This window comes from Lolium perenne, chromosome 5 (assembly GCF_019359855.2).
Source record: "Lolium perenne isolate Kyuss_39 chromosome 5, Kyuss_2.0, whole genome shotgun sequence".
Taxonomy (NCBI): Eukaryota; Viridiplantae; Streptophyta; class Magnoliopsida; order Poales; family Poaceae; genus Lolium; species Lolium perenne.
The window spans coordinates 41309489-41381577 of NC_067248.2; the positions used below are offsets into that span (position 1 = coordinate 41309489).

At 42.2% G+C, this 72089-nt stretch overlaps 1 protein-coding gene across 2 annotated transcripts; it reads left to right on the forward strand.

Annotated features, from left to right (window-relative positions):
• The first annotated feature begins 47239 nt into the window (after positions 1-47239).
• On the forward strand, positions 47240-52624 carry LOC127298512 (glutamate receptor 2.5). Of its 2 annotated transcripts, XM_051328364.2 has the most exons (4): positions 47241-47639; positions 48580-49862; positions 50854-51597; positions 51848-52624. In XM_051328364.2, exons 1-4 carry the CDS (start codon positions 47354-47356, stop codon positions 52373-52375), a joined length of 2841 nt encoding a protein of 946 aa, XP_051184324.1. In that variant the 5' UTR covers positions 47241-47353; the 3' UTR covers positions 52376-52624. The 2 variants fall into 2 exon arrangements, with proteins under 2 accessions (XP_071675961.1, XP_051184324.1); XM_071819860.1 differs by lacking the exon at positions 50854-51597 and having other exon boundaries at positions 47240-47639.
• Positions 52625-72089: the final 19465 nt, after the last annotated feature.

Here is a 72089-nt window from a genome sequence, read left to right on the forward strand (position 1 = left end):
GTTGTCCCGATTTCTGTCACTTCGGGGCCATCGGTTCCGGACAGCGACATGTGTATACAACTTATAGGTAAGACCATAAACAATGAATATCATGATGAAATAATAACATGTTCAGATCTGAGATCATGGCACTCGGGCCCTAGTGACAAGCATTAAGCATAACAAGTTGCAACAATATCATCAAAGTACCAATTACGGACACTAGGCACTATGCCCTAACAATCTTATGCTATTACATGACCAATCTCATCCAATCCCTACCATCCCCTTCGGCCTACAGCGGGGGAATTACTCACACATGGATGGGGGAAACATGGCTGGTTGATGTAGAGGCGTTGGCGGTGATGGCGGTGATGATCTCCTCCAATTCCCCGTCCCGGCGGAGTGCCAGAACGGAGACTTCTGGCTCCCGCGACGGAGTTTCGCGATGTGGCGGCGTTCTGGAGGGTTTCTGGCGACTTCGACTTCTCTCTGTGCGTTTTTAGGTCGAGGCCGATAAATAGTCCGAAGGAGGGCGTCGGAGGCCGGCCGAGGGGGCCACACCACAGGGCCGCGCGGGCCCCCCCTGGGCCGCGCCGCCCTATGGTGTGGGGCCCTCGGGCCTCCACCTGACTTGTCCTTCTAGCTCCGTTAGTTTCCTGGGAAAATAGGGCCTTCTGCATAAATTCCGAGGATTTTCCCGAAAGTTGAATTTCTGTACAAAAACGAGACACCAGAGCAGTTCTGCTGAAAACAGCGTTAGTCCGTGTTAGTTGCATCCAAAATACACAAATTAGAGGCAAAACAATAGCAAAAGTGTTCGGGAAAGTAGATACGTTTTGGACGTATCAACTCCCCCCAAGCTTAGCTTATTGCTTGTCCTCAAGCAATTCAGTTAACAACTGAGTGATAAAAGAACTTTCACGAACACATTTGCTCATATGATGTATATATTCTCATGCTATGGCTAATACTTAAGCAATTCATAATGAGGTACATGCAAATAAGATCATCTAACAGCTATGTCAATCATGGAGAGGTACCAACAATTAATAATAAGCATCATAAATCATGTATATAAGCAGGATTGCAATGTTCATAAGAGAGTATGATAAAGTGGTATCTCGCTTGCCTGTATTTGATTGGCAAAACATAAATGCCCGGGCACCTCTGGAGTTCATAGAAAGACTAGAAGTAGTGATTGTCAAAAGATAAATGCATCAAAGTTATACCACAATCAATCATATTTTGAGACAAGCATATTATACTAAGAATGACAGTTGTGCTCTCAAGATAGTGCTCAAAGAAATAATGGAGACACAACATAAAAGTAAAAGATTGACCCTTCGCAGAGGGAAGCAGGGATTAACATGCGCTAGAGCTTTTTCATTTTTATAAAGACAGGAGTAAAATTATTTTGAGAGGTGTTTGTTGTTGTCAACGAATGGTAATGGGTACACTAACTACCTCGCCAACCGGACTTTCAAGAGCGGCTCCCATGAATTATTTGCATATTTATGTGGCACTCCTTCCAACCTTTCTTGCACAAACCATGGCTAACCGAATCCTCGGGTGCCTGCCAACAATCTCATACCATGAAGGAGTGCCTTTTTTTATTTTAGTTTTATTATGATGATGACACTCCCCCCAACCTTTGCTTACACAAGCCATGGCTAACCGAATCCTTCGGGTGCCGTCCAACAATCACAAACCATGGAGGAGTGTCTATTTAAGTTAATTAATTTGGGACTGGGAATCCCATTGCCAGCTCTTTTTGCAAAATTATTGGATAAGCGGATGTGCCACTAGTCCATATGAGAGTCCGTCAAAAGTAAATGACAAGGTTGAAAGCTAAACACCACATACTTCCTCATGAGCTATGAAACATAAACACAAATTGAGAAGCATTTTGAAGGTTTTAAAGGTAGCGCATGAAAATTTACTTGGAATGGTTTGAAATGCCATGCATAGGTATTTATGGTGGACACTTTTGGAACAACTTGGTTTTCAGGTGTTTGGAAGTACGAGCAGCGTTCCCGCTCAGTACAAGTGAAGGCTAGCAATAGACTAGGGAGCGACAAATCAAGAGAGCGAGAATCGTCATAATCATGCTTGCGGCAAAATAAATTAACGGAGGCATAAAAATGATACAAGAACTCTGAAGCAATATAGATCATCGAGGCTTAATTGACTTTTTGTTCAGTCATATGCATGCGTGAGCATGTGCCAAGTCGATATAAATGAATTATTCAGAGGAGGATACCACAATGCCATACTTATTTATGAATAAAACAATGCAAGCAAACATCCATGACATGCTACTCATATTAATAGATTGGAGCTAAACATGAGAGATCATAAACTACTAGACTTTCTCAAATAACATATACCTCACATGAACCAACTAAGCATGCTCACATGGATGAGTATATGTACAAAAATGAAAACAAATAGAGTTCATACCAGCCTCTCACCACAATCAGATTGCCGTATATCGTCATTATTGCCTTTTCACTTGTGTAGCTTGGATAATATGAAATGAAAACCACGCTCCAGCCACCAAAGACCATTGAACTCATAAAGAACTTTACAAACCAAGGAAGAACAGCAAATATTTTTGGTGTTTTTGAATTACAAACAAGAACAAGAGGAAACAAACAAACAAAGCAAAATCTTTTTGGGTTTTCTCATAGCAAACTAGCAATAGCAAATAAAGTGAAACAAATGCAAGAAACCAAAGCAAACAAATGGTGAAGAGAAACAACAGAAATATTTTTGGTCTTTTTGTGTTTTGGGAAGGAAACAAAGCAAGAACAAGAAATAGCAAATTAAAAGAAACACAGAACAGCAGGATGACAGAAATCTGCCAAAACTTGACAGCAGTACAGAAATCGATTTTTACAAAAATCTTACGTTGCTCAGATCGAAAAGTGTTCAACTAATGAAAGTTAGATAACAACCTGGGGAACCTGCACAAAAATTGGCAGCTCAAAATGACGCTCTGGCTAGTTTTGAGAATTTTTACGGTAACGTTCCAGAATCTGTTTTCAGGCAGTACTTCCCCAAATATCATCTTCCTCTCATTAGAAAACCACTCAAACGAACAAAACAAGTATGTGCAAGTATCCAGCAACCATAATATGCAAAGAATGAGTGATGCCGGTATACTTCCCCCCAAGCTTAGGCTTTTGGCCTAAGTGGAGTTCAATCCCATCGATCCCATGAATTAGTATCTCCGTAGTATGACGAAGATGGATCGTATTCCGGGTATGTGCTAGAAGAAGCACCGGGATGTGTGACGGTGTAATCATAGGAGGGCTCGACGTCCTCGGATTCATGCTGCTGGTGGAAATCTTGTATCTTCATATGTTCATCCACCTCCTCCTTAGTGCACGACCATGATTGCCTGTCAATACTGAACAAACCTGGTTGGGGAAGAGAAATTTCCTTCTCATCCCCGTCAGAAAACAACATTCTATAAACCATATTATCTAAAGTAGAATCAGTGGTAACAAAATGATGACTCTTCATAGCAGTAATATCGAGTCTCCTAGGGGCCAATGGCACATCATTAGGATCAATAGGAAGATTTAGAAATGTTAAAACGCGCAGTGCGATAGTTCCTCCAAAAATAGGCCCCCTGGTAGTCAGGCGGCGAGCAATAAGAGCACCAAGGTGATAGGATGTCTGACCAGTAAGTGCAATATTCAAGAAAGCAAGATGGTAGCTAGAAATATTACTAGTGTTCTCCCTACCAAGAATGCTAGTAGCAATGTAATATGCAAAATACTTAATGGCGGGGAGTTGAATGTTCCTTATCTTGCCCCGCTGAATGGTGCGACAATCATCATCGGTGATCCCTCGGTAGAGCTCCAACAAGTCCGGGGGTTGTCATCAATCCTACTTGCTGCACCTACAGGGGCAATATCCAAGGCACGACAAAAATCCTTCAATTGCATAGTAACAGGATTACCGTAGATCCTGAATGCAACCGTCGGCTCATATTGTTTGTTGTTGAACTGGAAACTCTCAACGAAGATTTTGGTGAGCATATAGTATTGCTCCCTTTCATCTCCCATATAGGTGGTTAACCCTGCCCTGTCGACAAGGGTTAAGAAATCCTCCAATATCCCTGCATTCCTTAGAAAATCATAGCATGGAAAAGTCGAAGCATTAGGAGGCCCGTTGTCCTCTTCGGGCGCAAAGCTAGGCGCGATGATGTCTTCATTGTATGATCGCCTAATCCGGGTGGCGGCCCTAGAAGGCCTCCCGGTGCTGGTTGTCCCTTTCTTGAACAACTCTCCAAAGTTGAACTTCTTCATAGCTTCTCTGAAATTTTCAACAAATGATATAAAAATTTGATTTGGTGACATATAATTGAGGGAAACCACCATAGGAACTTGCTAGAGTACTAATCATGCATCAAAACTAGTTTCTACCACTTAGAACAAGCATGCAAGCTCACTAAACATGTTACCTACAGTAGCAAAATATTCAAGATATACTCAACCAAACAAAATTCTACTTGGATGGGTGGAGGAGTCACATACCGAAGAGCAAATGTGCCAAATTTCAGACAGAAATCTGGGCTGAGCAAAGAGATCGAGAAATCTGGAGCTCTGGAGCAAAAACGCGAGAGAGAGGAACTTGGTACGAGTTTTTTCGGGAGAGAGAAGGTGCTGGGAGAAAGAGATGACAAAGTGGGGCAAAGGGGGGCCCACACCACATGGTGGCGCGGCCACCTCCTTGGCCGCGCCGGCCTGTGGTTTGGCACCCTCTGGTGCCCCACAGGTCATCCTCTGGTGCTCCCAGGTGCCTCGTCGAAAAATAGGACCAACGGTATAATTTTTGTGAATTTTTGAAAACTTTGAAAAACACACATTTCTGGGTATTTAGTTTATTATTACTGGCCAGGAAAAATTTTGAAATCTTCGATTAACTAAGGAACTTTGCAAATTAAAAATGCTACAGCAACTAGAGCAAGTGGAGGAAGAAAGAGATGTTGTTTACCTCCTCTATGCATATAAAAAGTATTTGTTAACAAGGTTGATCAAGTCTTGCCACCAAATAAATTTTACATAGCATAAGAAGAAATAAACCTCAAATCAATCATGTTACCTTGAATTGTATTGATATGGATCCAATCACGAGAGTTTGATATTCTTCTTTAGGCTCATATATAGGACAATCAATAGCTCCAACTTTGATAGTTCTCACATTAGAAATAGTATTAACTCCACACACTTTCTCAATCTTCTTGGGAAAATAAACGGTATGTTCCCTATCATCAACATTGAAAGTAACCTTTCCTTTATTGCAATCAATTACAGCCCCTGCGGTGTTAAGAAAAGGTCTCCCAAGAATAATAGACATATTATCATCTTCAGGCATTTCCAACACAACAAAATCAGTTAATATCAAGCAGTTAGTAGTAACTTGAACAGGAACATTCTCACATATACCAACAGGAATAGCAGTAGATTTATCAGCCATTTGCAAAGATATATCAGTAGGTATCAACTTATCTAAGTAAAGTCTCTTATAAAGAGAAAAAGGCATAACACTAACACCGGCTCCCAAGTCACATAGAGCAGTTTTAACATAATTATTCTTAATAGAACAAGGAATAGTAGGTATACCTGGGTCGCCCAACTTCTTTGGAACTTTGCCATTAAAAGAGTAATTAGCAAGCATAGTGGAAATTTCCTCATTGGGGATTTTCCTTTTGTTAGTAACAATACCTTTCATATACTTTGAATAAGGAGGCAATTTAATAGCATCAGTCAAAGGGATTTGCAAGAATAAAGGTTTCATCGAATCACAAAATTTATTATAGTGTTCTTCTTCCTTTGATTTCAGTTTCTTAGCAGGAAAAGGCATTTGCTTTTGCACCCAAGGTTCTCTTTCATTACCATGTTTCTCAGCAATAAAATCTTCTTTAGTATACTTTTTATTTTTAGCATGCTTCTCAGGTTCTTCTTCAACCTCTTCTTTATCAGGAGTATCATTCTTATCATTATCTTTATCATTTTCATTACCACTTTCAGTTTCAGCCTCAGAAATAGAAATACTATTAGGATCATTAGCAGGTTCAGAGGATTCTACAACATTTTTATGTTTCTTCTTCTTTTTCTTCCTAGAATGAGCACTAGGTTCAATGCGTTGAGAATCTTGTTCAATTCTTTTGGGATGCCCTTCAGGATATAGAGGATCCTGGGTAGAGACACCACCTCTAGTTGTTACTTCATAAGCATGTTTCTCTTTAGAATTATTCCCCAACAAGTCATTTTGCACTTTAGTGAGTTGATCAATTTGAGTTTGAATCATATGAAAATGTTTAACAAGCATCTTAACATCATTGGAGGTTCTCTCCACAACATCATGCAATTCACTAATAGCTCGAGAATTTTCCATTAAATGATTCTCTACTCTCATATTAAAATTTTCTTGCTTAATAATATAATTATCAAACTCATCTAAGCATTGTGCAGGAGGTTTCGAATACGGAATATCTTCCCTAGTAAAGCGTTGAAGGGAGTTTACCTCAATCATGGATGAAGGGGGAATTATCTCACATATATCTTCTATAGGAGGTAGATTCTTCACATCTTCAGATTTAATACCTTTCTCCTTGAGAGACTTCTTGGCTTCCCTCATATCTTCATCATTCAATTTAATTAAACCCCTCTTCTTCAATATTGGAGTTGGAGTTGGTTCAGGCGTAGTCCAATCATCATGATTCCGGCTTATTTTAGCCAATAATTCTTCAAATATTGCCCTGGAGTTCTTTTCCTGAAAACACAACCAGCACAACTATCCAGGTATGCCCTAGACTCAATGGTTAGTCCGCTATAAAATATATCAAGCAAATCATGCTTTTCCAAATCATGATCAGGCTGCGCTCTAATAAGAGAGCAAAATCTCGCCCAAGCCTCAGGCAATTTCTCTTCATCTCCCTGATCAAAATTATAAATTCTCTGCAAAGCGATATGTTGAGCACTAGCAGGAAAGTATTTGCGGAAGAAAACATCAAGCAATTCTTTTGGACTTCTAATAGAATTAGGTGGCAAATTATTATACCAAGTTTTAGCGTCATCCTTTAATGAGAATGGAAAGATTTTAGCAACAAAGTAAGTACGCATCTTGACATCATCAGAAAACAAGCTACTAAGAGTAGATAACTCAGTCATGTGTTCAACAGCACTTTCTTTTTCAGTACCACAAAAGGGTGTTTTCTCAACAATAGCTATATGAGATAGATCAAGAGAAAAATCATAATCTTTATCCTTAATGTTTATAGGAGATGTAGCAAATTTAGGATCAGGAGACAGTTTATATCTAACAGCATGTTCTGCAAGCAACTTTTTAATTTTTCTTGCATCAGTAGTAGCATTGCATTTTTCAATAAAATCATCATTAAGCTCCACATAATCTTCATCAGGATCATCACTAAAATAATCAAGTTCAGGTGAACTAACAGGTGTAGTAGCATTAGGAGTTTCAGTATTTTCAATTTGTCTAGACCTAGCAATTGTAGCATCTAGAAAGGATCCCAAAGAACCACTATCATCAAGCACAGTAGAAATATTATCAATATTATGAGAGTGTTCAGATTCAGCAGATGTACCCGCATGCGAAGCATGTGGCGGTGAAACAAGTTTATCAATCACAGATGGTGAATCAAGAGCAAACAGAGGTATTCATAATTGTACCTTTTCTTGTAGTGGATGGTAATATGGCGATCTTAGTATCGCGAGGTTTACCCATGATGGAGAATTTGCAGCGAACAATATTAATCCAAGTGAACTTCCAAATAAAGCTATGCTCCCCGGCAACGGCGCCAGAAAATAGTCTTGATGACCCACAAGTATAGGGGATCGCAACAGTCTTCGAGGGAAGTAAAACCCAATTTATTGATTCGACACAAGGGGAGACAAAGAACACTTGGAAGCCTTAACAGCGGAGTTGTCAATTCAGCTGCACCTGGAAACAGACTTGCTCGCAAGAGTTTATCGCAGTAACAGTTTTATAGCAGTAGCAGAGTGAAATAACAATAGCGAGTAACGAGACAGCAGTAGTGATTTTAGTAAACAGCAGGATTAAAATACCGTAGGCACGGGGACGGATGACGGGCGTTGCATGGATGAGAGAAACTCATGTAACAATCATAGCAGGGCATTTGCAGATAATAATAAAACGGTGTCCAAGTACAAAGCAATCAATAGGCATGTGTTCCATATATAGTCGTGCGTGCTCGCAATGAGAAACTTGCACAACATCTTTTGTCCTACCAGCCGGTGGCAGCCGGGCCTCAAGGGAAACTACTGGATATTAAGGTACTCCTTTTAATAGAGTACCGGAGCAAAGCATTAACACTCCGTGAACACATGTGATCCTCACATCACTACCATTCCCTCCGGTTGTCCCGATTTCTGTCACTTCGGGGCCATCGGTTCCGGACAGCGACATGTGTATACAACTTATAGGTAAGACCATAAACAATGAATATCATGATGAAATAATAACATGTTCAGATCTGAGATCATGGCACTCGGGCCCTAGTGACAAGCATTAAGCATAACAAGTTGCAACAATATCATCAAAGTACCAATTACGGACACTAGGCACTATGCCCTAACAATCTTATGCTATTACATGACCAATCTCATCCAATCCATACCATCCCCTTCGGCCTACAGCGGGGGAATTACTCACACATGGATGGGGGAAACATGGCTGGTTGATGTAGAGGCGTTGGCGGTGATGGCGGTGATGATCTCCTCCAATTCCCCGTCCCGGCGGAGTGCCAGAACGGAGACTTCTGGCTCCCGCGACGGAGTTTCGCGATGTGGCGGCGTTCTGGAGGGTTTCTGGCGACTTCGACTTCTCTCTGTGCGTTTTTAGGTCGAGGCCGATAAATAGTCCGAAGGAGGGCGTCGGAGGCCGGCCGAGGGGGCCACACCACAGGGCCGCGCGGGCCCCCCCTGGGCCGCGCCGCCCTATGGTGTGGGGCCCTCGGGCCTCCACCTGACTTGTCCTTCTGGCTCCGTTAGTTTCCTGGGAAAATAGGGCCTTCTGCATAAATTCCGAGGATTTTCCCGAAAGTTGGATTTCTGCACAAAAACGAGACACCAGAGCAGTTCTGCTGAAAACAGCGTTAGTCCGTGTTAGTTGCATCCAAAATACACAAATTAGAGGCAAAACAATAGCAAAAGTGTTCGGGAAAGTAGATACGTTTTGGACGTATCATGAATCCACTTTGGGATTGAAACTAACGAAAGAAGAATTTATGCCTTCCAGATTGATATTTACATCATAAAAATCTCTGATGAGCTCGTTGATGACTTCTCCTACAATAGACCAACAATTTTTTCAGAATTCATTATTGAAGCCACGATAGCTGTAAATTACAATGCTAAAAAGAATATTGATACGTTGGACTCCAAGTGCAGAGTGTTGTATTAAGGGGGTATCTTCCCCACAAGGGTGACTCGAGGGTATATCGAACTCTCGGGGAACTGGAAGGGAAAATATTCTCTTCTCTCTTCTTCAAGCAATCCTGCAGGTAACTAAATGCCTTGTGTCCCCAACTCCACCATGTTGTTTTCAATCACAAGGTTTCACGTAAGTAAATAACACAAGTATTAATAAAACAAGTAGTAAACTAATCTAGACAAATTAACTAAGTAAAAACTGTAAAGAGATTGGTTGTTTTTGGTGTTTTGGATGCAAACAAGAAAGAAAAATATTTTTAATATTATATGTAAGATCAGATATTATTATGGGCATCACGTCCTAACATAGAGATGATGCAACACACCTCTCTTATGCTTCACAAGAATGAAACTTCATCAATCTTGTATTAAGAATTAACAGAGCGTATCAATAAGTACTTTGACATGAAGTTTAAATATCAAATATGCTACCTTGAACAAACAAGATCATCATTTCTGTCACATGATGAACATAGCACATGCATTCACTTTATCCCTAGTGAGGTAGCGAAAGAAAGGCAAAGCCATAATAGATCATGAACATATTGTCACTATACAATCACTAAAACCTTGCTACTCCATCTAACACAGACATCACCCCACACACACTCTTGCATAGATGTTGGATCAGAACATAAACTTAAGAACAGGGTAAATAATATGCATCTATCAACATGTCTCACAAATATAATACGATCAGATCTCATATAAAAATATCATAGAACAAGGATCCACCACATAGGTATTACAAATATGACCATAATCATGATAGGCATTTTATATGGCACTAAGTACTATGAAGAACATGAGAAAAATAGATCAAGCTACTGCCACAAACCCGTATTCTTGAGGTGGAATACTCCCTCTTGGTCACGGTGATGATGATGAAGATGTTGGAGAAGGTGGAGATCCCACCAGCGGTGATCCCGATGGAGTTTCCCCTTCCAACCTTCTCTGCAGCAGCCTCCATTTTGGTGTTTCTATCTTTCTGCGGCGCTCTCCTCCCAAGAACTCTCCAAGCCATATATATAGTCATTTTTAGGGCAAAATATGTCGGTCGGTGAATGAATCAGGTCAATCGGACGATCAAGGTGTGAACGGAGGTGGGTGGCGTGGCTAGGAAGTTGGGCCGTGATGTCTACGTTCCCCCTCCTTTCCTGTAGACAGTGTTGGGCCTCCAAGAGCAGAGGTTTGTAGAACAGCAGCAAGTTTTCCCTTAAGTGGATCACCCAAGGTTTATCGAACTCAGGGAGGAAGAGGTCAAAGATATCCCTCTCATGCAACCCTGCAACCACAAAGCAAGAAGTCTCTTGTGTCCCCAACACACCTAATAGGTGCACTAGTTCGGCGAAGAGATAGTGAAATACAGGTGGTATAAATAAGTATGAGCAGTAGCAACGGTGCCAGAAAATAGCTTGCTGGCGTATAGTTGATGGTGGTGGTATTGCAGCAGTAGTAACACAGTAAAACAGTAAACAAGCAGCGATAGCAGTATTTAGGAACAAGGCCTAGGGATTACACTTTCACTAGCGGACACTCTCAACATTGATCACATAACAGAATAGATAAATGCATACTCTACACTTTTGTTGGATGATGAACACATTGCGTAGGATTACACGAATCCTCAATGCCGGAGTTAACAAGCTCCACAATAATGCTCATGTTTAAGTAACCTTATAGTGTAAGATAGATCAATAGACTAAACCAAGTACTAACATAGCATGCACACTGTCACCTTCATGCATATGTAGGAGGAATAGATCACATCAATATTATCATAGCAATAGTTAACTTCATAATCTACAAGAGATCATGATCATAGCATAAACCAAGTACTAACACGGTGCACACACTGTCACCTTTACACACGTGCAGGAGGAATAGAACTACTTTAATAACTTTGCTAGAGTAGCACATAGATAGTAGTGATACAAAACTCATATGAATCTCAATCATGTAAAGCAGCTCATGAGATTATTGTATTGAGGTACATGGGAGAGAGATGAACCACATAGCTACCGGTACAGCCCCGAGCCTCGATGGAGAACTACTCCCTCCTCATGGGAGCAGCAGCGGTGATGAAGATGGCGATGGAGATGGCAGCGGTGTCGATGGAGAAGCCTTCCGGGGGCACTTCCCTGCTTCGGCAGCGTGCCGGAACAGAGACTCCTGTCCCCCAGATCTTGGCCTCGCGATGGCGGCGGCTCTGGAAGGTTTCTGTGGTTTTCGTCGAACGTGATAGGGTTTTCGATCCAGGGGCTTTATATAGGCGAAGAGGCGGCGCCAGAGGGTCGAAGGGCTGGCCAAACCATAGGGGGGCACGGGCCCCCCCTAGGCCGCGCCAGGGTATGGTGTGGTGGGCCTGTGCCCCCCCTCTGGTCCCTCTCGTGTGTTCTGGATGCTTCCGGGGAAAATAGGAACTTGGGCGTTGATTTCGTCCGATTCCGAGAATATTTCGTTACTAGGATTTCTGAAACCAAAAACAGCAGAAAACCGGAACTGGCACTTCGGCATCTTGTTAATAGGTTAGTTCCAGAAAATGCACAAATATGACATAAAGTGTGCATAAAACATGTAGATAACATCAATAATGTGGCATGGAACATAAGAAATTATCGATACGTCGGAGACGTATCAGCATCCCCAAGCTTAGTTCTGCTCGTCCCGAGCAGGTAAAACGATAACACAGATAATTTCTGGAGTGACATGCCATCATAACCTTGATCATACTATTTGTAAAGCATATGTAGTGAATGCAGCAATCAAAACAATGTAAATGACATGAGTAAACAAGTGAATCATATAGCAAAGACTTTTCATGAATAGCACTTCAAGACAAGCATCAATAAGTCTTGCATAAGAGTTAACTCATAAAGCAATAATTCAAAGTAAAGGTATTGAAGCAACACAAAGGAAGATTAAGTTTCAGCGGTTGCTTTCAACTTGTAACATGTATATCTCATGGATATTGTCAACATAGAGTAATATAATAAGTGCAATAAGCAAATATGTAGGAATCAATGCACAGTTCACACAAGTGTTTGCTTCTTGAGGTGGAGAGAAATAGGTGAACTGACTCAACATTGAAAGTAAAAGAATTGTCCTCCATAGAGGAAAAGCATCGATTGCTATATTTGTGCTAGAGCTTTTATTTTGAAAACATAAAGAGAGCATAAAAATAAAGTTTTGAGAGGTGTATGTTGCTGTCAACGAATGGTAGCGGGTACTCTAACCCCCTTGCCAGACAAACCTTCAAAGAGCGGCTCCCATTTTATTTTATTTTTTGGATGGCACTCCTTCCAACCTTTCTTTCACAAACCATGGCTAACCGAATCCTCGGGTGCCTGCCAACAATCTCATACCATGAAGGAGTGCCTTTTTATTTTAGTTTTATTATGATGACACTCCTCCCAACCTTTGCTTACACAAGCCATGGCTAACCGAATCCTTCGGGTGCCGTCCAACAATCACATACCATGGAGGAGTGTCTATTTTTGTTAATTAATTTGGGACTGGGAATCCCATTGCCAGCTCTTTTTGCAAAATTATTGGATAAGCGGATGAAGCCACTAGTCCATTGGTGAAAGTTGCCCAACAAGATTGAAAGATAAACACCACATATTTCCTCATGAGCTATAAAACATTGACACAAATCAGAGGTGATAAATTTTGAATTGTTTAAAGGTAGCACTCAAGCAATTTACTTTGGAATGGCAGGAAATACCATGTAGTAGGTAGGTATGGTGGACACAAATGGCATAGTGTTGTTTGGCTCAAGGATTTGGATGCATGAGAAGTATTCCCTCTCGATACAAGGTTTAGGCTAGCAAGGCTTATTTGAAACAAACACAAGGATGAACCGGTGTAGCAAAACTCACATAAAAGACATATTGTAAACATTATAAGACTCTACACCGTCTTCCTTGTTGTTCAAACTCAATACTAGAAATTATCTAGACCTTAGAGAAACCAAATATGCAAACCAAATTTAGCATGCTCTATGTATTTCTTCATTAATGGGTGCAAAGCATATGATGCAAGAGCTTAATCATGAGCACAACAATTGCCAAGTATCACATTACCCAAGACATTAATAGCAATTACTACATGTATCATTTTCCAATTCCAACCATATAACAATTTAACGAAGAAGAAACTTCGCCATGAATACTAAAAGCTAAGAACACGTGTGTTCATATGCAACAGCGGAGCGTGTCTCTCTCCCACACAAGCATGATGTAATCCAATTTATTCAAACACAAACAAAAATAAAAGCATACAGACGCTCCAAGTAAAGCACATAAGATGTGACCGAATAAAAATATAGTTTCAAGAGAAGGAACCTGATAATTTGTCGATGAAGAAGGGGATGCCTTGGGCATCCCCAAGCTTAGATGCTTGAGTCTTCTTGATATATGCAGGGGTGAACCACCGGGGCATCCCCAAGCTTAGAGCTTTCACTCTTCTTGATCATAGTGTATCATCCTCCTCTCTTGACCCTTGAAAACTTCCTCCACACCAAACTCGAAACAACTCATTAGAGGGTTAGTGCACAATATAAATTGACATATTCAGAAGTGACACAATCATTCTTAACACTTCTGGACATTGCATAAAGCTACTGGAGTTTAATGGAACAAAGGAATCCATCCCACATAGCAAAAGAGGCAATGCGAAATAAAAGGCAGAATCTGTCAAAACAGAACAGTTCGTATTGACGAATTTTAAAATGGCACCAGACTTGCTCAGATGAAAATGCTCAAATTTAATGAAAGTTGCGTACATATCTGAGGATCATGCACGTAAATTGGCTTAATTTTCTGAGCTACCTACAGGGAGGTGGACCCAGATTCGTGACAGCAAAGAAATCTGGAACTGCGCAGTAATCCAAATCTAGTACTTACTTTTCTATCAACGGCTTTACTTGGCACAACAAAACACAAAACTAAGATAAGGAGAGGTTGCTACAGTAGTAAACAACTTCCAAGACACAAATATAAAACAAAGTACTATAGCAAAATAACACATGGGTTATCTCCCAAGAAATTCTTTTCTTTATAGCCATTAAGATGGGCTCAGCAGTTTTAATGATGCACTCGCAAGAAATAGTATTTGAAGCAAAAGAGAGCATCAAGAGGCAAATTGAAAACATATTTAAGCCTAACATGCTTCCTATGAAAGGGAATCTTGTAAAGAAACAAGTTCATGAAGAGCAAAGTAGCAAGCATAGGAAGATAAAACAAGTGTAACTTGAAAAATTTCAGCACATAGAGAGGTGTTTTAGTAACATGAAAATTTCTACAACCATATTTTCCTCTCTCATAATAACTTTCAGTAGCATCATTAGCAAACTCAACAATATAACTATCACATAAAGCATTCTTATCATGAGTCTCATGCATAAAATTATTACTACTCCCAACATAAGCATAATCAATTTTATTAGTTGTAGTGGGAGCAAATTCAACAAAGTAGCTATCATTATTATTCTCATCATCAAATGTAGGAGGCATATTGTAATCATAATCAAATTCATCCTCCATAACAGGTGGTAACAAAAGGCTACTATCATTATAATCATCATAAATAGGAGGCAAAGTATCATCAAAGTAAATTTCCTCCTCAATTCTTGGGGGACTAAAAATATCATGCTCATCAAAGCCAGCTTCCCCAAGCTTAGAATTTTCCATATCATTAGCAACAATGGTATTCAAAGTGTTCATACTAACATGTTCCATGGGTTTTTTAATTTTCGCATTAAACCATTCATGTCTTGACTCAGGAAATAGTACAAAGAGCTCACAGATGTTTTCCATTATGCCTTACTAGTGTAAACAAGAAACAAAAAGTTGCAATTGCAGGATCTAAAGGAAATAGCTTCGAGTACTTACAGTGCCGGGAAATAGCTTAGTAGCCGAGGTCCGGAGTGTGAGTACCTTTTACCTTTCCTCCCCGGCAACGGCGCCAGAAAATAGCTTGATGTCTACGTTCCCCCTCCTTTCCTGTAGACAGTGTTGGGCCTCCAAGAGCAGAGGTTTGTAGAACAGCAGCAAGTTTTCCCTTAAGTGGATCACCCAAGGTTTATCGAACTCAGGGAGGAAGAGGTCAAAGATATCCCTCTCATGCAACCCTGCAACCACAAAGCAAGAAGTCTCTTGTGTCCCCAACACACCTAATAGGTGCACTAGTTCGGCGAAGAGATAGTGAAATACAGGTGGTATAAATAAGTATGAGCAGTAGCAACGGTGCCAGAAAATAGCTTGCTGGCGTATAGTTGATGGTGGTGGTATTGCAGCAGTAGTAACACAGTAAAACAGTAAACAAGCAGCGATAGCAGTATTTAGGAACAAGGCCTAGGGATTACACTTTCACTAGCGGACACTCTCAACATTGATCACATAACAGAATAGATAAATGCATACTCTACACTTTTGTTGGATGATGAACACATTGCGTAGGATTACACGAACCCTCAATGCCGGAGTTAACAAGCTCCACAATAATGCTCATGTTTAAGTAACCTTATAGTGTAAGATAGATCAATAGACTAAACCAAGTACTAACATAGCATGCACACTGTCACCTTCATGCATATGTAGGAGGAATAGATCACATCAATATTATCATAGCAATAGTTAACTTCATAATCTACAAGAGATCATGATCATAGCATAAACCAAGTACTAACACGGTGCACACACTGTCACCTTTACACACGTGCAGGAGGAATAGAACTACTTTAATAACTTTGCTAGAGTAGCACATAGATAGTAGTGATACAAAACTCATATGAATCTCAATCATGTAAAGCAGCTCATGAGATTATTGTATTGAGGTACATGGGAGAGAGATGAACCACATAGCTACCGGTACAGCCCCGAGCCTCGATGGAGAACTACTCCCTCCTCATGGGAGCAGCAGCGGTGATGAAGATGGCGATGGAGATGGCAGCGGTGTCGATGGAGAAGCCTTCCGGGGGCACTTCCCTGCTTCGGCAGCGTGCCGGAACAGAGACTCCTGTCCCCCAGATCTTGGCCTCGCGATGGCGGCGGCTCTGGAAGGTTTCTGTGGTTTTCGTCGAACGTGATAGGGTTTTCGATCCAGGGGCTTTATATAGGCGAAGAGGCGGCGCCAGAGGGTCGAAGGGCTGGCCAAACCATAGGGGGGCGCGGGCCCCCCCCTAGGCCGCGCCAGGGTATGGTGTGGTGGGCCTGTGCCCCCCCTCTGGTCCCTCTCGTGTGTTCTGGATGCTTCCGGGGAAAATAGGAACTTGGGCGTTGATTTCGTCCGATTCCGAGAATATTTCGTTACTAGGATTTCTGAAACCAAAAACAGCAGAAAACAGGAACTGGCACTTCGGCATCTTGTTAATAGGTTAGTTCCAGAAAATGCACAAATATGACATAAAGTGTGCATAAAACATGTAGATAACATCAATAATGTGGCATGGAACATAAGAAATTATCGATACGTCGGAGACGTATCAGGCCGCGCCACCTGGCCTTGTTCGCTCCTCAGGCCTCTTGAGGTATGCTCCAAAAGTCCACTATGTTCCTCCCGATGAAAAAATGATGCTCGGAATTTTTTAGGTCAATTTGACTCCGTATAGGTCTTTGAAGGTGAAAAATACGCGAAACAAGGTTTTCCTATTCTGCAAGGTTGTACACGAAATAAAAGGGGATCATTGGTAAATCCCCATAAATCAATGTAAAATATGTTATTATCATCATATATATGTGGGAATTAAATATGCTAAAGGACAAAGTTCATGTATGCATTTTACATGCATCAACATCCCCAAGCTTAACCTATACTCATCCCGAGCATAAAGGTGATAAAACTAACATGAACTTTGGAGTTTATAATATATAGCTTCTAAATCTTGCAAAGTAGCACAAGGTTCAATCAATAGTGAATAACAACAAGTAACATGAACTTATAAAGTGATGACTCTTATATTCTACATAACATGCATAAAAGTAAATAACATTGTAAGTAATCATGAATGACAAGTAATATGAATCATAAAGCATGCTTGAGAAGATCCTATAGAATTATTGGAAGACTTTGTGTCTTCTCTTTTCAGGAATATTTCTTTTGACTCTTGAACACAAGAAAGTAAGCAGGAAATGCATGTGCTAAACCTCCAACAAAAATAAAAAAATAGAGCATAAAACATGGTTTTGAGATATGCAATTCAAGTCAACAATAATAATAAGGATGGGGTACCAATTATCTCATGTATAAAGATATCTATGTGTCATGAGTTTGACCTCTTATGAGTAAGTGTTGCCTCATTTTCTTGAATGCTAAGGACAACACCTCTCATTACTCAACTCCGGGTTACCAAGATTTTTCGACATACATGTTTTAACTAAGTATCGTAATGGGGTACCTTCATGTCACCTATACAAAGGACCAAAGGAGATGTGCATCTCAACTATAGGCCATCTATACCGGTAAAACATGAACAACAGACGTTGAGCATCCTCTCTAACTCTCTCTAACTTTTTTCTCATACTCTTTTTGTTTCTTTTCTCATACTCTTTTATTTCACACAACTCTTTTTTCACAACTCTTTTTTCACACAACTCTTTTTCACTCTTCCTATTGAGGATGCTCGTTGCTGAAACTTCTACCATGATTAAGCATGGCTTCGATGTAGCGGTCCATTACTCTTCTCTAACAATGAATGCTTACTTGTTGAATAACCTCTACTTATTTCACAAGACATAGTCAACAACAAAACAAAACAAATGATGATCAACGAAGGGTGAAATACCCAAAAGTGGAATGTTGAAAGATTTCCCCGGTAAACATGGTTACGGTCTAGCTCATTACTCATAATCAGTCAAACCAGCAACATGCACAGTGGTATTTCCTAACAAACCATACTTCTTATGAGCTTCAAATTACACAAAAAGAAAATTTTGAAAAGGTCGGAGGCAAACACACACATTATATTTGGAATAGCAAGTTCTATGTAGGTAGGTATGATAGACATTGGATTTGAGTTGAACTTGGAAACAAGTCTATGCTTCTGTAAGTCTATGCTAGCAAGAGGTCTAAAAGCATGCAATAGTATCCATAGACTATTCATTCATAATCAAACAATGACACTTAAAATTAAACATCTATGTATACTAGGAAGAAGTAATACTGAATGAGGCACATAACAAATCATCACTCAATAGAGCATGTGAAACTAGAGATACAATACACAAAATAAATTTCAGCTTTTAAGCATTCCATCTTTTCTTTAAGAGTATGCAACTTATTTTACTTTGACTATTCAGAGATAAAGAGTTTGGTCCAGTAGCTAATGCATATGCATCATAAACACTCATATGATGGTGCTCTCACAAAACAAAACAAAACTAGACACAAATAAAACAAGAACGCTTCAAGTTTTGGCAAAAATTATGTTGCTCAAAAATCTGTGTTTAGAGGTGCTCAAACTAGGGATTTCAAAATGAGTCTAGTGGGTGATAACGCGTGAAGCACGCGTCCGTTGGGAACCCCAAGAGGAAGGTGTGATGCGTACAGCAGCAAGTTTTCCCTCGGTAAGAAACGAAGGTTATCGAACCAGTAGGAGATGAAGGCCACGTGAAGGTTGTTGGTGAAGAAGTGTAGTGCGGCGCAACACCAGGGATTCCGGCGCCAACGTGGAACCTGCACAACACAATCAAAATACTTTGCCCCAACTTAACAGTGAGGTTGCCAATCTCACCGGCTTGTTGTAAACAAAGGATTAAACGTATGGTGTGGAGAATGATGTTTGTTTGCAAAGAACAGCAGAGAACAATGATTGCAGTAGATTGTATTTCAGATGTAAAAGAATGGACCGGGGTCCATAGTTCACTAGTGGTGTCTCTCCAATAAGATAAATAGCATGTTGGGTGAACAAATTACAGTTGGGCAATTGACAAATAGAGAGGGCATAACAATGCACATACATATCATGATGACTAATATGAGATTTACTTAGGGCATTACGACAAAGAACATAGACCGCTATCCAGCATGCATCTATGCCTAAAAAGTCCACCTTCGGGTTAGCATCCGCACCCCTTCCAGTATTAAGTTGCAAACAACAGACAATTGCATTAAGTACTGTACGTAATGTAAACAATACAAATATCCTTAGATAAAGCATTGTTGTTTTATCCCTAGTGGCAAAAGCACATCCATAATCTTAGAACTTTTTGTCACTGTCCCAGATTCAATGGAGGCATGAACCCACTATCGAGCATAAATACTCCTTCTTGGAGTCACAAGTATCAACTTGACCAGAGCCTCTACTAGCAACGGAGAGCATGCAAGATCATAAACAACACATATATGATAGATCAATAATCAACTTGACATAGTATTCCATATTCATCGGATCCCAACAAACACAACATGTAGCATTACAATAAGATGAACCTGATCATGATAGGCAGCTCACAAGATCTAAACATGATAGCACAATAGGAGAAGACAACCATCTAGCTACTGCTATGGACCCATAGTCCAAGGATGAACTACTCACACATCAGTCCGGAGGCGGTCATGGTGATGTAGAGTCCTCCGGGTGATGATTCCCCTCTCCGGCAGGGTGCCGGAGGCGATCTCCTGAATCCCCCGAGATGGGATTGGCGGCGGCGGCGTCTAAGGAACTTTTCTCGTATCGTGGCTCTCGGTAATAAGGTTTTCGCGACAGAGAGAATATATAGGCGAAGGGGCAGAGTCGGGGGACGCTCGAGGGGCCCACCCCATAGGGCGGCGCGCCCCCCTCTTGGCCGCGCCGCCAGGTGGTGTGGGCCCCCCTCGGCTCCTCTTCGTTTCCTCTTCGGACTTCTGGAAGGCTCCGTGGAAAATAAGACCCTGGGCTTTTGTTTCGTCCAATTCCATGAATATTTCCTGTGTAGGATTTCTGAAACCAAAAACAGCAGAAAACAGGAACTGGCGCTTCGGCATCTTGTTAATAGGTTAGTATCGGAAAATGCATAATCATGTGAGTATTGTCATAAAACTAGCATGGAACATAAGAAATTATAGATACGTTTGAGACGTATCAAGCATCCCCAAGCTTAGTTCCTACTCACCCTCGAGTAGGTAAACAATAACAAGGATAATTTCTGAAGTGACATGCTACTATCATAATCTTGATCAATACTATTGTAAAGCATATGAGATGAATGAAGTGATTCAAAGCAATGGTAAAGATAATTACTAAACAACTGAATCATATAGCAAAGACTTTCCATGAATAGTACTTTCAAGACAAGCATCAATAAGTCTTGCATAGGAGTTAACTCATAAAGCAATAAATTCTTAATAGAAGGTTTTGAAGCAACATAAAGGAAGATATAAGTTTCAGCAGTTGCTTTCAACTTCAACATGTATATCTCATGGATAATTGTCAACACAAAGTAATATGATGAATGCAAATAAGCAAGTATGTAGGAATCAATGCACATAGTCGACACAAGTGTTTGCTTCTAAGATAGAAAGAAGTAGGTAAACTGACTCAACATAAAGTAAAAGGAAGGCCCTTCGCAGAGGGAAGCAGGGATTACTTATGTGCTAGAGCTTTTTATTTTGAAAACATGGAAACAATTTTGTCAATGGTAGTAATAATTCATATGTGTTATGCATAAAACATCCTATAAGTTGCAAGCCTCATGCATCGAATACCAATAGTGCTCGCACCTTGTGCTAATTAGCTAGGATTTCCATGGATTATCATTGCATTACATATGTTTCAACCAAGTGTCACAAAGGGGTACCTCTATGCCACCTGTACAAAGGTCCAAGGAGATAGATCGCATTTGATTTCTCGTTTTTGATAGATCTCAACTCGAGGACATCCATACCGGGACAACATAGAAAACAGATAATGGACTCCTCTTTAATGCTTAAGCATTCAACAACAGATAATATTCTCATAAGAGATTGAGGATTAATGTCCAAACTGAAACTTCCACCATGATACATGGCTTTGGTTGGCGGCCCAATGTTCTTCTCTAACAATATGCATACTCAAACCATTTAATCATGACAAATCACCCTTACTTCAGACAAGACAAACATGCATAGCAACTCACATGATATTCAACAAAATTGTGATAGTTGATGGCGTCCCCAAAAACATGGTTACCGCTCAACAAACAACTTATAAGAAATAAGATACGCAAGCTACATATTCTTTACCACAATAGTTTTTAGGCTACTTTCCCATGAACTATGTATTGCAAAGACAAAGAATGAAATTTTAAAGGTAGCACGCAAGCAATTTACTTGGAATGGCAGAGAAATACCACATAGTAGGTAGTTATGGTGGACACAAATGACATAGGTTTTGGCTCAAGGTTTTGGATGCACGAGAAGCATTCCCTCTTAGTACAAGGCTTTGGCTAGCAAGGTTGTTTGAAGCAAACACAAGTATGAACCGGTACAGCAAAACTTACATAAGAACATATTGCAAGCATTATAATACTCTACACTGTCTTCCCTGTTGTTCAAACACTTTTACCAGAAAATATCTAGACTTAAGAGAGACCAATCATGCAAACCAAATTTCAACAAGCTCTACAGTAATTCTCCACTAATAGGTTCAAACTATATGATGCAAGAGCTTAATAATGATCTATTTGAGAGCTCAAAACAATTGCCAAGTATCAAATTATTAAAGATAATATAACAATTACCACATGAAGCATTTTCTGTTTCCAACCAAATAGCAATGAACGAAGCGGTTTTCAACCTTCTCCATGAACATTAAAAGTAAAGCTAAGAACACCAGTGTTCATATGAACAAGCGGAGCGTGTCTTTCTCCCATACAAGGAATTCTAGGATCCGATTTTATTCAAACAAAAATAAAAATAAAAACATACAGACGCTCCAAGTAAAGCACATAAGATGTGACGGAATAAAAATATAGTTTCACTAGAGGTGACCTGATAAGTTGTCCATGAAGAAGGGGATGCCTTGGGCATCCACAAGCTTAGATGCTTGAATCTTCTTGAAATATGCAGGGATGAACCACGGGGGCATCCCCAAGATTAGACTTTTCACTCTTCTTGATCATATTATATCATCCTCCTCTCTTGATCCTTGAAAACTTCCTCCACACCAAACTCAAAATAATCTCATTAGAGGGTTAGTGCATAATCAAAAATTCACTTGTTCAGAGAGGACACAATCATTCCTAACACTTCTGGACATTTCCCAAAGCTACTGAAAGTTAATGGAGCAAAGAAATCCATTCAACACAGTAAAGGAGGCAATGTGAAATAAAAGGCAGAATCTGTCAAAACAGAACAGTCCGTAAAGACGATTTTTTTAGAGGAACTTAACATGATCAGATGAAGAAGCTCAAATTGAATGAAAGTTGCGTACATATCTGAGGATTACTCATGATTTTTCGTAGATTTTTCTGAGTTTCGTACAGAGAGATCTACACAAATTCGTGACAGCAAGAAATCTGTTTCTGCGCAGAAATCCAAATCTAGTATCAACCTTACTATCAAAGACTTTACTTGGCACAACAATGCAATAAAGTAAAGATAAGGAGAGGTTTCTACAGTAATAACAACTTCAAAGACACAAATATAAAACAAAAATTGCAGAAGTAAAATAATGGGTTGTCTCCCATAAGCGCTTTTCTTTAACGCCTTTCAGCTAGGCGCAGAAAGTGTAAATCAAGTATTATCAAGAGATGAAGCATCAACATCATAATTTGTTCTAATAATAGAATCAAAAGGAAACTTCATTCTCTTTCTAGGGAAGTGTTCCATGCCTTTCTTAAGAGGGAATTGATACTTAATATTCCCTTCCTTCATATCAATAATAGCACCAACAGTTCGAAGAAAGGGTCTTCCCAAAATAATAGGACAAGATGCATTGCATTCAATATCCAAGACAACAAAATCAACGGGGAAAAGGTTATTGTTAACCGTAATGTGAACATTATCAATCCTCCCCAAAGGTTTCTTTATAGAATTATCAGCGAGATTAACATCCAAATAACAATATTTCAATGGTGGCAAGTCAAGCATATCATAGAGTTTCTTAGGCATAACAGAAATACTTGCACCAAGATCACATAAAGCATTACAATCAAAATCATTGACCTTCATTTTAATGATGGGCTCCCAACCATCTTCCAATTTCCTAGGAATAGAAGTTTCAAGTTTTAATTTCTCTTCTCTAGCTTTAATGAGAGCATTTGTAATATGTTTTGTAAAGGCCAAATTTATAACACTAGCGTTAGGACTTCTAGCAAGTTTTTGCAAGAACTTAATAACTTCAGAGATATGACAATTATCAAAATCTAAACCATTATGATCTAAAGCAATGGGATAATTGTCCCCAATGTTCTGAAAAATTTCAGCACTTTTATCACAAACAGTTTCAGCAGTTTCAGGCAATTTTGCACGCTTTGTATTAGGAGTAGAAACATTGCCAACACCAATTATTTTACCATTGATAGTAGGAGGTTTAGCAACATGTGAAGCATCAACATTACTAGTGGTGGTAATAGTCCAAACTTTAGCTACATTATTCTCTTTAGCAAGTTTTTCTTTTGTTTCCCACCTAGCATGCAATTCAGCCATCAATCTAATATTTTCATTAATTCAAACTTGGATAGCGTTTGCTGTAGCAAATGACCTAATATCTTTAGTTTCATTAGGCATAATTTTCAATTTCAAAAGATCAACATCAGCAACAAGACTATCAACCTTAGAAGCAAGAACATCAATTTTCCAAGCTTTTCTTCAATAGATTTGTTAAAAGCAGTTTGTGTACTAATAAATTATTTAAGCATGACTTCAAGAACAGAGGGTACAATCCTACTATTGTTGTAAGAATTACCATAACCATTACTATTATTAGAAGGATATGGCCTATAGTTGTTACCAAAATTATTCCTATAAGCATTGTTGTTGAAATTATTATTTTTAGTGAAGTTCACATCAACATGCTCTTCTTGAGCAACCAATGAAGCTAAAGGAACATTATTAGGATCAACATTAGATCTACCATTAACAAGCATACACATAATAACATCAATCTTATCACTCAAGGAGGAGGTTTCTTCAACAGAATTTACCTTCTTACCTTGTGGAGTCCTTCCAGTGTGCCATTCAGAGTAGTTGATCATCATATTATCAAGAAGCTTTGTTGCGGCACCCAAAGTGATGGACATAAAAGTACCTCCAGCAGCTGAATCCAATAGGTTCCTCGAAGAAAAATTCAATCCTGCATAAAAGGTTTGGATGATCATCGAAGTAGTCAGTCCATGGGTAGGGCAATTCTTTACCAAAGATTTCATTCTTTCCCATGCTTGGGAAACATGTTCATTATCCAATTGCTTAAAATTCATTATGCTACTTCTCAAAGATATAATTTTAGCAGGAGGATAATATCTACCAATGAAAGAATCTTTACATTTAGTCCATGAATCAATACTATTCTTAGGCAAAGATAGCAATCAATCTTTAGCTCTTCCTCTTAAGGAGAAAGGAAACAATTTCAGTTTTATAATGTCCCCATCTACATCCTTATACTTTTGCATTTCACAAAGTTCAACAAAATTATTAAGATGGGCAGCAGCATCATCAGTACTAACACCAAAAAATTGCTCTCTCATAACAAGATTTAGTAAAGCAGGTTTAATTTCATAAAATTCTGTTGTAGCAGCAGGTGGAGCAATAGGTGTGCATATGAAATCATTATTATTAGTGCCAGTGAAATCACACAACTTAGTGTTCTCAGGAGTATTCATTTTAACAGTTGTAAATAAGTAAAGCAAACTAAATTAAGTATAGTAAAACAAGTAACTATTTTTTTGTGTTTTTGATATAAAGAAAGCAAACAAGACAGAAAATAAAATAAAGTAAAGCAAGACAATAAACAAAGTAAAGAGATTGGATGTGAGAGACTCCCCTTGCAGCGTGTCTTGATCTCCCCGGCAACGGCGCCAGAAAAAGAGCTTGATAACGCGTGAAGCACACGTCCGTTGGGAACCCCAAGAGGAAGGTGTGATGCGTACAGCAGCAAGTTTTCCCTCAGTAAGAAACCAAGGTTATCTAACAAGTAGGAGATGAAGTCCATGTGAAGGTTGTTGCTGAAGGAGTGTAGTGCGGCAAAACACCAGGGATTCCGGCGCCAACGTGGAACCTGCACAACACAATCAAAATACTTTGCCCCAACTTAACAGTGAGGTTGTCAATCTCACCGGCTTGCTGTAAACAAAGGATTAAACGTATGGTGTGGAGAATGATGTTTGTTTTCAAAGAACAGCAGAGAACAATGGTTGAAGTTGATTGTATTTCAGATGTAAAAGAATGGACCGGGGTCCACAGTTCACTAGTGGTGTCTCTCCAATAAGATAAATAGCATGTTGGGTGAACAAATTACAGTTGGGCAATTGACAAATAGAGAGGGCATAACAATGCACATACATATCATGATGACTAATATGAGATTTACTTAGGGCATTACGACAAAGAACATAGACCGCTATCCAGCATGCATCTATGCCTAAAAAGTCCACCTTCGGGTTAGCATCCGCACCCTTCCAGTATTAAGTTGCAAACAACAGAGAATTGCATTAAGTACTGTGCGTAATGTAAACAATACAAATATCCTTAGACAAAGCATTTTATTTTATCCCTAGTGGCAACGGCACATCCATAACCTTAGAACTTTCTGTCACTGTCCCAGATTCAATGGAGGCATGAACCCACTATCGAGAATAAATACTCCCTCTTGGAGTCACAAGTATCAACTTGGCCAGAGCCTCTACTAGCAGCGGAGAGCATGCAAGATCATAAACAACACATATATGATAGATCAATAATCAACTTGACATAGTATTCCATATTCATCGGATCCCAACAAACACAACATATAGCATTACAATAAGATGATCCTGATCATGATACACAGCTCACAAGATCTAAACATGATAGCACAAGAGGAGAAGACAACCATCTAGCTACTGCTATGGACCCATAGTCCAAGGATGAACTACTCATGCATCAGTCTAGAGGCGGTCATGGTGATGTAGAGTCCTCCGGGTGATGATTCCCCTCTTCGGCAGGGTGCCGGAGGCGATCTCCTGAATCCTCCGAGATGGGATTGGCGGCGGCGGCGTCTCAGGAACTTTTCTCGTATCGTGGCTCTCGGTAATAGGGTTTTCGCGACGGAGAGAATATATATGCGAAGGGGCAGAGTCGGGGGACGCTCGAGGGGCCCACCCCATAGGGCGGTGTGCCCCCTCTTGGCTGTGCCGCCAGGTGGTGTGGGGCCCCCTCGGCTCCTCTTCGTTTCCTCTTCGGACTTCTGGAAGGCTCCGTGGAAAATAAGACCCTGGGCTTTTGTTTCGTCCAATTCCGAGAATATTTCCTGTGTAGGATTTCTGACACCAAAAACAGCAGAAAATAGGAACTGGCGCTTCGGCATCTTGTTAATAGGTTAGTACCGGAAAATGCATAAAAATGATATAAAATGTATATAAACCATGTGAGTATTGTCATAAAACTAGCATGGAACATAACAAATTATAGATACGTTTGAGACGTATCAGTGGGGTTGCGTGGAAATCTCTAAGATTATGATATTCATCATATTTGAATTTTCTTAGTGTGATATTCCCCCATTCCTTGTGAAAAAAGTTCAACACAAACTTTTCTGCCCATTTTTTTCTATGGGTGACATTAGAGGTACAAATAAATCATGTTTGCTGCTATTTTGCTCAAGAATAAAATTATACCTTCCAGAAAGCACGTACTGTTCTACTCATTCTAGCATATCAAAAGATCCAAATAAAAATCACCTTTATACACAAAAGAACGCATGTAACAAAACAACGCAGAATCTGTCCAAAAATTTAGCTACTCAGCAAACTGAATTTTTTGCTTGACTAAGACACCTCAGAAAATTAATCCAATTTACGTGAATATATAGGATGAAATTTTTTGATTATAGTATTAAGGAAAAAATTGTCAGAGCTACCAGTAAAAATAGTAAAATCGTGGACTAAAAAGTGCGACGCAGGAATCAGCAGCTCCATATTATGTTTGCAACTTTAAACATCCAGATGGGTAAAAACTTGATGCTTTATTTAAAAAATAGAGAGTAAACTAAAATAAAACTAACATGCTAATGCATGCAAAAATAAAAAGCACAGATAAAAATATCCCGGGTTGCCTCCCGTAAAGCGTTTTCTTTATAGCCATATATCTAGGCTTACTTACTTTATTCAAGTGACATGAAATTTTTTGGGTAGCATAAATGCTGGCTCCATCTTCCTTGGAAAGTGCTCCATACACTTCTTATGAGGGAAGTGAAACTTAACATTCCCTTCCTTTGAACCAATGATAGCCCATGTTGTTTTTGGAAAAGGTCCTCCAAGGATAATAGGACTGCAGGGATTTCTTCCGATATCCATAACAATGAAATCAACATGTACATATGTCATATGTAATTCAACCATAAAATCTTTTACTTTTCCTAATGCCTTTGTGGTTGAATCATCAGCAAGTAATAAATCAATAGAGCACTTTTCCATATTTTTAAAGTTGAGTAAATCATATAGCTCTTTAGAGATAACAGAAACACTAGATCCTAGATCAAGAAATAGCATGGTGTTTTTTTTGTCAATAGATATTAAAAATCTTGGGAATCCACACATCCTCTTCGTTTCCTCTTCGGACTCATTATTATACCTATGAATCTTTTCTTTAATAACATAGTTGGCAATATAAGAACCAAAACCAGCTTGATTAACATTGATAGTGGGATCTGTAGCAAATTTTTCTAGTATAGCAATCAATTCATTCAAGCTACATTTATCAAGATCCAAGAGTGGTTTCCTAACTTCACTAAGCATTTTATCTTCTTCAATTTAATTATCATTGGTAGTCTAAAGAGTTTTTTTTCATCCATAGTATTCAAAAGTGTAGTTTCATCTACTTCGTAATTTTCTTTGACATACATGTCACTAATTCTGGCACATCTTATGCTCTTATAGATATAATTGTCTGCCAACATCCCATCTAGTACCTTAATAGCATCCCAAGTTTTAAGAAAGACCAAACATGTATCGGACTCTCAAGATTGAAAAAATATGGAAAGTCCAAGACTATCAGCTTGCAATATCTTAGAGCAGAATTCCTTACCTAATGTTCTTAAAAAAAGATGGACATGTTGATCATATTTTAATGAATAGTTGCAGTGTTTTGAACCAAAATATATTACATACAAAAAATACGCAAATAGCCAATCATCAGTTGAGAAAGATATCAAGAAAAAATTTAGCCGCATCAACTTGTTGCTTTAGTGGCGAGGCATACAGTTCAGTCAACGAGTTCTTGTGTTCCAAAATAGCTACAGTGTATTACAGAGCGACTGACATATTACACCCATATTTTGCAACATCTCTCAACCTTAACAAGTAAAATTTAACGGCCGAGTTCGAAAATAGTAGTCAAGTATATCCTACAATCATGGGTAAAGGTAATCCAAGATAGCAACTATATCCTGTAGAGGAAGGCTGATCTCGGGGACCTATCATCCTACAACGTTCCTAAACCTTAACAAGTTAAAGTTTAATCGGAGGGATAAAAAATACAAGTAGCCAGCAAATACGGGTAAAAATAATCAAGATAACACATGTTATTGTACAAGGAGGTTGACCTAGGAGACCCATCACAGCACCCTCACCCTTAATAAGGTATTAAAAGGCTGGGATTAACTCTATTATCTAGAAATCACTAGTAAAAAAAATCTAGAGAGTGGATTTTGTACTTACATGCATGGTTGTGGGTGTTTCCGTCAGTGTCCATTTATTTCTCAAGATTCGTGCTCACCATGGTAGATGAAAAGATTTTTGTCGCTCTACTCTTTTTATCTGAATCTCAAAGCAGAACGGATGGTGACGAAAGCATCCACACCTATACGTGTGAGTATAAAAGTATTTCCCTAACACAAATTTCTTGTATACGGAGGCTAACCTCTAGCAACCATGAGCATGTTAACAATGAATAAATTTTAATGGAACGAATCAACAAAATTCAAGCTTCCTGCAAATCACGGGTGAAAAATAATCAAGTAGCACACGGTTTCTTGTACACAATATAAATTGTTTCTCGTATAGGAAGGTTGACCTCAGGGACGCATCATCTAGGACCAAAAACGGCTGCATCAGGCAAGGTCAACTAGGTCTAGGTAGAGGGCCCTGCCATAAAATAGATGTACACTAGTGACACTACCATAACGGTCCCACAAACTTCAAAGCATCCTGGGGTGTCGATTTGGGTTGACTTTGCACGCGGAATCTAAAAATCGAAATCTACCACACATTGGATGATGAGCTTCTGTGTTTTTCCAAATCCGGTGCGTTAGAGGGCCCCAAAACTGGAAAAAAGTTTAACGATCTACCACGGAACCAACCCAAAAAGTAGTTGGGTCACCATCAACCATGGTTGGTAGTCAAGTTTGTCACCCAAAATAACTTTTCTTCTAGTGGTAATATTTGAGAATTAGACGTGACCTTTGCTCTTGCCAGAACCCGTCTTCATAGATAATTCCTATTGAGTTGTATCAATCACCTCCCAACCTTGGGTCTTTTTCATCTAGTGACCTCTATTTATGTAATCTCTTACTTTGCAACTAATGCATGTAAAATGCATACATGAACTTTGTAGTTTATTGTAATAAAATTATGATTATATTGCGACTTTATTATATTTATTAGGACTAACCTATTAATAGCTTAAAAAGTGCACAAGTTCTTACTTTATACTTTGTTGTGTAGGAAATAGGCAAATATGGAAGGAAACCGGTTATTATGGCGAAATCTGGAGTTTCCTAAAATCTGTCCCAGTATTACCTTTTCGAAGACGGGCTCGTTAGGCCCCAAAGATAGAGTCCAATGAAAAAGGGCCAATTTACAAAGTTGTGGGTAATTTATGCTTTTACTTTTAGACATAAAATGCGCCCCCATCGGACTCCGTATGCCCACGCATTGGCAATAGTACTCAAGGGTATGTGACGCGATTGACTCAAACTCCTTCCCTATTTGGGGATTTCGGCCATGGGTAGACTTGATGGACTCATAAAGGACATACGAGGTCCTAGGAAGGTTATATAGGTGCCCAAGAGCCCTTGGATCAAAGGGGTGTCCATCCTATGGCTAAGGTTACATCTCCACCTCTATATATTGAGAGGAAACCGTACTTTTGAAGGCATCCACCCATAGCTATGAAATTTACACTCCTTGGCACGCCTAGGAGGAGAAAAAGCTCCTCCACACCAGCACCAAATCCAAAGAAGAATAAGGGGGAAGGGACGCTGCCCCAACAGTAGGCGCCGCCCTTCTGGCGCCCTCGTCGCCTCCCGTGGCCGCCGCCACGGGGATCTTTATCGTCATCTCCTCCATGGGTTGCACCCCTTCATCAACACCCTCAACACCATCTTCATCCACCCCTTTGTAATCTATTGGAAAACATGATGTGTATGGCAATCTATCACTTTCCCACGATATTTTGTACCTTTTTTTATCTTTTTAAGTAGTGACTTGTTCTTGGCAATTGTGAGATAATTTGTTGATGGTTGCATATAATTATTTATTATTTTCTATGACTATATCTTCTACTCATATATGAGTGCACACATATGTTGGGGAATGCATGAGGTTGTCACCGTTTCATGATGATAGGAGGAGGGACAATTGGAGCTTGAAAGAAACCATGTCCCAATTCTTAGATTCATGTTGTATTAATTCATGGTTAATCAACGGAGGTATAACTGTGTGGACCTTTAAACTTACAGTAGTGGTTGGACTTTATGTCTTAATATTTCCCTTGTTTTTTCTTAACTGACCTTGGGATCAATCACTAGGGGTGCAATTGCTCAAATCAATGGTTGCACCTATCTATGACTCCACTTTAGAAGAAAAAACTAAAAAAAATTATACTAAGCTTAACTAATTGTGATAACAACACAAATAAAATAGCAATTTGCCAAGAAACTTACTCCCTTAAGTTACTTCTTCTTACTCCATTTCATATCACTTTACTTATCTTGCATTAGTTTTACTTCTTACATTTTATTTTCAGCATTCATAGTTTTATAGAAAAAACCACTTCACAAACACCATATTTCCTAGCTTTGCATAGAAGGCCATATAAGTGGGTTATAGGGCTTTAGAGAATAGATAGCTTACCTTCAGCTCCTTCTGGGTTGGACACTCAAATACTTATCGAATTGTACTATGCTGATCCCCTGCACTTGGGGGTTATCAGCAACTCTATCTTGAAATCTATTTACTATGGTTGCAATTCTACCTTTGGTTTGCCAATTTATTTCAAGAAACTCTATCATTTGGAACTTTTTCTTCCAACTCTATTAGTTGGTAAATCGGGCAAACATGGAAAACTGATGTGCGTTATTGGTATGCTTTTGTATATATGTTTTCTTCGTGTTCATGCATGGCTCTCCCCGTCGAATTCCCATCACTTTGTGGTCAATCCATGAGATCGGGCAACACAAAGTGTCTTAGCCCACAATGATATCTACTTGAGCTCTTCTTCCTAGATGACTGGTATAGCTCCCACGGCTCTCGCCGTCGAAGTTGAAGTATGCCACTCCATAATGGACTAATCATTACATGCTAGCTATACTGTCGGTGGAACTTCTAACTGTGCTAACTTTTTGTCGCATAAATAAGAAATTTATAGGTTATCGCTAACTTTTTCCTTAGGACAAATAAACGATGTGGGGTATGGATGGATCCTCTGTCAGATCTCCCCTTCTCTTGCCCACATTGAGAGTCTTCTCCTTAGATCTGTCGCTGACCCTCTCCTTCTTTCTCATAGCCAAGAAAAAAAGTCGTTGGAACTTGTTGGAAACCAATCATAGCTTTATAAGCTTGGTGAGATGAGAATTGAGCACTTCCCCAGATCTATCTCCAGTTATCTTGGTTTCATTCTTGAATTGTTATCATGGCTTTGGAGGGACGTGTGTCCAGGTCTACGCCGACGGCCCGGAGTACACAAAGGATAGCCGTCGACATAGCGTTGCCTACGACGACAGCTCTATTGGCGGGCTGGGCTACACTAGTAGGAAACTAGCTATAGGTGGAATGCCTTTTTGTGACACACCAAATAACCATGCGACACTAAAAAAATTATGTGGCGCACCTAGGCATGTGTGCACCAACTCTCCATGCGCCACAGAATTTGACATTTCTGTGATGCACCAACTCTCCATGCGCCACATAATCTGATATTTCTGTGGCGCACCAACTCTCCATGCGCCAGAGAAATTTGGCAGGTCCCGCGGCCAATTATTGGGTTGACCAATTCTGAGTATTTATGTGGTGCATGGAGCTGGATGCACCACAGAAATGTCGTCTTTATGTGGCGCATGTGGACAAATGCTCCACAGAAAGAAGACGCACCCCCACCCGTGGATCACCTTTTTAGTGTTTACAAAATCACATGAAATTATAAAAACTTCGAATAAAAAATTCCTTTGAACTGTACTTAACATATTAAGTGGTATACTGATGACCCACAAGTATAGGGGGTGTATCGTAGTATCTTCGATAAGTAAGAATGTCGATCCCAACGAGGAGCAGAAGGTGTTGACAAGCAGTTTCGATGAAGGATTCACTGTAAATGCTCACAGACAAGTATTCAGGGGGTTTTGATGTAACAGGTGAATAAAGTACGAGTAAATAAAGTGCGAGAGTAACAATTGCAGCGAGTGGCCCAATCCTTTTTAGCACAAAGGACAAGCCGGTTTGTTTACTTATAATGACCAAACGTTCTCGAGGACACACGGGATTTTAGTCTAGTGCTTTCGCTACATACGGCTAAATAATCTTCATTGTTATGATAAGTGTTGTGTGGGTGAACCTATGCTAATGTACCGCCCTTCCTAGGACTAATACATACTTGTGATTATACCCCTTGCAAGCATCCGCAACTACAAGTAATTAAGAATAAATCTAACCATAGCCTTAAACTCTGAGATCCTGCTATCCCTCCTGCATCGATATACCAACGGGGGTTTAGGTTTCTGTCACTCCGGCAACCCCGCAATTGGAAAACGAGTACAAGATGCATTCCCATAGGCCCATAAAGGTGAAGTGTCATGTAGTCGACGTTCACATGACACCACTAGAAGAATAACACCACAACTTAAATATCATAACATTGAATATTACTCAACCATAGTTCACTACTAACATTTAGACTTCACCCATGTCCTCAAGAACTAAACGAACTACTCACGAGACATCATATGGAACATGATCAGAGGTGATATGATGATGAATAACAATCTGAACATAAACCTTGGTTCAATGGTTTCACTCAATAGCATCAACAACAAGTAGAAATCGATACCGGGAGAGTTTCCCCTATCAAACAATCAAGATCAAACCCAAATTGCTACGGCGGTGACGATGTCCAGCGGTGGAGACGGCGGTGGTGATGGTGGAGATGATGATGATGGTGATGGAGATGATGTCTAGCTCGATGACGGTGACGATGGCGTCCATTTCCCCCTCCCGGAGGGAATTTCCCCGGCGGATCTCAGCCCGCCGGAGAGCTCTTTTCTCTCTGGTGTCCTCCGCCCCGCAGAGGCGGCTGTAACTCTTCGTGAGGTACCCTCTGTGGCTTAGGTTTTCGGCACGAAGGATTTCGCGAAGAAAAGGAGGCGAAAGGGGCTGTGGGGCCCCCTCACCACCAGGTGGCGCGGCCAGGCCATGGGCCGCGCCGGCCTGTGGTCTGGGCCCACCTTGGGTCCAGCTGGCTCCCCCTTCTGGCTTCCTTCGTCATCTGGAAAAATAGGATTTTTGGTATAATTTCCTTCCACAGTTGATCTTCCGAAATATTGCGTTCTGACGGTGCTTTTTCCAGCAGAATCCTGGCTCCGGCGCTTGATCCTCCAATAATGATGAAACATGCAAAATAGATGAAATAACATAAGTATTGTGTCCAAATATGAAATATATCAATGAATAACAGCAAATTATGATATAAAATAGTGATGCAAATTGGACGTATCAACTCCCCCCAAGCTTAGACTTCGCTTGTCCCCAAGCGAAACTGAACTCAGTAAACAGGACCACATGTTTATGGAGTGAAGAGTCGATAAATAAAATACGGACAAGAAGCATCATATTCATTCACACGAGACATTCTAGTAAACAACTTCCTCATATAACTCAACTTGAAACAAGTATAAGGTAATCACAAATAAAGGTGCATAAGAAATCATAGTTGGTGATGGCAAACTTCGTTCTTGGTCAGAGAACAATTAACAGGTTATATTTATCTATTGAGCAGCGCTCTCATGTTAAAGTTTATATGGCACAACTTGCATACTCAATCATAATAGTCTCCTCATAATCATTGATAACTTGCAAAGCTATAGTCATTCAGATAAAACTTGTACTAAACAAGGAAGAATAAAAGACATGATGAAGCAGATCACAATATAATGGTTTGATCACAACTACTCAAATGCTTGCTTGAGATAGAGGGAAATAGGTTTACTGACTCAACATAAAGTAAAAGACAGGCCCTTCGCAGAGGGAAGCAGTGATTAAATCATGTGCTAGAGCTTTTTCAGTTTTGAAATCATATAGAGATAATAAAAGTAACATTTTGAGAGGTGTTTGTTGTTGTCAACGACTGGTAGCGGGTACTCTAACCCCCTTGCCAGACAACCTTCAAAGAGTGGCTCCCATTTTATTTTTATTTTGTTTGGCACTCCTTCCAACCTTTCTTTCACAAACCATGGCTAACTGAATCCTCGGGTGCCTGCCAACAATCTCATACCATGAAGGAGTGCCTTTTTATTTTGGTTTTATTATGATGATGACACTCCCCCCAACCTTTGCTTACACAAGCCATGGCTAACCGAATCCTTCGGGTGCCGTCCATCAATCACATACCATGGAGGAGTGTCTATTTAGTTTAATTAATTTGGGACTGGGAATCCCATTGCCATCTCTTTTTGCAAAATTATTGGATAAGCGGATGAAGCCACTAGTCCATTGGTGAAAGTTGCCCAACAAGATTGAAAGATAAAACACCACATACTTCCTCATGAGCTATAAAACATTGACACAAATAAGAGATAATAAGTTTTGAAATGTTTAAAGGTAGCACACGAAGTATTTACTTGTAATGGCAGAAAATACCATGTAGTAGGTAGGTATGGTGGACACAAATGGCATAGGTTTGGGTTAAGGTTTGGATGCACGAGAAGTATTCCCTCTCAGTACAGGTCTTTGGCTAGCAAGGTTAATTAGCAAGCATAAAATTCGAGGGAACAAACAAATATACATGTGATAGAAACAATCATGCATCTTCCTTGTAAGCACAAACAATCTTAACTTCAGAATAATAAGCTATGAGCTAACAAGTATGAAAGACAATGAAACAACTACATGTATTTCTCTTTTCTACTTAAACCTCAAAGTGTTGTTGCTATTGACCAATGCTAAGTTTGCCAAAACCAAATAGATTTATTCAATGCTCCCAAAGTGATACCAATACTAACAACAAGGTAAATCATATAGTAGAGATTGCAAACTAAAATAAGATGTGCAATATGTAAATGATAAGACTTCTCATTAATATTCCATAACGATAACTCACACCAAGGGATACATAGACAACCAACTAAAGGAGAGATACTTCCAAACTGCAACCCATCTTATATGATAACTTCCCTACTCATGATATGACACTACTTGACAATAAAAAGTAAAAGGTAGTGATGATGTGATACCGCGGCACTCCCCCAAGCTTGGAACAAACCAAGGGGATGCCAATACCGATGATGAATTACTCCTTCGGAGATGGTGGTGATGAATTCCTGACGAGCTTCTCAACAAGCTCCTGAAGCTCATCAATCTTGTACGTGAGGTTGTGAATCATCTCCGAATTGTGCTCGACGCGGTTAAGAAGTATGTCCGACGGCGAGTCCCAAATCTTGGAGTTGTTTCCCCACTCTTCACCCTCAGGCTTCGTCCTTCCTACAGTGTTAGAACGATCTATATCCCAATTGCTAGGCAATGCTGCCCTGGGAGTCCTTTCAATTTGATTATTGAAAATTAGATTGCGGAAGGGATGGTGAGTGCCTGATAAAGATGTCTTCGGAGCTAGGTAATGACGTGGTACCCCTCCTCCGGTGCGAATTCTTGCGCTCTTGTTTGCACTGAAGGGGTTGTCCACCACCTTGACGCTTGCGATGGTAGCACGCTGGTGTGCACGCGAGTCTTCCTCCACCTCTTCTTCATCTTCTTCCTTGACGCCCTTGTTCTCCTCTTTCCACTCAAGATCTTGATTATCTTCATCCGGAAGCTCCTTGCCCTTGTTCTTGGAGACCATGGTGCTCTAAACTGAAAACAGATCCTGGCAGAAACAGCTCGAAACAAAACACGTCGAGAAACGATATACGGACCTCCAGGGGTCCGGGGGATTATATAGCAAAAAATTTCTCGACAAAAGGAAAGTACCAGGTCGAACCAGAGTCGGAAAGGTGCGACGAGGCGGCCAGCTCATAGGGCGGCGCGGGCCCAGGCCAGGCCGCGCCGGCCTATGGTGGCACGCCCTCGTGCGTCTTTTCCACTCTGTTTCGATCTCGTAATTTTTCATATTTTCCAAAAACAGCAAAAATATTGTTCGGAAAGTAAATTGCGAACTTTTTATTACCAGTATACCTATTCAAAGTCGAGTTCTGGCGAACTGTCAATTTGTCCTTTGATGAAAGCCCCCGGTGTTTCCACTCGAATAATATCAACATCAACATTTTAAGAATCACCTGAGATATAATGCTTGAGTCTTTGTCCATTCACCACTTGCGTAGCATTGCCTTGGAGAGACCTAATTTTAATTGCTCCTGAACGATACACCTCCTCGACAACATATGGTCCTTCCCATTTCGAGAGTAATTTCCCTGCAAAGAATCTGAGACGAGACCGATACAATAGGACTTTATCCCCAATATTAAATTCTCTTTTAATAATCCTTCTATCATGCCATTTTTTAACTTTCTCTTTAAAGAGTTTAGCATTTTCATAAGCTTCACTTCTCCATTCATCTAGAGAACTCAATTGCAACAACCTCTTATTACCGGCAAGTTTAGGATCTTTATTTAATTCTCTAACTGCCCAATAAGCCTTGTGCTCTAGTTCTAAAGGTAAATGACAAGCTTTCCCATAAACCATTTTATAAGGTGACATTCCCATGGGATTTTTATAAGCAGTTCTATAAGCCCATAGTCCATCCTTCAATTTACTAGCCCAATTCTTTCTAGTTTTATTAACAGTCTTTTGCAAGATAGATTTAATCTCTCTATTTGATAATTCTACTTGCCCACTAGTTTGAGGATGATAAGCAGAAGCAATTCTATGATTAATACCATATTTAGCAAGAGTTTTTCTAAAACCACCATGAATAAAATGAGAACCTCCATCAGTCATAATATATCTAGGAACTCCAAATCTAGGAAAAATAATATCTAGGAGCATTCTTAAAGAGGTCTCACCATCAGCACTTTTTGTAGGTATGGCTTCCACCCATTTAGTAACATAATCAACAGCAACAAGTATATGAGTGTTACCTTCTGAAGAGGGAAAAGGTCCCATGAAGTCAAATCCCCAACAATCAAACGGTTCAATAACAAGAGTATAATTCATCGGCATTTCATTGCGTCTAGAGATATTACCAACCCTTTGGCATTCATCACAAGACAAAATAAACTTTCTTGCATCTTTGAAGAGAGTTGGCCAATAAAAACCTGATTGTAGAACCTTTTGCGCGGTTCTTTCTCCGGCATGATGTCCTCCATAAGCACTACCATGACATTTACTCAATATCTCTTGTTGTTCATACTCGGGAACACATCTTCGCATAATACCATCCACTCCTTCTTTATATAAGTGTGGGTCATCCCAGAAATAATGCCTCAAGTCATAAAAGAATTTCCTCCTCTGCTGAGCTGAAAAGGTTGGAGGCAAGTACTTGGAAACAATAAAGTTAGCATAATCAGCATACCAAGGACTGCCTCGCGAACTCACCTTTATTGCAGCCAATTGTTCATTTGGAAAACTATCATTAACAAGAATAGGATCATAAGCAATATTTTCCAATCTAGACAAATTATCAGCAACAGGATTATCAGCACCTTTCCTATCTACAATATGTAAATCAAATTCTTGCAACAGAAGTACCCATCTAATAAGCCTAGGCTTAGCATCTTTCTTTTGCGTAAGGTATCTGATTGCAGCATGATCAGTATGAATAGTAACTTTTGAATCAACAATATAAGATCTAAACTTATCACAAGCAAAGACTACAGCTAACAATTCCTTTTCAGTAGTAGCATAATTTCTTTGAGCAGCATCAAGAGTTTTACTAGCATAATGAATAACATTCAATTTTTTATCTACTCGCTGTCCAAGAACAGCGCCTACAGCAAAATCACTAGCATCACACATAATTTCAAATGGTAAGTTCTAATCAGGAGGTTCAACTATAGGAGCAGTTGTTAAGGCTTTCTTTAGAGTTTCAAAAGCTTCCTTACAATCGTCATCAAAAACAAAAGGTACGTCTTTTTGAAGAAGATTAGTAAGAGGCTTTGAAATCTTGGAGAAATCTTTAATAAACCTCCTATAAAACCTAGCATGACCAAGAACACTACGAATACCTTTAACATCCCTAGGGTAGGGCATCTTCTCAATTGCTTCAACTTTAGCTCTATCAACTTCAATACCTCTCTCGGAAATTTTATGTCCCAATACAATTCCTTCATTAACCATAAAGTGGCATTTCTCCCAATTAAGAACAAGGTTAGTTTCTTCACATCTCTGCAAAACTTTATCGAGGTTCCGCAAGCAATTATCAAAAGAATTCCCATAGACAGAAAAATCATCCATGAATACCTCTACAATACTCTCGCAAAAACCATGAAAAATAGCTGACATGCATCTTTGAAAAGTAGCAGGAGCATTACACAAACCAAAAGGCATACGTATATAAGCATAAGTTCCATAGGGACAAGTTAAAGTGGTTTTCTCTTGATCTTTAGTTTAACAGCAATTTGTGAAAATCCAGAATAACCATCAAGAAAGCAAAAATGAGTATTTTTAGATAACATTTCTAACATTTGATCAATAAAAGGCAAAGGGTAATGATCTTTTTTAGTAACTTTATTAACTTTTCGATAATCAATGCACATTCTATACCCTACAACTACTCTTTGAGGTATGAGCTCATCATTATCATTAGGCACAACAGTCGTTCCTGCTTTCTTAGGAACACAATGCACAGGACTAACCCATCTACTATCAGCAATAGGATATATAATACCAGCTTCAAGAAGTCGTAATACCTCATTTCTTACCACAACCTTCATCTTAGAAATTAGACGACGCTGAGGTTCAACAACAGGCTTTGCATCATCTTCCATATTAATGGCGTGTTGGCAAATAGAGGGAGAAATCCCCTTCAAGTCATCAAGAGTGTAGCCAATAGCACCTCGGTGTTTCTTCAATATTTCCAATAGCCTTTCTTCTTCAAAATCTGTAAGCTTAGAACTAGTAATAACAGGATATATTTTCTTATCATCAATATGAGCATATTTAAGATTATCAGGCAAAGGTTTTAAATTAAAGACAGGATCTTCCTTTGGTGGCGGTGTTGTACCCAGATCTTCCACCGGTAAATCATGCTTAAGAATAGGTTGGCGAAGAAAAATTTCCTCAAGCTCATCTCTTTCTTTCCTGAAAACTTCACTCTCGATATTCTCCAAATGTTGCTGCAAAGGATTATTAGGAACAAGAACAATAGATGCACACTGTTCCATTTTAAAATCATTACTAGGCAAATCAGTTTTATAAGGAGTTTTGGTAAATTTAGAGAAGTTAAACTCATAAGATTCACCGGCAAATTTAGTCAAAATTTTCTCTTTCTTGCAATCTATAATAGCTCCACAAGTATTTAGAAAAGGTCTACCAAAAATGATAGGACAATAATCACTAGCAGCAGAACCAAGTACCAAAAAGTCAGCAGGATATTTAATCTTACCACATAGAACTTCCACATCTTGAACAATACCAATTGGAGAAATAGTTTCTCTATTAGCCAGCTGAATAACCACATCAATATCTTCAAGTTCACAAGAACCAATTTCGTGCATAATCTCCGTATAAAGCTCATAAGGAATAGCACTAACACTTGCACCAATATCACATAAACCATAATAACAATGATCACCAATTCTAACAGATAGCATAGGAACACTAACTTGTTTGGGTTTATTAGGATGTGAAACAATATTAGAAGCATCTTCACAGAAAATAATATGACCATCCTCCACATTTTCAGTCACAAGATCTTTAACTATTGCAACAGCAGGTTCAACTTTTATTTGTTCTTCAGGTTCTATAGGTTTCTTTTCACTTTTATGAACCACACTATTTATAACAAAGTACTCCTTCATTTTAGCAGGGAAAGGAGTTTTTTCAATATAAGCTTCAGGAATAACATGATCAACAGTTTCAACTACAACGCATTTATTAATAGATGAATCAATTTTATCTTTATACGGTTCATGATACTTATCAAAATTCTTCTTAGGCAATTCATAATGAGAGGCAAAAGCTTTATAAAGATTTGCAGCAACTTGAGAATCAAGACCATAAGTAGCACTCATATTACGAAATTTATCAGTATCCATAAAAGCTTCAATGCATTTGTAATCATAATTTATACCCGATTCTCTATCTTTGTCGATCTCCCATCCTTCAGTATTTTCCTGGATCCGATTAAGAAGGTCCCTTTTAAACTCTTCCTTATTGCGCGTGAATGATCCAGAACAAGAAGTATCCAGCAAGGTCTTGTCTTCAAAAGAAAGTCTTGCATAGAAATTATCAATAATAACATTACCAGGAAGCTCATGAATGGGGCATTTGAGCATTAAAGACTTCAATCTCCCCCAAGCTTGGGCAATACTCTCTCCATCATGAGGCCAAAAATTATATATGCGATTCCGATCCTTGTGAATTTCACTTGGAGGATAGAACTTAGAATAAAACCAGGGCACAATATCATTCCATTCAAGAGAATCCCCATTATCAAGTAATTTATACCAATGCGCCGCTTTACCAGACAGCGATATAGAGAATAGTTTCTTACTCACTTCATCCATAGCAATACCTGCACACTTGAATAAACCGCATAATTCATGCAAGAACAGTAAATGATCTACAGGGTGGACAGTTCCATCCCCTGTATAACGGTTATTCACTACGCGTTCAATATTTTTCATAGGTATTTTGTATGGTATCTCTTCTTTACCTGGCGCCTCATCCACTACCTTTGCAGTAGTAGCGGATTTCCCAAATAAAAACTCAAGAGATGATCTCTCCATAATGAATTATGGCAACAGGCAGAAATAAAATCAGCACAAACAGTAGATATTTCCCTTACCAATTCCACTTACCAATAGCGCTTCACTCCCCGGCAACGGCGCCAGAAAATAGTCTTGATGACCCACAAGTATAGGGGGTGTATCGTAGTATCTTCGATAAGTAAGAATGTCGATCCCAACGAGGAGCAGAAGGTGTTGACAAGCAGTTTCGATGAAGGATTCACTGTAAATGCTCACAGACAAGTATTCAGGGGGTTTTGATGTAACAGGTGAATAAAGTACGAGTAAATAAAGTGCGAGAGTAACAATTGCAGCGAGTGGCCCAATCCTTTTTTAGCACAAAGGACAAGCCGGTTTGTTTACTTATAATGACCAAACGTTCTCGAGGACACACGGGATTTTAGTCTAGTGCTTTCGCTACATACGGCTAAATAATCTTCATTGTTATGATAAGTGTTGTGTGGGTGAACCTATGCTAATGTACCGCCCTTCCTAGGACTAATACATACTTGTGATTATACCCCTTGCAAGCATCCGCAACTACAAGAAAGTAATTAAGAATAAATCTAACCACAGCCTTAAACTCTGAGATCCTGCTATCCCTCCTGCATCGATATACCAACGGGGGTTTAGGTTTCTGTCACTCCGGCAACCCCGCAATTGGCAAACGAGTACAAGATGCATTCCCCTAGGCCCATAAAGGTGAAGTGTCATGTAGTCGACGTTCACATGACACCACTAGAAGAATAACACCACAACTTAAATATCATAACATTGAATATTACTCAACCATAGTTCACTACTAACATTTAGACTTCACCCATGTCCTCAAGAACTAAACGAACTACTCACGAGACATCATATGGAACATGATCAGAGGTGATATGATGATAAATAACAATCTGAACATAAACCTTGGTTCAATGGTTTCACTCAATAGCATCAACACCAAGTAGAAATCGATACCGGGAGAGTTTCCCCTATCAAACAATCAAGATCAAACCCAAATTGCTACGGCGGTGACGATGTCCAGCGGTGGAGACGGCGGTGATGATGGTGGAGATGATGATGATGGTGATGGAGATGATGTCCAGCTCGATGACGGTGACGATGGCGTCGATTTCCCCCTCCCGGAGGGAATTTCCCCGGCGGATCTCAGCCCGCCGGAGAGCTCTTTCCTCTCTGGTGTCCTCCGCCCCGCAGAGGCGGCTGTAACTCTTCGTGAGGTACCCTCTGTGGCTTAGGTTTTCGGGACGAAGGATTTCGCGAAGAAAAGGAGGCGAAAGGGGCTGTGGGGCCCCCTCACCACCAGGTGGCGCGGCCAGGCCATGGGCCGCGCCGGCCTGTGGTCTGGGCCCACCTTGGGTCCAGCTGGCTCCCCCTTCTGGCTTCCTTCGTCATCTGGAAAAATAGGATTTTTGGTATAATTTCCTTCCACAGTTGATCTTCCGAAATATTGCGTTCTGACGGTGCTTTTTCCAGCAGAATCCTGGCTCCGGCGCTTGATCCTCCAATAATGATGAAACATGCAAAATAGATGAAATAACATAAGTATTGTGTCCAAATATGAAATATATCAATGAATAACAGCAAATTATGATATAAAATAGTGATGCAAATTGGACGTATCATATACTTGTAGGAAAAATTGGAAAACATGAATTTTGATGTATTTTGCTAAAAAAATATCATGAAATCTTCAAATGGCTTTTCTGGTTGCATACGAAGTCAGAAAAATAGCATAATATATCAAAATGATCGGGAGAAAATGTTACATCCGAATTGCACGCCAAAGGTGGTTCTGAAATTTACAGAATTGGTAAATTCGAAAAGAGTAAAAACTTACGGCAGTTAAGATTTTTTTTGTGCAAAAATAGAAAATTCGAATAAAAATTGGCGCACCAAATGTGCATGGGCCACAGAATTTTTGTTCGAATTTAAAATCCGGTGGCGCCCTTCTCCCTATCTCTTTTCTCCTCCTCCTCCACTTATCTTCCGCTTCACCTTCTCCTCCACTTCCACTTCCCCTTCTCCTCCACTTCCCCTTCTCTCCTTCTCTTCCCTCCTCTCACCTCCGGCCTCCTCCACCACCCGGCGACCTTCTCCTCTACACCCGGCGACCTCCTCCTCCTCCTCCGATGACTTCCTCCTCCTCCGGTGACCCCCTCCTCTCCCACCTTCGGTGACCCCCTTTGGCCGGCCTCCTCCTCCACCCACCCACCCACCACTTACGGCCGGCCTCCTTGGCCTCCTCCTCCTCCTCCTCCTCCTCCACCCACCCCACCCACCCACCCACCTCTGGCAACGTCCTGCTAGTTTCAAAAAAAAATCCGGTGAAATTCCGGTGGCCCCAGATCTTGATTTGGCCACCATTTTTTTAAAATTCAAAAAACAATTATGCGGCGCACCACCTCTGCGTGCGTCACAAAAAACTTTATGTGGTGCATGCCTGCCTGGTGCACCACAGAAATGTCACCTTTTGTGGCGCATGGGTCGGTGCACCACCGAATTCATATTTTTGTGGTGTGGATTTAGTGGCGCACCCTCCGTGCGCGACATAATTCCAAAATGGTGCGCCACTGATAAGCCTTTTTCTACTAGTGCTAGCCAGGCCATACGCCGACGGCCCCGACCTTTGGCCGTCGGGGTATCAACAGGTCGTCGGCGCCTTGCGCCATTCCTGTAGTGTCAGAGCGTTCTGACAAATATCGTCAAGATTCTGAAATTTCTCATAAGCTTATTGAGATAGAGGCAGGTGGGATAAATCTTCAAGGTATTCAATGTTTGCCCAGTTGTTCAACTGTAATGTCAGTTTGCCTTGCATAAGTGATTAAGTGAGTCAATTGTTGCTGCATGCATGTATCTCTCCACATATCAGTCCAAAAGAAAGCTATTCTTCCATTGCCTAAGTTGCATCTGGACATGGATTTGTAAAGAAACCATGTGTGGTCTGATGTGCACGGTTTTTAACGTGTGGTGGAAGGAGGAGTCTGCAGTCGACGAAGCTTTATTTCTCCCCACCATGCACTTGTTCAACCGATTGTCATCTTCTCTCGTTTGAAACAATTTGCATTTTCCGGCTTATGGTACATTGCATTTTACGTTCGCGGAACATCACATGCGTTAGTTGCAGTTTCGTTTGATAACTTAAGCCGTTGAAACTCGGTTCCGAAAACGACGGGGTGCGAGAACGAGAAAGATCCACGCCCCACACTCACGGTGTTCCTATAGGTAGCTAGAGAACAGCAATGCTTCCTATCCACTGCCCTGAGATTCTAGATCAGTCACCATCGATTCCACTCGGCGTCGTTCTCACGCCTAGCTTGCTTTCGCTCGTTACCAACTGACATTGATTTACCGCGTCTTCTGTGGTGCATTGCTGCTGAAGAAAAGTTCAGCTGGTCGTTGGAACACGGTGTGCTGTTCAATTAATACAGAGTGGAGGAAGTACACAATTTAGCGACCAACCATGACAATTTGACAATCGATCATCCGGTGTTCCATTTGCAGTGGGAGGGATGAGATCGGGGACCAGTCATCTTGTCTCAGTAACTTCATTTGAACCCGCACGCTAGCTGCCCCCTAATCTCCCATGCGAAGCAGACACACCGGAATGTGACATGGATTTATTTATGTACTCCCTCCGTCTAAAAATAGTTGGGACACTTATTTTTAGACGGAGAAAATATTATTGCAAGACTATTTTAATATGTGATCTCCATGGAACTAATCTGGTCTGGCATGCAAGGTTCAGCGGTCGTCCCTACAGGGCGACCAATGTAAGAAATGGTTTTCAAATCCCAAAAATTCAAAATAAATTTATCTCTTAAACCATTAATCTATGGACGATATGTATTCATCGTTGGGTTCGCCTCGATGAGTACTTGAAGACAAGATCACGTCTTAATTTATTTTGACAATTTTTCATTGGTAGTTGCTAAATTATAATATTTTTACCGATGTGTATAATTGAAATATGATTTTACATGTTATTTTTGTCATATCACTGATCTATGTATCCAGACGGCGAATATTTTATACAGTCTTAACATGTAAAAAATGGCATTACCATCATGCAAGGATTACATTGATGAACATCGACTAGTGTCGAAATCATTTGATCTTTACATAGTAACCATTTGATGTTACCTTGTTAACCATAAAGAGCGACTAGGGTTGTTTTTTTAAAATAAAACAAGGGTTCTAGTTTCAAAGATCTTGTCGAGACAAATCAATTTTTTTTTTGAGAAACACGGTACAAACACGAACACTCACATACACGCGCATACACTTACCCCTATCAATGCACACCCTACCCCTATGAGCACCTCCGGAAGACTGAGCCGGCGGATTTTGGATCTTGAAATTGACGAAGTCACCACAGGCGCCTCGCTGTCGACGGGAATATCGCCTCCCACTGAATGAATATTTTGTCTTTATGAAACACACAGATGTCAAACCTGAGGGTTTGAACTCTGGTGGGCTTGGGGTACAACCACCCAACCTCATGTTGGTTCTCAAAATATTTTAAAATTTAATCTGTACACATAGTATATGTGATTATATGCATTTTTTTGAAAAGGGAGCAAAGGCCCGGTCTCTGCATAAATCGATGTACATAGCCTTTTAAAGTATTATTCAGAGTAACATAATGACATAGTTATATATGCATAGAAAGTAATCTCGATGGTCGAGTTGCCATATTATGGACTATATACAAGAAAAAAGTTTGTCTAAAGCATGTGCCCTTGTATATCTTGGGTCCAGATCTAGATAACCGTTGGTCTTTCTATCATTGTAGTATTACTTACTTCCTCCGTTCGAAAATATAAGCCGTTCTTAAATTTCGCTTGTCCACAACTTAGAACTTTGACTATAATTTATACTTATAATATGTTCATTATATAAATGTATATGAAATGAATGAGATTTGTATGGAGGATGCAACGATACCATTTTTTCGATAAAGAGCATATATTAATATCGCGAAGATACCAATGATTTTGTATATATTAGCGGTCAAAGATCTACATCGATGAATCGTGCACACAAATGTGTCTCTTATATTTGAGGATGGAGGAAATACTGTATTATTTAATTTATCCACCACGCCAACGATAGCAGCCAAACAAAACATTATCGAAAAAAAAGCAGCCAAACAAAAGTACGACAAGTAGTTTCACGTTTATTTCAATCGTCCATGGTCGGCAGCTAGCGACCAGAAGATACAACTAGTTGAGAGCGAGTTCGGATGGGAGGAGGGTTGGCTGGTTCTCCGTACGTACGCGCATGTAAAGGCAGCAACACCAAGTCAGAAGAGGAAACTAAAAAAAAAAAAGCCATCGATCAAGTACTTCATCAAACGTAGCAGAGCTGCCACCTGCCAGCTTGGACTAGTGCTAGCAACTTTAGGCATCGATCCATGACGGCAGCGACGCTCCTCGCCCTGCTGCTTCTTCTCGTCGCCGGCGCTTATGGTATCGCGGCACAGGGCGGCGGCGCGGCAGGAACTCGGCCGCGGCGGCAGCAGGTGGTGGACGTGGGGGTGATCTTGGACAGGAAGACATGGGTGGGGAACATGAGCTGGACGTGCATCGAGCTGGCCCTGGAAGAGTTCTATGCTCACCCTAGCCACGCCAACCACAGCACCAGGCTGAAACTCCACCTCAGGGACACCGTCGTCGACGCCGTCAGTGCCGCAGCCGCAGGTACGTGCGCACGCACTTTTTTCTGTGTGTAACTGCGTAACTATAACTCTTTCATTGCCTCGAAGCAAAAGCACTGTACTTCTGTACCTCCTCTGATTGTCCTGTCCCGGTGGTTTGGGCTAGTTGAATTTAGTTCGTAAGTAGTCTACTTTTAGTATGTAGTTCACTCATCTTTGTCTGTATGTATTCAACTTTAAAATATCTAAACAGTGAACAGAGATTAGAATTTAGAAAGCCCTGGAATCCGAACTACTCCAAAATTTCCAATTGTTCGGAGTAGAAGACTGCCGATCTTTCAGTTTCTACCATGTATGGATTTCGACCTTAAGTATAGCATGCATGCTATTGACATGCATGCTTCATGGTGGTGTGTGGCATCGACGACGCGGCTCCTTATCGTGACCGGCCGCATGGCGTCGTCTTCTCTGAACCTAAGTACGCCATGGCCGGTTAACCGTAGACCTTGCCGTAAATTCACAGGCCTTGAAGTCGTCGCCCAGATTCACTCGACGACTGCTCTGATTGTTGTTGCGCAATTTATCGCGGCTCTGGAAGACCACGGCCAAACCTCTGGACAAGAACGTGTTAGATTAGATGGAGGCCGGGGCGCCGGGCTAAAGGGCCTTCACGCGGCAGCAGAGTGCAGTTTCTGGCCCTTGTCCTGGGGTGACATCCCTTATTTGAACTTGAACTTGTCTGTTAGGCTATTGGATTTTTCCTAAGTAACAAATATGTTTACATGATATATATCCTCCACATATAAACCTGTCATCGTTGTTTCAATGCCTTTATCTATTTAATGCCAGACACACTGTGCCTTACATCTAAAAAGTTAGGCAATCTGACAATGCGTGTTCCAATGCTTTCCCCACCGCAGATTTTCCTTATGAATAAGAGGCCTTAGTATGAAATATGTTTCTAACTAATATCAGCATTGCAGGGGTTTATCTACTGAAAAATGTCAGTGTGCGAGCGATCGTTGGGCCACAGACGTCAACTCAGGCTAAATTTCTTGCGCAGCTCGGGAACAAATCATCGGTTCCGATTATTTCACTCGCCTCTGGTGGCCATTCACGATCTGGACTAAATCCATACTTCATACGGATGGCGTGGAACGACTCCGCTCAAGCAAAGGCTATCGCCTCAATTGTTCAAAGATACAATTATAGGGAAGTCATCCCTGTATATGAGGATGATGATTCCAATATCAAATTCATTCCTGACCTTGTTGACTCCCTCAGACAAGTTGACACTCGTGTCTCGTACAGGTGCAAGATCCATCCTTCAGCTAAAGACGATGACATCATGAGAGCTATCTCAAGCTTGAGAGACCATTGGACAAGTGTATTCGTTGTGCGTTTGTCGAATACGTTAGCTCTTAAATTTTTTCAGCTTGCTAAAAAAGAAGAGATGATGAGTCCGGGATTTGTATGGATTACTGCATATGGCTTGACAGATATCTTTGATGTCGTCGGTTCTCCTGCTCTTGATGTGATGCAAGGAGTCCTTGGGGTGAAACCTCATGTTCAAGATACTATGGAGCTTCAAAGCTTCAGACAGAGATGGCGCAAGAAGTACCGATCAGAAAATCCAGGCACCTCATTAAGTGGACCTACAGTGTCTGGCCTCTATGCTTACGATACCATATGGGCCTTAGCATTAGCAGCAGAGGAAGCTGGATTTGTGAAATCAGACTTTGGGCTGTCTACAACAAATAATGGATCCACTGACTTTGAGAGAATAGATACTTCAAAGGCTGCTAAAAAACTGAGAGATTCACTCTTGCACGTCAATTTTCTAGGCATCAGCGGAAGATTTCAGATTGAAGACATGCAATTAGTATCAGCAAGTTACTCCATAGTTAACATTGTTGGTCAGAAGGGAAGAGTAGTCGGTTTCTGGACTCCAGGATCTGGTATCTCTAGTAGTCTAAATATGACTGCTGACATTCACACCATCATATGGCCGGGTGATACGGACACTCGACCTAGAGGTTGGCTATTTCCAAGGAATAAAACTCTTAACATAGCCATACCTGCGAAAGGTGGGTATGGCGAATTTGTCAGATATGAAAATGACCCGAAAGGGTTCTCCATCGATGTATTTCAGGAAGTAGTTGCTTCTTTACCCTACAAAGTACCAATGTACTACCTTCCATTTGAAGATGGGAGAGGAGAGAATAATGGAACTCTTGATAAACTTGTCTACAAAGTTTATCTTAAGGTATGTGTGGACTTCTCTTTGTTGCACTTCGCGTTCAGAGAACACTTTACAATTTATCTATTTAATCAACTAATAAGTACTTAATGACCACATCCAATTAGCAAAAGCCTAAATTCATAGTTTTAAAGATTATTTTCTCACGAACATGTGCATGCAAAAAATAAAAATAAAAATAAAAGTTATTCCACAATTTTTAGAAACAGAGACAAAAGCTTACCTCAATCTATTAATTGAGAAGAAGAGAATGCCCCGAAAACCGGGTGAAACCCGTCACAACAACACACACGATCACATTCTAACAACTCTAAAAGGATGAAACTCCATGACTGCCTCGACGCACCAACAAATCCGCCCAACACACTACAACTGAAAACCTTTGACACATAGAGTCAACACCTTGCAAAGAACCCTGCTTGAAACACAACAGGGGATTCAGACCCAAGAACAAAGACATCGGGCACAACATCTCCAGAAGATGAGATATTCATCAAGCATCCGTGTATAGCTTAATTGAGACACACTCTTCTTCAATTTATGTGCACACACCAACCGAAAAAGTAAAATAGTTATTAATCTTAATTTGTACAGTACAAACGTAGGCGCTCACATACACGTGTATACACTCACCCCTATGAACGCACACACGCAAACCCTACCCCTATGAGCACCTCCGGAAGACTGAGCCGGCGGATTGGATTTTGAAATTGACGAAGTCACCACAGGCGCCTCGCTGTCGACGGGAACGTCGCCTCCCACTAAATGAATATTCCGCCTTTATGAGACACACAGATGTCAAACCCGAGGTTTGAACTCTGGTGGGCTGAGGATATAACCATCCTCCTAACCACCCAACCTCAGGTTGGTTCTCATAGACAAGTGATTTTGATTGCTTAGCACTCCTAGTTCAGCCTGATTGTTCTATATAAACTTCTAAAGCCTTATAATATCTATTCGAAAGTTTCTCAACCCACTTCATATCTTTTCATGACAGGAATTTGATGCAGTGGTAGGTGATATAACAATCTTGGCCAACCGTTCTTTATATGTGGACTTTACTCTTCCTTATACAGAGTCAGGGGTGCGCATGCTGGTTCCGGTGCTAGACCGGAGGAAGAAGACTCCATGGACATTCCTAAAGCCTTTGACAACTGAATTATGGTTAGGAACTGGGGCATTTGTTATCTACACTGGTTTTGTAGTCTGGTATATTGAGCGAAGAACAAAGAAAGAATTCAGAGTCCCAGTAACTCAAAATGAAGAGGGAAATTTCGAAGGCCCCCTAGCCACTCAAATTGGAAAGGTCTTCTACTTTTCCTTCTCAACGCTCGTATTTTCTCATAAGGAAGGGATGACAAACAACTTATCAAGACTTGTAGTAATAGTTTGGCTTTTTGTGGTGCTGATAGTTCAGCAGAGTTACACTGCAAGTTTAAGCTCAATTCTGACAGTGGAACAACTTCAGCCAACATTCACCAGTTTAGAGGAAGTTATCAGCAAAGGGAGCCATGTAGGCTACCCTAGTGGTTCATTCATACCTGTGCTTTTGAGATGTTTGAAAATCGACGAATCAAAGATGATCGCCATAGACTCTGCGGAGAAAGTCCATGAAGCCTTATCAACTGGAAAAGTAGCGGTTATCGTTGATGAGATACCATACCTTAAGCTGTTCCTTAAAAAGTACTGCGACAACTACACTATGACTGGACCAACATACAAGTACAACGGATTTGGTTTTGTGAGTACCATTTCTTTAAACTGTTGTACAGTAGTATATCTCTGACTCTGCTAAATCCTAGACGATTTATATAATTTTCTTCTACCTTATTGTAGGATCCTTTTAGTAGCTCAAATATTTAGCATAACTGACTCATATTCATTTTGAGCAGGTATAGATGATACTGTAGCTTTCTCAGAGCTATGTCAGGTTTGCATTTCACCACTTACGCCTTTTCTGATGCTTATTTGGGTGCTACTTACATGTACAGGCATTCGCTCAAGGCTCTCCACTCACAGCTGATATATCTAGGGGGATACTGAAACTTCAATCAAATGGCAGAATGGTGGAGCTGCAGAAAAATTTGTATGGCGACAAGTCATGCCCAGACATAGATGACTCCCAAACTTCAAGCAGCCTTACATTGCGCAGCTTTCAAGCGTTGTTCATTTTCTCAGGGGCATGTTCAGTGGGTGCATTGTTCCTGGATGTTGTCAGAACTTATTACCGTGCACATGGATCGAACAGTGCAAGCAGGAGTCCTTCTAACACTCCAGATAATGATGAGCCCACAATGCCTGTTGGTAGTACAGGTGATACAGGAAGCCCACCAGAAGGAGAAGAAAACCCTGGTAGGGATCTTTTTGATGCAGGACGAGAGTCATATTCACTCATCAGGGGGCATAGGGAAAGACGTATTTTGTCTCACAGTGGGAGTTCATTGCGCCGGAGGCAGATAGAATTATCTAATGAACAACATGGTGAGTTGATTGCGCTGGAGGAAGATAGATCGTTGTAAGGATTTGTTGGCTTAACATTACATTTATGTTTATGTTTAGCTCTTTTGAATGCGTATCTCTTTTGCCACATTAGAAACTAATCAAAACTGTGAAGAGCAAGCAATTCTCATGCTTTTGATTCCAAGAAAATGTAATTTTGTAGCATGCATGCATGTTGATTTCTGCATCCCCCAAAGTGCAGTCAGATTATCAAATGGTGATGTATTGTAAGATCTGCTCATGGCATTAATTTGGCTAGTTTTATATCACTGTCACTTCATGCATGCTTGCTGATGGGACTGATTGAGAACCGAGGGCTAGTTCTGCCCACGTGCGTTTGAGTCTGGGCTGCACGAATTCTGCCTGGTTATATCCGCGTTAACTCATGGAGTGGTTTAATCCTTTCTAACAATGGGCATCTAAAGTATTAACTCTGGCCCATTTAGTTAATGGGTCGGGAGTGGTGTTTTGGAACATGGGAGCATATGCTCCCTCTATTTTAAAATTCATGTTACACATATTTTGAATTTAAAAAAAAAATTAAACGAAAAATTCGCATGTACATCTTCACGTGCTACGCGCTCACAAAGTTGTTTCATAAAAAATGGACTTATCATGTGACGTGTGTAAAAAAGACAAAACTCAGTGCTAAAAATAATGTTTTTTACAAGATAAATTTTCTCTTTTTTACATAGACGACAAAAAATATTGATTTTTCGTGAAACTTGACGAATGCACATATATTATGGAGATGTACATGTAGATTTTTTTGTCAAAAAATTTCGACAACTCGAAATATAATTTTTGGTATAGGGAGCATACGCACCCGGGATCCGAATTGAATTTCCGATGGACTTTTATGATAATAACTGATGATGCACTTAATAGATGTGATAGGAACCAGATGAAACATCACATTTACCTTTAGCTCAATGGAAGGCGCAGATTGTTAGGGTAATAGACTTGCTGTATTACCAGGGAGCCAAAGGCCACAATATATGGTACAGGTACAGGTGCAAATATGCAGGAAGCCTCCTAACATATGGGGAAACTACAATATATAATATATACATCTAACACCCCCCTCAAACTCATGATGGATCCACAACACTGAGTTTGAAGAGTAAGAAGTCATGATGTGCTCGGGTTTGTGCCTTTGTAAAGAAATCCGCCAACTGCAAATCTGAAGGCACATAATGAAGCGCAACAACCTGAGCCTGCACCTGAGCACGTGTATAAAAAGCATCAACACCAATATACTTGGTAAGCTCATGCTTGACCGGATCACGTGCAATACTGATAGCACATGTACTGTCAGACAAAAGTGGAGTGAGTGTCGTAACAGAGACCCCAAAATCTGCAAGCAACCACCACAACCAGGTCCCCTCAGCAATCAACAAAGCCATACCCCGCAGCTCAGCCTCAACACTCGAACGGGAAACCGCTACCTGTTTCTTCGTCTTCCAAGCAACAAGCGAACCACCAAGAAACACACAGTAAGCAGAAAGTGAACAACGATCCGTAGGATCACTCGCCCACGTAGCATCCGAGTAGCACTTGAGCTGGAGAGAGCTGGAACTAGGAAAGAAAAGGCGACGAGTGATCATGCTACGAAGATAACGAAGAACGCGGAGGAGATGACTGTAGTGAACGGTGGTAGGAGCTGAGACAAACTGACTCAGAATATGAACAAGATAAGAGATATCAGGACGAGTGACAGCAAGATAAACAAGACTCCCAACAAGATGGGGATAACGTGTCAGATCAGGAAGAGGATCACCATCAGTAGGACGAAGCTTAACATTAAGCTCCATAGGAGTCTCAACAGTACGCTCATCCCCAAGAGCAGAACGAGCAAGAAGATCATGTATATACTTTTCCTGAGAGATAGAAAAGACATCAGAAGTGGAGGAAACCTCAATCCCAAGAAAGTAGTGAAGAGGACCAAGATCAGTCATAAGAAACTGATCACGAAGACGAGCCTTGACAAAGGAAATATACTCAGGATCATCACCAGTAATGATCATATCATCAACATAGAGAAGGAGAAGAGTGTGTCCACGAGGAGAAGTGTGAACAAAAAGCGCTGGATCATGAAAACTAGGAGAGAAACCAGCAACAGTCACCACATAGGCAAAGCACTCAAACCATGCACGAGGGGCCTGTTTCAGGCCATAAAGAGAACGCCTAAGGCGACAAACCATCCCATCGGGAACAGAATACCCAGGAGGAGGCTGCATGTAAACCTCCTCACTCAACCATTAAGAAAAGCGTTCTGAACATCAAGCTGGGACACAGACCAGCGTCGAACAGAAGCGACAGCAAGAAGTGTACGCACAGTGGTCATATGAGCCACAGGGGCAAAAGTCTCATCATAGTCACGGCCGTGCTCCTACTGAAAGCCACGGGCCACAAGACGCGCCTTATAGCGCTCAAGAGATCCATCAGAGCGGGTCTTAATTTTATAGACCCACTTACATGTGATAGGACGAACACCAGGAGGGGGAGAAACAAGATCCCAGGTGCCAGTGCGCTCAAGCGCAGCAATCTCCTCAGCCATGGCAACCTGCCATTCAGGATGACGCTCGACATCCCGATAAGAAGTCCGCTCGGAGGTAACAGAGAGACCATACTGACTAGGAGAGTAACGGTGACGAGGGTGCTCCTCGACAATGCCCTCCGATTGGGGCTTAGGGTTGATGGAATCCTGTAGGCTGACACGAGACATCGGTTCACAGACAAGCGGGGAGAGCAATTTACCCAGGTTCGGGGCCCTCGATGAGGTAAAACCCTTACGTCCTGCCTGTCTGATCTTGATTATGAGAATATTGGGTTACAATGGGGTGCCGAAGGTTTCGGCTGTGATCTCGTCGAGAGGCTAAGTGCTGCGGCGACCTATCTCTAGACTTCTGGTGGCTAAAGTTGCTAAGATTGATCGTGTCCCTCGGCAGCCCCTCTCCTGGCCTTTATATAGGAGGCCAGGTCTCAAGAGGTCTGTCCGGGTACGTCTAGGTTTACAAAAGACCTAGCTCTAAACTTTCCTTGTTCGGCTCCTCTTCGACTAGTTCTTCAAGGAATCCTCTTCGGCACCGTCCTAGTGGCCCACCTTGCCATCGGGTGTCTTCATGGGCCTCCTATTGGGCCGTACAGGATAGGGCAATGTCAGTTACCCGAAGGGTAATGCCCACGTCAGTAGTCCCCGAGTGTCTAGCCGAAGATATTTCGGGTAGAGACTAAAGCATGCCTCCACCTAATGACCTTCTTCTTGATTGTTCATGTTCATCTTGTAACAGCATCATCTTCTTCTATCGGGTGCGTGTCCAGCGCTCCCGATGGGAATAGCCCCCGAGTCTAGGTGCGGATGCTTGCAATCCATGCGTAGACTCAAGTTGTGCCACTCGATGTCTTCTTCTGATGTCTTCTTCTGCCGAAGCTTCCTGCAAGTCTTCGTGGGTCACCCGATACGTTTGCACCGGGGCCCATATTCTTCGGTAAAGTCTCGACGCGTAAAGGATATTGAATAACGTGCCCAACTTTTGCTGGTTAACTGCCGATGGCAAAACAACGTTACCCTACACAGAATCAAGTCTCCGGGCATGATCCTGGAGTGCAAAAAAGTTTTATCGGGTGCGCACTCAGCGCTCCCGGTGGGAGTAGTCCCCGAGTCTGGGCGCGGGTGCTTGCAATCGGGTGCAGACTCGAGCTGAAGATACCACTCTTTTGTTCACACACTTCTTCAGACTCTTCTTCTTGGAAAGTTCTTCGAGCCTTCTTTTTATCGGGTGCGCGTCCAGCGCTCCCGATGGGAGTAGCCCCCGAGTTGACCACTCGACAGCTTCATTTCTTCGACTCCTCCATCATGATTTTTCGACGTCATTGATGACGTAGCTACTGCCATGGTCTGACTGATAAGACTTGTCCTGACGGGCCCACCCTAGTTCTGTGCGGGCAGTTTTTAGGAAATGACCGCTTCTTGCGTACAATTACCAAGACGTCTCCTCGATTCCCGTGATTTGTTGATGAAAAAGAGACTCTTTTAGTGAACTGGGTATGTGCGCCCGTTGCACCCTTATATCTTTGTTGGCAGATCTTCTCCTCTTCACACACCATCATTGCGTCCTTTTCTTCCTCATTCATCTCCTGCGCTCAAAACTACTGCGCCGCCGCCGCCGAATCCAGATCTCTCGTGAATCTGCGAGATGGGGAAGAAGAGGATCTCCACCCTTGCTACTGCTGCTGCAAGCAGCGGCGCCGCCGCCAGATCTTCTCCGAAAAGGAATGTCTCCCATGCTCCTCCTTCAGCTCCGGCGCTGTCGGCGCCATCAAGTTCTATTGCCGGTTCCATCCCCGGTGATTGGCCTGCTTCCACCACCACTAAACGTGACGAGAAGAAGGCTAAGAGCCTCGGATATATTCCTTCTGAAGAGGGGAATGTTATTCTCCCAGGTGCGATTTCACGGCCCAATCCCCCTGCCGGTTTTACCGTGATGTTTTTATCTTTCTTGCATCGAGGTCTTTCGCTTCCTGCCCACAAATTCCTTCAGCATCTTCTCCAAATTTAAAATATCCAACTGTGGCAGTTAACTCCCAACTCAATCCTCCATCTTGCTATCTTTATAACTCTATGCGAATCTTTCCTGGTCATCGAACCACACTTTGGCCTATGGAAGAAAATCTTCTTCGTGAAGAGATATAACAGCAGTGGCAGTTCCTTCGTCATCGGCGGAGTTGGTTTCGTTGCTCGTAAGGAATTTAATTACTTCAATTTCCCCATGAGGGACTCTGTGCAAGGATGGAGGCTGAAGTGGTTTTATATTAGAGATTCTCCAACAGCTGAGCTTCAGCTCCCTCGTTTTTCCGATGTCCTTGAAGCCAAGCCTAAAAAATCTTGGAAAAATACCCTCTCACCCGACGAAAAACTAGCAGTCGATAGGTTATTTGCCATATTCCTTCGGATCAAGGAAGCCGGTGGCCAAACCATGATAGGCACAGAGGTAGCCTCTGTGTTCTTAAGGCGTCGAATCCAACCAATCATGGCCAAAGCCCACCCGATGTGGTTGTATTCGGGTGTCAGGGACGAGACTAGGATAAATGCTGCCGAATTATCCGACATAGAGTTACTTGACGAAGTTCGTCGTCTTACTCACTTCAGCCAGGAAGATTCGATTCCTCTCACATCTTCCCATGTACCTTTTTTCGTTGATCACCCACCAACTGAGGTAATTTCTTACTTTCACACCCTCATTGTGTCATTTTTCTTGATAATCACGACTGCCATTGTCCTTACTTGTTTTATCTTCAACAGAACCTCATGGATCCTGATTACTCGCACGACCTGCCAGATGATACTTCCAATAGGGGAGACTCCGCAGTCCCCGTACGATCCCATACTGAGGAGAATGCAAGCTCGGGAGCCGAACATGCTGATCTGATGAACCCTGAAGCCATCCTTACCGATCCCAAATCTGCAGCCAATGATATTAGCGACACAGCGGGGTCGATGCATGATGACGACGCTGATCATGCTACCTTTATTGATGCAGCTGCGGAGGAGGCAGAGGTGCTGCCTTCGAAGAAGTCGTCCGGCGGCTTTGCCGATGAAGATGATCTTTGGGAGCTGTAAGCCCTTGATTTTTCTTCGAGACCCTACGTCTTTGCCTTTTTTATCCTCTGCCCTGACTTTGTCATCTATTTTGCTTCCGTAGGGGAGAAGACTTCATCGAGCCTCCACCCAAAAAGTCTAAAATCAGTGCTGCCCCGTCAAATCTCGCAGCTTCCGAGGCTTCGGCCCCTGGTACAATCCCTGCAGCCCAAATATCAACTGCTTCTTCTCTTTCTAGGGGGAAAAACATCCCTCCAGCTACTACTGCCGCAATTCCTTCTTCAGGAAAACCCGTAAGTCTTTTCTTTCTTTTGAATCAACAGCTCTTTAAATAAACTTCGAGTACTCAGCTAATGAAACTCTTCCTTTAAGGACTTGCAAGTTGTTATATCTTCCTTGGAATCTTTCGCCTCCCAATATGCTTCTTTGGAGGTTGACAAGGCTCAGCTGCAGAAAGAGGTCGAGTCCTCTTCCTCGAAGCTGGAAGGCGCAATTAAAATTGTTGCCGAAGCTCGTGCCGAAATATACGCTTTGAAAGGAGAGCTGGAGGAGCTAAGGAGGAGGTTGAAGGACGAAGAGACAGCCAAGCTCACTGCCGAAGCTTGGGCGATGGAGAAGGATGATCTTCTCCACCAATCCTCTCTGGCTTTGCTTAGTAATTCTCTGTTTATGCGCTTCTCGATTATTGTTTTTGTGAACATTGATTCTTTTGTTAATGCCTTTCTTCACGCTTCATCCTTCTCAGGAGCTGCTGATATCCCTGCTGAGGCTCTGGACGAGGTCCCGAATAATTCTCCGTCAAACACTCTGTCGATGACGCTTGCCTCTCATCAGCTTGTTCAAAACCTTCTTCGGAAGGGCAAGGGAGCCATGGCACGGATCCATTCGATGGTTCTTCCCAAGATTAATCAAGATAAAACTTTGGAGCAGCTGTTCGACGCTTTTTCCCTCAACACCAAGGATGTTATCGAGGTATTCAAACATACTTCGCGTACCTATGGTGCCCTCCTAGCCTTCCAGCTTATGATGGGTCATGGCTTCAAAGCTGATATAGAAGAAATGTCCAAGGAGCTTCCAAGGGGACCTGATGGAAAATTCGTCGATCTGAGCGCCTTTAAAGCTTCGGCTCTTACATGCGCTCGCCAGCTCCTTGAGTTAGTCGAGGCTAAGAAATCTTCGACATGCCCCAGTTTGTCGAATCAAACCCAAGCCCCCTGAGCCTTGTAATTTTGCTGGACCAAAACAATGTCTTGTCGTAAAACTCTACGTGGTTGTAATGAACTTCATGCTTTTTTTTGCGAAATAATGAACTTCATGCTGGCGATGTTGCTAGCATATCTTTGCTATAATATTTGTATTCCTTTGCTCCCGATGGGGGTAATTTCCAAATGTTGACTCCATGTAATCCATCGCACCTTTGGACGATATTTTGCAGGTTTTCCCTATGCCTTCTTATGTCGATGACTCCTCGGGTGCTGTTCCTGAAAGTGATCGACTCCAACGCATGAAGGACCGGATCGCGCAGGTGGAGAAGGATATGCGCAGCACTTATGCCTTAGCTGCTATTATCAATAAGAAAAATGAGATCGCCGCGGATGCTGAGCGCTATGCGCTCACTGAATTTTACAAGGCTACCGAGAGTTTGAACTGTAAGTGCCCTGGCTCTCTTATTCTTTGTTGTCTTATGAAAAGCACTTTCTCATCTTCTACGGGTTCCTTTGCCAGTCGTAGCTTTGAACAAGGCTGAAGAAAACAAGCGTATACACGAGCGTGTGAACGCGTTGACCCAGTTGTCATCATCCGACGAAGTTTTCTGGAGGGAACAGTCGAAAGCTTCGACTATCGCGAAGTTCCAGGACCGGGTCCAACAGGTGCATTGGTTCTTCGACAAGTGCTACAAGGGGCAGAGAGTAATATGGAAGACGATGTTTCCTTTGAACGCAGTTCCTCCCACGCTGTTGACTTTAATGTTAGAATTCATCAATGCCAAGAAGATCCGAGACTTGGTGCGAGCTCAAGTGTTTGCGGGAGCTAGATTCACGCTTGCCCTCGTCCTTGCGTGTTATCCTTCTGCAGACTTGCTGTCCATTGCCAGTGCAGTGGGTGATTTGGAGTCTCTGTACCCGAAGGTGATACTGCCGTCCAATATAATTGTCGACAGGCTGGAAAAGGACTCGAAGGCACTTGGAGGAAAAGATACTTCACAAGGGTAGTTCAGGGTCATGCTCCTACTCTAAATAGAAGACTTTGGTTCCCTATTATACCCGAATATTTGGGTTTTGTGTAAACTGTTTTTATTGGTACGTGCATGTATATGCATTTTTATTATCTTAATGTCGTTTGACATATTTTGACGGAGCAAATCTTAATTGCCCGTTTAAGCGTATGTGTTTTCGTCGGTCAGCAAATTGTTTGAGTGATCAGCTCGTGTTGCGGGTCTTGCTAAACCCATTGTATGTGCAACTTTGCTTTCAACCGATGCATGTCTTGACAGCAGCTCCCAAATATATCAGGAGCACTAATTCTGCCGATGACTCCGTCGTTCCTCGATGCTTCCATAAGTGAAGTATCAAACGTGGGTCGTTTTATATACGTGTTTCCAAACTCTTGCTATTTACGGCACTCTTAGAGGCACCTATAGCAGAGGTCGATGTCCTTGTTGGTTTTGCTTCCTTTAGCACTCGTAGTTTCAGAGGCTTTTTCGGAGCGCAACTTTTTGCCGCGTAGTTCGTCGCATCAACCCTCGCCGAGGGGCATAGGCAAGGTTTATGATGATGTGGTTCGGGTGCTCCGAATTACTGCAATGCTTTTCAAGGAATCAAAACTTAAGTTCTCATTAATAAAGTACGTACGGGACTAAGGGGCGAAAAAAGGGAAAGGCCCTGTTGAAAAGAAAGGAAAAACTAAATACTATCCATCCGCTTAAGCAAGGGAAGGGTTCTTCTTATCTTCCGTCTTGTCCACCGCGTCAGCGATTTTAGGGGCATTGTTGAGTTCATCAGGAGTCTTGGCGGTGATTGCCGGTGTCTTGCTTTCTCCTATGACTGCTCCACCATCAACTGCCGAAGCTTTTACTGTCGAAACTTCTAAGGCAAGGTCGGCTGGCTTTTTCTTCATCTTTCCACCGCGTTCATCTTCCTTATTATCGTGTGCTGATGACTTGGAAGGGAGATCGTTGATTTCCTGCTTTACCCCAAACTTCGCAGCGATCCTCTGAAAGTCGCGATCACAATTGTCTGAGCGTGAGAAACTTCCATAGACTGTGATGTTTGTCCCGTTGTTCCCAGGCATTTTCAGCTTGAGGTATGCGTAATGCGGCATAGCCATGAACTTGGCATAAGCTGGTCTTCCGAGTATAGCGTGGTACTGTGATTCCCAGTTCACGACCTCAAACTCGATCTTTTCCTTCCTGAAGTTGTCGGGTTTGCCAAAGACGACGTTCAGGTAAACTTTGCCAAGAGAGTACGCTGGTGAAGTGGGGAGAATCCCATGAAAACGGGTGTTAGTCTCTTCTAGCATCCTCATGGTGATCCCCATACTTTTGATTGTGTCGACGAATATCAGGTTTAGTCCGCTTCCACCATCCATGAAGACTTTGCTCATCTTGAACCCCCCGATTTGCGCCTCGACTACGAAGGCAGCGTGTCCTGGTTTCGGTATGGTCATCGGGTGATCCGCTCGGCTGAACGTGATGCTCTGAGATGACCAGTCGACATACTCAGGGATGTTCGCCATGATACTTTCTGCCAAATTAATTTCTCTGGTGAGCTGGTGCTGAGGTGGAGGTGGTGGTGGTGTTGGTTGTTGCTGCTGCTGGATGAGCTTCTGCATTTCAATGAACTGTCGACAATCTCTGAGGAGGTGACTTGACTTCGTCTTATTGTCTTTGGAGTCGACGTACGAGTGCAGGTAGCATGGAGCGTTTATTTGCTCAGCAAAAGGTAGCTCGGGAGTACTCTATGGTCGTGGTTTGTAGCTGCCGTGATTTCCAGAATTGCTCCTATTGCCGTCATGTCGATCGTCTCGCCTGTCGTCGTACCGATCATCTCGCCGATCAGAGTATCCCGTAGCTACTAGATTATTGTCGTCGTAACTGCGGTCCTTTGTTTTCTTACGGCAATCCCTTCGTCGACCTGAATCGTGCTTCGGCTGATCGTCGTCTTCATCGACACTGCGCTGTCGAGGCTTTCGTACGTTTTCTTCGCCATCAGCCCAACTATTGGCGATTTCCATTAACTTGGTTATGGTTTTTGGCTTCTTGCGCCCGAGCTCCTCTATATAGGTTTCACGTCGGATGCCATCGCTGAAAGCGTCGATTGCTCTATCCACAGAGACATCTTCGGCAGCGTTTAGGAGCTTGGTGAATCTCCCGATGTAGGCGCGCATCGACTCCTTCTGCTTCTGCCGGCAGTGTCGTAATTCCTCGATCCCGACGGTTCTTTTGTATGTTGCTTGGAAATTAGCAACGAAAGCGTCCACTAGGTCGTCCCATGACTTAATGGAACCTTTCGGCAGGCCTCTCTGTCGAGGGTACTCCTCGGCAATTCCCTCCGTTTGGGGCTTAGGGTTAGCGAAATCCTGCAAGCTGACATGAGACATCGGTTCACAGACAAGCGGGGAGAGCGATTTACCCAGGTTCGGGGCCCTCGATGAGGTAAAACCCTTACGTCCTGCCTGTCTGTTCTTGATTATGATGATAATGGGTTACAATGGGGTGCCGAATAGTTCGGCTGAGATCTCGTCGAGAGGCTAAGTGCTATGGTGACCTAGCTCTGGACTTTCTGGTGGCTAATATTGCTACGATTGGTTATGTCCCTCGGCAGCCCCTCTCCTGGCCTTTATATAGGAGGCCAGGTCTCAAGAGGTCTAACCGAGTACGACTAGGTTTACAGTAGTTTTAGATCTAATCTTTCCTTGTTCGGCTGCTTCCTTGTCTTGCCCGTCAAGGATTCCTCTGGTGCACCGTCCAGGTGGCCCATCTTGCCTCCAGGTGTCTTCATGGGCCTCCGATTAGTCAATACATGATAGGGCAATATCGGTTACCCGAAGGGTAATGCCCACGTCAGTAGCCCCCGAGTGTCTAGCCGAACATTGTTCGGGTAGAGACTGAAGCATGTCTTCTGTTGATGTCCTTCTCCTTGATTGTACTTGTTCATCTTGAATCATCATCGTCCTTTTTATCGGGTGCGCATCAGCGCTCCCGATGGGAGTAGCCCCCGAGTCTAGGTACGGATGCTTGTAATCCGTGCGTAGACTCAAGTTGTACTACTCGAACATTCTTCTCTGCCGAAGTTTTTCGCATGTCTTCATAGGTCATCCGATATATTTTCCACTTGCAAGGGATAATGAGTATCGTGCCCAACTTTTGTTGGTTAACTACCGATGGTAAAACAACGTTACTCTACACAGAATCAAGTCCCCGGGCATGATCCTGGAGTGCGAAAATTTTTATCGGGTGCGCTTTCAGTGCTCCCGATGGGAGTAGCCCCCGAGTCTGGGCACAGGTGCTTGCAACTGGGTGCAGACTCGAGCTAAACAACCCTCTTTCTCTTCATCGCCCTTCTTTTTTGTTCGAGTCCTTAATCATATTGGGTGCGTGTCAGCGCTCCCGATGGGAGTAGCCCCCGAGTCTAAGCGCAGATGCTTTGTAATCTGTGCTTAGATTCAAGTCCACCATCCGATAGTTTTTCTTCTTTATTCCTTCGAGTGCTTCATGCAACTTTTATGACGTCATTGATGACGTTTTATCAATATCCTGATTCTGACTGACGAGACGTGACCCGCCGGGCCCATTCTTTCTCTGTCTTGGTCCTGTTTTCAAGCAATTTTCGCTTTCTGTGCGTAGTTACCAAGATGTCTCCTCGATTTCCGCAACCATTAATCGGGAATAGGCCCGTTTGATAGACTGACACCAACGACACGTGCTCACGCAACTCTTCTCCTCTTAAGATCTCCAAAGGGCGAGAAATCCCTAATCCTTTCTCACATCCTCCTTTGCCTTCCTTCTTCTTCCTTCCGCAACCGCTGCGCCGCCGCCGCTTCTTCAATCTTCCCCAGATCTAGACAATGGTGAAGAAGAAGAATGTCACTGCCGCCGGCAGCTCTACGACTGGTGGTGCCGCCGCCAAGTCTTCCTCCACTCTCTCAAGGAAGAATCCTTCAGATGCTCCTTCTACGGCTCCGGCGCCGCCGGCGCCGCCAAGCTCTTTAGCCAAGACAGGAGATTGGTTGGCGTCCTCCATCACCAAACGTGATGAAAAGAGGGCTCGAAGCCTTGGGTTGGTCTCCCCCGATGAGGGGGACGTGATTCTTCCAGGTGCGATTTCTCGGCCTAATCCTCCTGCTGGTTTTACCTTGGTGTTCTTATCGTTCCTTCATCGGGGTCTTTCGCTTCCTGCCCATGAATTCCTCCTTCGCCTCCTTTGGATTTATGAAATCCAACTGTGGCAACTTACTCCCAACTCAATCCTTCACGTTGCTGTGTTTATCACCCTTTGTGAGGCGTTCTTGGGCGTCGAGCCCCATTTCGTACTGTGGAAGAAAATCTTCTACGTTAAGAGGTACATCAGTTGCAACGGATCCTTTGTCATTGGAGGTGTGGGGTTCGTGGCTCGCTCGGAGGTTAACTACTTTAGTTTCCCGATGAGAGAATCCGTGCAAGGATGGAGACTGAAGTGATTTTATGTCAAAGATTCCATGACAACCGAGTCCCAGCTCCCTTGCTTTGCCGACGTTCTTGAGGCTAAGCCGAAGGACTCCTGGAGGAACATTCTTTCTTCTGATGAAAAGGCAGTAGCCGACGAGTTATTCACCAAATTCCTTCGGATCAAAGAAGCTGATGGGCAAACCATGATTGGCACGGAGGTAGCAGCGGTGTTCCTGAGGCGTCGAGTTCAACCGGTCATGGCGAGGGTTCGCCCAATGTGGATGTATACGGGTCCAAAAGATGAAACCAGAATCAATGTCGCTGAACTGTCGGAAAAGGAGCTGCTTGATGAAGTCCATCGCCTTACTCTCTTTAGTCAAGAGGACTCGATCCCATTGATATCTTCCTACGCTCCTCTCGATGCCAAACATCCGCTGTTAGAGGTAACTATCTTTCTTATACCCTTATTATGCTGCTTTTGCTTAGTCGATAGTGCTTGTTTAGTCGACATGTTTCCATTGTTCTTATCCACTCCATTCTTCAGCAGGTTCCCATAGTTTCCGAAAACTCGCAAGATTCACCAAATGAAAATTCCGAAGGAAGAGGTTCTTCAGTCCCTATTGATTTTCGCACTGCCGAACATGTAGAACCAGAGGATGAATGTGACAACCCGATAGATTCGGAAGCTGCCCATGCCAACCTTCCCTCCCCAGCCGACGATGCTTGCAACACAGAAGGACCAGTGCGTGATGATGACGCTGATCATGATGCCTTTATTGATGCAGCTGTGGAGGAGGCCAGGTCTTCACCCGCAAAGAGATCGACCGGCGGCTTTGCCGATGAGGACGACCTCTTCGATATGTAAGTACCTTCTTCCCTAAAGCCGTATTTCATCCTTTTACTTCTTGTATTCCATTCATAACTTTTTCGTCGATCAATTCCCTTTATAGTGACGAAGGTTTTGTCGAGCCGCCGGCCAAGAAGGCCAAACCTGGAGCCACTCCGCCGAACGTCGCCGCTTCTGAAGCGTCGGTTCCTAAAGCAACCCCCGCCGCTCAGATATCAACCGCTTCTTCCCTTTCTAAAGGGAAGGACGCTCCTTCGACTGCCGCTACCAGGACTCCCCCTTCTGTAAGTCCCTCTCGATTGCAGCATGAACCTCTCGAGTGTGTATCTTGCTTGAATGATTTTTCATTGGATAACCCCTTTTTTCTTCTTTAGTACCTGCGAGGAGTCATCTCCTCTTTGGAGGCCTTTGCTTCCCAATTCACTTCTCTGGAAGCAGAGAAAGTTCGTCTCCAAAAGGAGATTAAATCTTCTTCCTCGAAGTTAGATGGCGCGGTCAAGATAGCTGCCGAAGCCCGCCAAGAAGTCGACTCCTTGAAGGAGGAGCTGGGCAAGCTGAAAAAGAAGTTGAGGGAGGAAGAGGCGACCAGGCTAGCTGCCGAAGCTCGGGCGGCTGAAAAGGATGAAATCCTTCGCCAATCTTCCTTGGCTTTACTTGGTAATCTCTTTCGTTCTCCTCTGTCAATTATCGCACTTATGCGCTCAGCCTTTTATCGATGATCTCTTCTCATTCTGCAGAAGCCGCCAACATTCCTGCCGACGCCTTGGACAAAGTTCCAAACAACTCTCCGTCCAACGGCTTGTCGATGGCTCTTGCTTCCCATCAGCTCACTTGGGAGCTTCTTGAGAAGGGAAAGGGTGCCATGGCGCGGATACACTCGATGATCTTCCCCAAGATTAGTCAAGATAAAACTCTGGGGCAGTTGATCGACGCCTTCGCGATTGACACCAAGGAGGTTATCGAGGTATTCAAACGCACTTCGCATACCTATGGCGCCGTTCTTGCCTTCCAACTTATGATGGGTCACGGCTTTAAATCCGACATTGAAGAAATGTCTAAGGAGCTGCCGAAAGAGGAGGATGGGCAGTTGGTCGACTTGAGCGCCTTCAAAGCGTCAGCCGTTAGATGTGCACGCCAGCTTCTTGAGTTGGTTTCTTCAAGGAAGATGTCGGCAGGCCCTAGCTTATCGACCCAAACTCAGGCGCTCTGATCTTTTGTAGCAAACTTTTCCTTAATTGGATGTGAAACATTTGTCTCTCTTGGATAACCTTCGATTGTAATAAACTTTGTGCTAGCAATGTTGCTAGCACACTCTTTTTTATAATATTGTCACTTGCATTCTCCTGATGGGAGTATCTTCCGATGTTCCAAGGAATCGGTCTGTCATGCTTTTTGACACTGTTTCTTACAGGTGTTCCCCGTGCTTGCATCTGTCGAAGATTCTTCGGGTGCTCTTTCTGAAGATGATCGGATCCAACGTATGAAAGATCGGATCACACAGTTGGAGAAGGATCTGCGCAGCACCTACGCCTTGGCTGCTATCATCAAGAAGAAGGGTGAAATTGCGGCTGATGTAGAGCGCTACGCCCTTGCTGAACTTCATAAAGCCACCGAAAGTTTAAACTGTAAGTCCCCTGACCCTTGTATTCATTACTCTTCCACCAGAAACGTACCGCCTGATCTTTTTTTGATCGCTCTACCAGTCATATCTCTGAATCATGCAGAGGAGAACAAGCGGATTCACGAGCGTGTACACGCGCTGAGCCAGTTGTCGTCAGCCAAAGAAATTTTCTGGCGGGAGCAGTCGAAGGCGTCGGCTATTGCACAGTTTCAGGATCGGGTCCAACAGGTTCACCACTTCTTCGACAAGTGCTACAAAGCCCTGAGGGTAGTTTGGAGGACAATGTTTCCCTTGAACAGAGTTCCCCCCACACTATTAACTCTGATGTCGGAGTTTGGGAATACCAGGAAGATTTGGGACTTCGTGCGAGCTCAGGTCTTTGCAGGGGCCAGATTTACGCTTGCTCTTGTACTGGCGCGTTATCCTTCAGCAAATTTACTGTCCATTGCCAATGCAACTGGTGTCTTGGAAACGCTGTATCCGAAGGTTTTACTGCCTGCCAACATGATTGTCGACAGGCTGGAGAAGGAATCGAAGGCACCTGAAGAAAAAGACACTCCACAAGGGTGATTTCAGGAATTAAGGTTTGTTTGTATAGATGTTATGACTAATTGATCCAAGTGTTAGGATCGTTTATTATTTGGTAGATACATGTATATGTATTTTTACCATGTTGATGCCGTTGGCAAATTTTGACGGAGCAAATCTTAATTTCTCGTGTAGTCGTGTATGTATTTCGTTGGTCGGCAAAACTTTTGAGTGATCAGCTCGTGTTGCGGGTTTTGCTAATCCCGTTGTATGCGCAACTTTGCCTTCAACTGATGTATGCTTCGACAGCCACTCCCGGATTATTTGGGTGTAATGACTGCCGGTGAACCCGTTGTTCCTTGATATTTCCGTAAGCAAAATATCGAACGTGAGTTGTGTTGATGTGTACATCCGGACTCTTGCTATGTACGGCGCTCGTAGAGGCATCTATAGCAGAGGGGAGGGTTAATGTCCTTGTTTACTTTGCATCCTGTAGCACTCGTAGAGGCATTTTTCGGAGCACGATCCTTTGCCGCGTACTGTGTTGGACCATTGTTTGCCAAGACTTACAAAGATGCGGTTTAGGTGCTCCAGTCAACTGCAAAGCTTTTCAAGGAATCGGAACTTGAGTTCTTATTAATAAAAAACGCTGGACTAAAGGGCGAAAAAGGGGAAGCCCTATTTGGAAAGGAAAATGAAACTAAATGCTAGTATATTGCTTAAGTATTGAAGGGGTTCTTCTCATCTTCTGGCTTGGTCACCGTGTTGGTGTTTTTTGAAGCATCGTCGACTTCGCCAGGGATCTGGGCAGCGATTGTCAGTGTCTTGTTGCCTCCTATATCTTCTGTATCGTCAACTGCCGAAGCTTTTGCCACCGAAACTTGGGCTGCCGAAGTTTGTACTGCCGAAGCTTCAAGGGCGGGGTTGGCAGACTTCTTCTTTGCTCCTCTAACGCGTTCTTCTTCCTTAATACTGTGCGACGAGGTCTTCGGCGGAAGGTCAGCAATTTCCTGCCTCAGGCCAAACTTAGCAGCAATCCTCTGAAAGTCCCGATCACAATTGTCCGAGCGTGAAAAACTTCCATAGGCTGTAATGTTTGTCCCATTGTTCCCAGACATTTTTAGCTTGAGGTGTGCGTAGTGCGGTACAGCCATGAACTTGGCGTAAGCTGGTCTCCCGAGTATAGCGTGATACTGCGACTCCCAGTTCACGACTTCGAACTCGATCTTCTCCTTCCTGAAATTGTCGGGCTTGCCAAAGACGACGTTCAGGTACGCTTTGCCAAGAGAATACGTTGGCGAAGTAGGGAGGATCCCATGGAAGAGGGTGTCTGATTCTTCTTGCATTCTCATGGTGATCCCCATACTTTGGATTGTGTCAAGGAATATCAGGTTGAGTCCACTTCCTCCGTCCATGAAGACTTTGCTCATCTTGAACCCTCCTATCTATGCTTCGACCACTAGGGCAGTGTGTCCTGGTTTTGGTATGGTCATCGGGTGATCCGCTCGGCTGAACGTGATGTTCTGAGACGACCACTCGACATACTCAGGGATGTTCGCCATGATGCTTTCTGCCAGGTTGATTTCTCGGGTGAGCTTCTTCATTTCTCTCCTTGAAACGCCTGTCCTGTGGATCATACTCATCTGCCCACGTGGCGGTGGAAATGCCTTGTTAGGTTGATGAGGTTGAGCTTGCTGGACCTGGTGTTGCGGTGGGGGTGGTGGTGGTGGTGGTTGATACGTCTCCGACGTATCGATAATTTCTTATGTTCCATGCTACATTATTGATGATATCTACATGTTTTATGCACACTTTATGTCATATTCTTGCATTTTCTGGAACTAACCTATTAACAAGATGCCGAAGCGCCAGTTGCTGTTTTCTGCTGTTTTTGGTTTCAGAAATCCTAGTAAGGAAATATTCTCGGAATTGGACGAAATCAACGCCCAGGGTCCTATTTTGCCACGAAGCTTCCAGAAGACCGAAGAGGAGACGAAGTGGGGCCACGAGGTGGCCAGACTATAGGGCGGCGCGGCCCAAGCCCTGGCCACGCCGACCTGTAGTGTGGGCCCCTCGTGACGCCTCTTGACCTGCCCTTCCGCCTACAAATAGCCTTCGTCGCGAAACCCCCAGGACCGAGAGCCACGATACGGAAAACCTTCCAGAGACGCCGCCGCCGCCAATCCCATCTCGGGGGATTCAGGAGATCGCCTCCGGCACCCTGCCGGAGAGGGGATTCATCTCCCGGAGGACTCTACGCCGCCATGGTCGCCTCCGGAGTGATGTGTGAGTAGTCTACCCCTAGACTATGGGTTCATAGCAGTAGCTAGATGGTTGTCTTCTCCCCATTGTGCTTAATTATCGGGTCTTGTGAGCTGCCGAACATGATCAAGATCATCTATCTGTAATTCTATATGTTGTGTTTGTTGGGATCCGATGAATAGAGAATACCATGTTATGTTGATTATCAATTTATATCTATGTGTTGTTTATGATCTTGCATGCTCTCCGTTACTAGTAGATGCTCTGGCCAAGTAGATGCTTGTAACTCCAAGAGGGAGTATTTATGCTCGATAGTGGGTTCATGTCTCCGTGAATGCAGGGAAGTGACAGAAATCTCTAATATTATGTATGTTCTGTTTCCACTAGGGATAAAACATTGGTGCTATGTTCGAGGATGTAGTTACTGATTACATTACGCGCAATAGTTAATGCAATTGTCTGTTGTTAGCAACTTAATACTGGAGGGGGTTCGGATGATAACCTGAAGGTGGACTTTTTAGGCATAGATGCATGCTGGATAGCGGTCTATGTACTTTGTCGTAATGCCCAATTAAATCTCACTATACTCATCATAATATGTATGTGCATGGTCATGCCCTCTCTATTTGTCAATTGCCCAACTGTAATTTGTTCACCCAACATGCTGTTTATCTTATGGGAGAGACACCTCTAGTGAACTGTGGACCCCGGTCCAATTCTCTTTACTGAAATACAATCTACTGCACATCTTGTTCTCTCATTTTCTGCAAACAATCATCATCCACACTATACATCTAATCCTTTGTTACAGCAAGCCGGTGAGATTGACAACCTCACTGTTTCGTTGGGGCAAAGTACTTGGTTTGTGTTGTGCAGGTTCCACGTTGGCGCCGGAATCCCTGGTGCTGCGCCGCACTACATCTCGCCGCCATCAACCTTCAACGTGCTTCTTGACTCCTACTGGTTCGATAAACCTTGGTTTCTAACTGAAGGAAACTTACTGCTGTACGCATCACACCTTCCACTTGGGGTTCCCAACGGTCGCGTGCTGTACGCGTGTCAAGCTAAATTTCTGGTGCCGTTGCCGGGGAGATCAAGACACGCTGCAAGGGGAGTCTCCACATCCCAATCTCTTTTACTTTGTTTTTGTCTTGCTTAGTTTTATTTACTACTTTGTTTGCTGCACTAAATCAAAATACAAAAAAATTAGTTGCTAGTTTTACTTTACTTGCTATCTTGTTTGCTATATCAAAAACCCAAAAAAATTAGTTACTTGTATTTACTTTACTTATTTCATCATGTTCCCTTTTAATTTTACCGTAAAAAACATGCCGGTAGGACGCGGGTCTATAATTGGGAGAAATAATATAGAAGAATTTTTCAACCATGTTAGTACCATTGACGATTTTGAGGATAGACACTTGGTAGACCTTGCTCCTACTTATGAAATTGCTGCTGCTGCTTTAGTTCGCATGTTGGAAACTAAATTTGTTAATCTCAATCCTATAATCCAACACATGTTTCTTACACTTGGTGATATGGAAGAGGGGGAAAAGAAAGATTTTGTCTTAGAAACCCTTCTTAGAGAATTTGGTGGTCTAGCAAGGGAGGCTAGAAAGGTCTTTGCTAAATATGATATGCTTGGTTCTTGCACCAATTTTGTTAGTCTCCTTGAAAAGATGGACATGGATAGAATAAGGTACACTAATAATATTAATGATGGTGGGGAGATCAAAGCACCAATACCATGTAAGCTCCTAGCGATGAATGATGCACTAGAAAATAACTATGCTTGGCTTGTTCCTGAAAATTTGTTTGATGAGAGTAGCAAGCCTAAGACTAATGAAAAGGGAGACGCTAAAACTTATGTATCCAATATACTATGCATGGCTGAGAAAACTCCAAACCCCGCTGTAGATGCACCATCCTTTGATAATACTTGATACACACTTTCTGCGCCTAGCTGAAAGGCGTTAAAGAAAAGCGCTTATGGGAGACAACCCATGTTTTTACTATAGTATTTTGTTTTTATTTTGTGTCTTGGAAGTTGTTTACTACTGTAGCAACCTCTCCTTATCTTAGTTTAGTGTTTTGTTGTGCCAAGTAAAGTCGTTGATAGTAAAATTCATACTAGATTTGGATTACTGCACAGAAACAGATTTCTTTGCTGTCACGAATCTGGGTAAAATTCTCTGTAGGTAACTCAGAAAATTATGCCAATTTACGTG

What these genes read in the sequence shown, in the direction of transcription:
- LOC127298512 (XM_051328364.2), top strand. Translation starts at nt 47,354, where the DNA reads ATGACGGCAGCGACGCTCCTCGCCCTGCTGCTTCTTCTCGTCGCCGGC. An exon ending in CGTCAGTGCCGCAGCCGCAG is followed by an intron (nt 47,640 to 48,579) that starts GTACGTGCGCAC and finishes TCAGCATTGCAG; the next exon opens with GGGTTTATCTACTGAAAAAT. An exon ending in TCTACAAAGTTTATCTTAAG is followed by an intron (nt 49,863 to 50,853) that starts GTATGTGTGGAC and finishes TTTTCATGACAG; the next exon opens with GAATTTGATGCAGTGGTAGG.